This window comes from Rousettus aegyptiacus, unplaced genomic scaffold (genome assembly GCF_014176215.1).
Source record: "Rousettus aegyptiacus isolate mRouAeg1 unplaced genomic scaffold, mRouAeg1.p scaffold_m13_p_14, whole genome shotgun sequence".
Classification (NCBI taxonomy): Eukaryota; Metazoa; Chordata; class Mammalia; order Chiroptera; family Pteropodidae; genus Rousettus; species Rousettus aegyptiacus.
The window spans coordinates 2724356-2796054 of NW_023416289.1; positions in this window are offsets into that span (position 1 = coordinate 2724356).

Below are 71699 nucleotides of genomic sequence, written 5' to 3' on the forward strand. Positions count from 1 at the left end.
CACAATTCGATCTACGACAGATCCTAAGTATGGGAATTAACAGAGAGAGCAAAAAATCGTGGAGTGGAAAAGTTGCAAAATGATATATTCTACATGCTATCATTTGCAAAACAATCTCAAATCTTCAGCTGATACCCTACCTTTGTTTAAGAATTAATAAATGATAGTGATAGGGCGGAAAAAATAAACACAAACTTCCTAACGGCGGTTCTCTCTGAGCGGGAGAGAAAGATGGAATCGCGAAGGTTTAAAAACGTGAACCTGACCGGGTCTATAACACATATTTTAAGCTGGAGCATTTATGACAAGATGCCAATATTTGTTCATTCCGGGGAGTGACTGCATACACATTAAGTAGAATACTCTATTCTTCTCTACTTTTGACGATTTCTATGATTTTAGAAAATGGAGAAGAGAAGCCAGTGAGGAAAGCCTTGCACTTTGCTCAGGACTGAGGGAGGGCCACACGAGATAAGCGTGTGAAGCCTCCGTGGGAAGGGCTGTCACTACTACAGGCCCAGCCCCTCCAGACATGGCCCCCGAGGCCACTAAAAGACCGTGGAAGGGGCCTGGAGGGGGCCTGCTCCCTTCACAGCGTCTGCTCAGTGAGGGGGCTCTTCACGGCGCGTTCACGTCCCCCGGTGTAGCTGCCTCCTCCTTCCATCCCGTCCTCTGCCCACCCGCCCCAGGGCACCTCGTGCCCACGACGAGTTTACCAGCCTCAGGCCGGAAGAAGGTCCCTGCCCGCGGACCTTGGAAGGAGGCGGAGAAGCAGCCTGTGCCCAGGTCTCCGCTTAGCGCCGAGTTCAGGCACCTGCCGTGGGGACCATCTCCCAGATCTGCGGAGGGGCGAAGGTCATCAGGAGGCATGCCAGCCACTGAGAGCACTTCTGAATCTCTTTTTAATTTTTTAAACTGTCTTCATGGCCTTTTGCCGTCTATGATAGTGTATGAATCTCACACAAAACTACGGGCCCGTGAGGGCAGATAAAAACGGCCCGACTTCCAGTCGCGAGGCCCTGAGGTGGGGCGTGACTTGACCGCAGTCCCTCCCAAACTTCTAGGCAGCTCGACTCGTCCTCCTCCAGGAAGTCCTCCTTGAGCTTAGGAGGACCCCCAGACCGGCCCCGAGACCTTCCGACACGCCCGCCGCCCACCCGCTCGCGTGGCACCGCCCACCACACGTCCTCTGCCTTCATGTCTGGTCCCCTGAACGAGACCAGCTCACAGGGCAGCTGTCCAGGCGCCGTGATCGAACGTGCAAGAATCCAGTGTTCTTCGTACTGTGTAAGCCAGGACCGTTCCCTGCTCACTGGTGACGGAACCAGAGGAATTTGAACCGTCCTATGGCCGTGTCGGGGTCAAAGGGTTACTAACATGCTGCGAGGAACATTCAGGAAATTCAGCATCTAATCAGGGCCGGCCCCAGTCCGCCTTCTCTGGCCTGTATGTTTCTGAGGTGACGCTGAGTTCGAGGAGTATTTTGTGCAGTAGCAGGAGCTTCGGGACCAAGCGCTGTTTTTCCTTTTTTTTGGGGGGGGGGAGAGTTTCGGCCTGCTCGTTTTGGGGGATGCCGTGTTCTGATCCCCACCACTGAAGCCATGGTGGTAAAACATATAGTGTCCCCAAAGAACCCAGCGTCCTCGACCCCAGCTGGGACCTCCCCAGCCAGGCTTGAGGGGGCCCCGCAACGCAACCCGACCGCCAGCCTCGTCCCCTTTGAGGGCCTTTGGCGTCTTTGTGCTTCTTTTAGGTCCCGCCCCTCCCCGCCCACTAGAGTCGGGGGGACTTGAGAGATGCTCGCGACGGTCCTCTGACTTCCTGTGTCATTTCCTCTGCGAGTCCAAGCTACCCACTGTGTGAAGCCACGTGGATCCAGCTCCACGCCGAACGTGAAGATTTTTCTTAGAGGCTGGCGATATTTTCCAGACTTGATTCCCCCAAATATAAAGTAAGCTCCCCTGAACCGGAAGTTCTTTAACTTTATGGGAGTCTCCCTAACTGGCCAGATCTCCATGACTACTCCCCGCAAGACGTGATCCGAAACCTCCACTTCTGCCTTCCTGTCTCTGTTCCTTAATTTTTTTTTCTCCCAGGAAGTTCTCTTTCCTAATGGACACGCCTTTCATATAAGGTCTTGAATTTTCTCTTCCATGGTCAGTAATGAAGTTCTAAAGTCCAAGGTAGCTAGGGCTGGGTATTGATTTATACATTGGATAACTCTTGGAATTTACAAAGCGTTTCCTCTTGACGAGTTAATCATGGTCTTTAAAAGTTGGCTTTGAGACTCAGGCCTGAGCAGGAAAACGAGGTGTACGGGAAATGACTGTAGATCAGAAACTATCGTCACTGTCGTGCAACCACGAGTGTCTCGGAGGACAGGGACCCAGAACGAATCTGAGGGAGGAGCCCGTGGTCACATCAATGTTTGCTAAAGTGAGGCCAGAAGGTTGAAAGGGTGCTCCGCCTCAGCCCACCCACCGCCTGCTCCCCGCCGCACCGCGGTGCCGCGGGAGGTGCGCCAGACGGCTGAAGGGCCACGCCTGCCTTCCAGCTCGCCATCCCTCTGAGTCCACATCCATTCTCCCAGGCTCCCACGCCCACGTCCCTCCCCCCGCCCCCGCCTAAGAGAAAGCTGGGCAACGGCTTTGAAATGTCACACCTGAAGTGAGCTCAGCTTGAAAAGTTTAAAAATAGTGAACTCAAGGAACAAAGGTGTTTATCAGAAATAAATACTGTTAACAGCTCCTCCTAGACACCCTTCGAGATCCCACAGGGTGACGGAGTTGACGTGTGAACAAGGACCATCCTCCCCCCTCTTTCTGCTCAGCGTCAACATCCAAACTTCTTTCTCCCTGGGTGACCCAGGCCTGCCTCAGCCCTAGGAAGCTGGTGCCAAAGACATCCCTCCTCCCACAGCCGAATCCTTGAACCTTTCTCACGGTCTCCTGACTTCCGTATCTTTCAATGCGGATGATGTGAGGAAGCTTTGTTGTAGCCTTTGTTCTGTACTGAAATCACCCATTTGATTTGTTTATAGACGTGCGGTATAGTCATTAGGGCAAAGGCTTTGAAAGAAGATCCCTTGATTTCAGATTAGCTGCTGTGCGTAACTCGAGGCAAACGATTAACCGCTCTCTTTCCTGGTCTCCTCATCTGCCAAACAGGAATAACGACAGCTCCTGTCTCAGAGGGTTGTGGTAAGAATTAAATGACTTCATGTATGTGAAGCCTTAGACCAGGGCTCGACAGCCAATGCACTTTATATAAATGCTTGCTCTCACGATATTGGTCTGGATCCCTTTCCTCAGCCAGATTTTAAGTCCCCCGATGACAGATATCTGAGGACTTCAGCAAAAACGGACGGAGTGTGACGTGATAAAAAAGCTTAGCCATAATTTTTAAAGCCAAGTGGCGCGAAGAGATGCTCGGTGAACCGCAGAGGGAATGGGGGGGGGGGGTGCCGCCGCCCCGCGCCCGGCTCCGTGCCCGGCGCCCCTCCGCCGACCTCGAGGGCCTCCGCCCTGCTCACCCGTCCATGGTTCTTTCCAGCACTGGTCACACGCGCGTCCTGGCCATTATTTTGAGTTTATCAGGAGTGGTGGTGTGATGGAGGGCATCATGGGGAGACATTGTCACTGCCCGGATACGTCGCAAAGCCTCCTTCTCATGGCCGCCCCGCCTGAATTACGTCTCTCCTTCCTCTGTCACGACTTCATCTTTCTCCTTATTTATTGCCGTTCAACGTCCTCTTTATTTTACTTGCTTGCTTGCTGTCTCTGCCGCTAAAATCTAGACTCCACGAGGAGAGGGTCATTTACATCTTTGGTTTATCCTTCTATCCTTCGATTCTAGAACAGGACCTGATACGTCCCAGGGTCTTGATAAATATCTTTGAATGAATGCATGCATACATAGGGACTTTTAATAATATAATCCATATGAGCCTTCCGGGGTAGAGATTTCATGTTTGCTTAGTGCATGGACGTTGACTCCGCCCTCTGAGTCACGGCACGCAGCCGGCAGGTGAAGGAAGACTCCCAGCCCCTTGTCCCTGGGATCTCAGGGAGGTGACCTTGGCGGGCTCTCAAAGCAGGAGAAAGACGTTCGCTTGGCATGTCACTAACTGTCCACCGAAACAGCAACCCGAGGCCGAGACCCAGTTCGTTTCCAGCTGCCTGCTTTCCTTCTGGTAACTGCCTTTCTTGGTTCCGTGTTCGGATGTACGTGCAGCAGAACCTGCCAGAGTTCGGGGGAGACAGTAGCTGGCTAGAGCCCTGCGCCGCCCGCACCTCTACCCGGACGCCGAGGAGAGACGGCTGTGAGGCGCTGGCCCGGCTCGCAAAGGTAACTCATATTCATTAAACCTGTACTGTGTCCCAGGCACCCCACCAGCAGTCTTACACAGATGACTCCACTTAATCCTCAAACACCCCGCGGATAAGCATCCTGGGTACCGTTTTATAAGCAAGGAAGTGATGACTCAGGCGTGTTAAGGTATTTGCCCAAGGCCTCTCAGCAGGTCAGGTACAGAGCCAGGATTTTAATGCAAGCCCACAGTTCTGCCACGCCAACACACTTCCCTCCTCTGTCCCGGGAGGGCCAGGTGCAGGAGGCTGCCAGTTCGGTCTCGTGGGGCCAAGGATGGGATTCATCACTTCCAGTCACGAGTTCCTGGTCAGAACTGGTCATCAGGCCCCATCCGCCCACAAGGGGCTCGGGAAGGATAATCACATTATGGTCCAGAAAGGGGTAAGGAGACCAGAATATTGGGCAAACAGCGCAGACGACTACCTCAAGTGACCAGAGCACCAGCGGCTCGGCAAAGTCTGGGGAGTGGGGGTCATGCTTTTCACAGCCAAAGACAAAGACTCAGAGACAGGGGCTCAGAGTTCAAGGCCAGCAAAGGCTAGACACGTCCTGCCCTCAGACATCCGTGGACCGAGTCTTCCACCTGCTCAACATGCTTGAATCGTAGCAGATGCATTTGAATTTCCTGCCAGGGATTCAGGCTCAGTCAACACTTTCACAGCTGGATAATTCTAATCAAGCGCAGCCTGAACGATAAGCTACCAAAAGGCCATGTTTCGTGTCGGAAGAGCGAGCCTCGATCCTGTCATCATTCTTCTCGCTTACTCATAACTCCACCGTGCGAAAGCGGAGAACTCAGGCCCCTGGGTGGCTGTGATTTCTGCTGTGGCCGATCAAAACCCCTTAGAGTCAGGAGGGTCCTGGCTGCAGCTCTGGAAGCAATAACTGGCCACCTGCAACCCGGCTCCAGGGCCAAGAAACGGAGGGTACGTGGCAGGTGATGAGGGCACAATACGTCTAGTTTCCTGTGTCACGATTTAGCCAACAGCCGTTTGTTTCAGAAAACCTGCTCTGTGCTTTAAAACTAGACACACGCACACCTGGAGGAGAGGGTACAAGACCGAGACCGAGAGAAGCAGGGCTGGGGGGCAGTCAGTCCCCAGCACCCCACGGCTCGGCCCCTGGTTATCCGGGAAGGCTGAGAAGTTGAAAGGAGAGCTCGGCAGCCCTGCCCGGAGAGCCTGGGAGGTGGCTCGTGGCCGGAGGGGTCTCCAGACCAGCCGCTTTTGTCATCCAAATGGCCGGTTGGGGTGGGCGTGGGGGGGGGCTTCTCTCAATCTCTCTGACATTTTGAGGGTGAGCTCTGTTCCACGCTGTTAGCCTGTGGCAACCAGGCTGCAAGATGAGACTCTTCAGCGTCCCCCCGGCCCATAAAGCCCGCCCCTGCTGCACAGTGAAAATTACAGGCCGATATTACAGGCGCGTGTCGGGACGTAGCCGGAGGTTGCCGATGCAATCAGAGACCCGGCCGCTTTATTGAGGGCTGTGAAATGAAACTGTGTTCCCTCTGTGCCCAAATATGAATCAGAAAAATTTCCCCCCCAAACAAACAGAAAAACAATAACCGAAGCTGTGTTTTTTTTTCCCTCCACTTCTCTGTAAAATGATTGTAGCAAGCTGTCAAGCCAGAAATCTAGATCTTTTTTTCCCACTTAGGAGGGAGCGAGGTCTCCCCAGAATAAAGCGGCACTCCTCAGGGCCGAAGGGAGGAGGACAGTTACTGCCGGAGCAGGTCTCTAGGGCAGGAGTTTCCCGAGGTGTCTGTGGGAGCGCAGGGCTCCAGAGGGAGACCTCAGAGGACGCGTAGAGGACAGCATGGCGACCCGGGGGTCAGGACTGGGAGCGGCCACACGGCTCTGACGGCAGCAGCCTCTCCACTTTAGTCATTGAAAATATTAGAGATCTGGACGTCATTTTGTTATGGAAAACAAATGGACATTTTGCTGCTTTTTAGAGGTCGTTTTTGTTAAGGCAAAGTCGTGGTGGACAAAGCCAGAATAGTAATTGTCTCTGGAGGTAGGGGCAGGCAGGATCTGGGAAAGGGTGAGGAACTTTCCAGAGGGATGAAGTGGTCCATGTCTTGAGGAGGGTTGAGTCGCGTTTGTCAAAAGTTATCCAGTGGCACATTCACGATTTACACGTTTCGCTCCATAAATTTCACCTCAAAAGAAAAACTATGAACAAATATTGAACTCTCTTTAATATAGGCATGCTGCAGTATTTAGGGGAGACTTACTAAGGCCTGTAATTTACATTAAAATGTCCTCAAGACAAGGACGGGGTGCCGGACAGAGAGAGGAAGGGAATGATGGACAGACACGTAACAACACGAGTGTCGTAGGTCAGTGGCGAATGTGGATTGTGGGTTTACTGATGTCCACTTAGATTCCTTGGAATTTTTCTGCATGTTTGAAAATTTTCATAATTAAATAGAAGGAAAAGTTTACTTTTATTATATCGACGTATGGCCCACTTCACCTATTAAAGTCCCCTGGGGTTATTTGCCTGACCAAGATAATGGAGACTCAAGTTCAGCATGTTGTCTGAGGACGAGCTCGGAGCGGAGCCTCGCGACCCACAGCCCATGCCTGAGAACGGCCGGTGGCCTAAAGCTGGAATCCCACTCGCGGTGACAAGGGGCATTCCAACGACTGAGCGCGCTCCACACACACACACACACACACACACACGCACACACACGCCCCTCATTTTGGGCTCGTTCGCTCCCGAGGTGAATCACCAAAACCACTCACGGTGCTTTGTGGTGGTGGTTGACATCGTGTCCTCTGCGGAGTGTGGCCAGCCCCCCTCAGGCAGGGAGAGGCACACAGGACGGTCCTCTGAACCCGGCGCAGGTGTCGGGAAGCTGCAGGAAGGGGGGGCGGCGCCCGCAGGCCCCCACGCCCGCCCACCCGGGTCTGTGACGTCAGTTTCCGCACCGCGTGTGACATTGGCGCCGAAGGCTGTGCAGCCGCGGGGCCCGCGGGGGTCCTGGTCCACGGCCCTGTGGGGGGCGGGGGCGAACGGTTTCTGGTGAAACCCGGGGGGCAGCCTGGAGGAAGAGAGACGCGGGGTGTGGGCTGCAGGTGGCCTGCCCGGTGCAGGGATGGGGTCGAAGGGCAGCCTCGGGTCAGGTCCCAGATGCCACACAAGCCACCCGGGTCCTTGGTCGTGGAGTTAGTTGTCTTCTAATGAAACCTGAGCAGAGACCGACACCCCGTTCCCAGAGGAAGCGACGAGGGCAGAGACGCACCCCATGCCGACCGGGGAAAGGGGCAGATGTCCAAGGGCTCCTCTCACACGTTCCCTGCACGTCCCGGCCGTCCTGGGGCTGAGCTCTTCTGGGGGAGCGAGTTTAGGACCAGAGGCAGGCGGAGGTGAGGCGAGGATGCCCGGGAGCCGACGGTCCCGAACAGGGGCACCCCTGAAGGATTGAGCGGTCACTGCGTCGTCCTCCCCGTAACGTGAACTTTCCCGGCGCGGCAGTCGGAGCCGCTCCTGCAAACAGCTCCGCGTCCGGCGTGTTTTAAGCCAGAGGCAGTTGAGCAGACGGGGATGAGGAAAAGCTCCGTGCAGCCGCTTTCAACAGGGCAGAGGGACAGGCTTCCCCCTCACCCTCCGACGCGCTTCCAAATCCACTTTAGCTCTCGGGCTGCCGGGGAGGAGGGGGAGCTGTTAGGGATCCAGACACCGAGGCTCGGCTAAGTCGAGGGACGTGCCAAAGGTCACACTGCTGCTGAGTGTCCCAGCGGAGACCAGGATTCGGGGACATGGCGAGCGGATTAATGAGGCTTGCTTACCAGGGGCACCAGGAACGCTTCCCTCGCTCGGTGCCCGCGCCGTGACCGACTTCACCTGTGGCTGCAGACGGCCCTGGACAGCGATGTGTTCCCGCCGGTGGTGACCCCGGGGCCTGTGGGAGGCCTGGAGACGCCCTGGATTGCCTGACGCGCTGCCCACCCCCGCGCGGTGACATTTCCCGGCGTCGGAGCTCGCGCAGACAAGCTCCGCTGGGCCGGGACGGTCTGGGCAATCAGCGCCCGCAGCCGTGACGGGGGCCTGGCATTTCGGCCTATTGATCGACGACAGAGGGAAACGCAGGTGAAAAATGCGCCGGGAGTTCTCGTTGTCAGAGGCGGATAGAGCCTTCTCCTCTCGGTTCTGAAGGCAGCGGGCGGGGGCCGGGCGTGGGGAGAGGAAAAACAACCACACAGCCAAGGAAGAGCGGCATCTAAAGCTCCGTCTCGGTCTTTAAAGGCGTGAGGCAGGGGCTGCCGAGAGCGGGGGGCCCCAGAGGCCCGGGGCCCACCTGGCAGCGTGCAGGGAGGCGGTGCGGGTGACGCGCGGGGTGCTCGAGCACCTCTTTGTGCCCACGGTCCACATGCAAATGCTCTGGCTGCACCTCCTCAAGGTGACAACTCTCTGCTGTAAGTGCCAGACGGGCCACGTGCCTTCCTGAATTCCACCGCGGTGACCCAGAGGCAGGTGTCGTTCTCTGTCTCTCTACCTGCCAGCCCCCCAACAGGCTGAGGCTCCGTCCGCCTTGCTGGGGAGAAGAAAGGTGGACGCATGTGACCAGGACGGGCGGAGGGGGCGGAGGAAGCCAGGTGCCCGGGACGGGGGCGGGGAGGGCACAGCGCCACGGCGTGGGGGTCGTGGGGCCGAGTCCGTCATCCTGTCGAGCCTCAGCTACCTGCGTCCAAAAGCATAAGGAGGTGAAGGCGATGGCCTGGAGGGTCCCCTCCGACCTGCAAGGCGATCCGGGTCATGCACCAGGCTGCAGAGCTCCGGCCGGGGCCTGAGCCAGGCCGGATGCCGTGGGAAGAGTTCGCCGAGCTTTGTAAGAAACCGCCCTTCCTGGCATTCAGGCCTGCGACCCATTTTGAATTAATTTTCTGGGAAGATGTAAGACTGATGTCTGGATTCATTTCCTCTGCCTGCCGATATCCGGTTGTTCGAGATGGGGATTTTTAGCTGAGAAACGTTGCGTTTTAAGGATTTTATAGACTCTCCCAGGCAGCTAACTGCACAGAAGAGAAGGGGCGCCGCGGTGGGACCGGGGAAACGGGAGGGCAGGGCGCTGGGCGCCCGCGGCACTGAGGACCCACACCTGCCGGCCGGTGGCGCGAACTCAGGCTGCCTCGGTGTCCCTCGGAGAAAACGAGAAGTCAGAAACGACCTCAGGCGTGTGTCTTTGTACGTCACGTGGGGTTGGCAGAGAAAATGGGACGGGCTGGGAGTTTCCCCTCCAACTAAGCCGAGGACGGAGGACGAGCGCCCGGAACACCCTCCTCTCGCCGAGGCTTCTGGGCCAGCTGCTTCTGCGGCCTTTGATTCCCAAGGACGTATTGGAAGTTTAGCCTCTTCCTGGCGTGCCAGCCACGCATGCTGAGAAACCGCGTTTGAGAGAGAGGGAGAACAAATATTTGAGTAAAACAGACCAGAGAAGGCAAATAGAATTGGGATTTCAGATTTTGTGAGACTCCGTCCCTTAGCGATCCAGCCGGTGACCGGGACAGCGCGTACGACTGGAAGAAAGTAGCCGGGGACTATTCCTGCCTAAGCGAACAGGAGAGTCAGCCCAGGCGCCTACACCGCGTGTGTCCCCGGTCACTCCGCCGGGCCCCAGACGTGGCTTCAGGGGACTAGGGGAGCGGTCTTCCGAGGTTGGTTGCTGGAAGAACGTGTCTGTTAGCCGATCGGTGGTTTTGCGCTGGACTCTCAGAATCGAGACTCACTTTTAGACAGACCGAAGGCAAAGCGGCCCCTAGCGTGGAAAAATACGGCTCAGAACAGAGACTCTGGACCGTTTTCACCGAGACCCGTGCCGCTGCGGCCGCTGCTCGAAGTGTGGGTTTCACGGTCCACGGCCCTTCTCGACGTCTCGTTCACACCCGGCTGGCGCTGGCGCTGGCTCGCGCCTGCTCCCAGGCCCCGATTTTCTCCAGCACGTCGTGCCACGCCCCCCGGCCGGCGTGTTCCGCTCGTGGCCCGTTTTCCGTGGAGAACGTGCCGGCTCCGTCCGCTGGTGCCGCCCTCAGCTCTGGGAACCGTTTCTCTTCCGCAGGCGTCAGCCTCTGGCCGCTCTGTTCATAACACGGGACCTTGGCCCTTCGGTTCAGTTGGCTGGGTCAAGTGCGCATCTGACCCAAATGTGCCAAAGTCTCTCTCCTGAAAAATCCGAGCCCCGAGATCTCGAGGGCAGGGGCGGTAAACTGACTCTGGTCAACGCCCTCTTTCTCGGTGGATGGTCTGTGTATTCGGTGAGGATTCTTTTCTGGGCAGCAAAAGAGGCTGGCTGTGGTTACCTCCTGGAATGAGTATTTCTGAGTACATGGAACGCTTGGAGAGTTTTGGGAAAGTTAAAACACCTGCAAAAGCACCGGACCGAGGCCACTCAGGGGCTGTGAGGAGCGGTAGCGTCAGAAGCACCGTTACGGGAAGAACAGGCTGGTGCGGGCGCGGCCAGAACGCATGGATCCCAACCGGTCTGAATCTCTTTCAAGAGATTCTGAGCAAGAGTCAAAGTGCGGGGAGTCAAAGTTCGGGGAGTCAAAGTTCGGGGAGCAAGCGCCTCGTGGGCCCGTCTTGGGCGATGTGATTTCCCCTGTTTATAATTCCACCGGGCCGTATTGAAAACGGGGAAACCACATTTTTTCAAAAGGAAACCGAATGATGGTAGAAAGGGCAATGAATATTGGAAAGTCAAAAGTGGTATCACTGCAGTCGCCCAAGATATCCTGTTCCAGCTCTCTCTGTCTTTTTAGGACTCCGTGAGAGGCCCCACTGCCCTCCGGGCAAATTCCTTCTGCTGTTTAGGCTGGCTTGAGGTGGTTTGTGTTACTTTCAACCAAAAGATTCTTAACTAAGATGCTATTCATCTATTTTCATCAGAAATGAACCTTGACTTCGGCCCTCCCTTGAAAGAGACATCTATTGATTGAGCAGCCCGTAAGAAGCCGGTGACCTGTGAGACCCATCAGTATGCATAATAAGCTGGCCGTTCACCGAGACGCTCCGCGCTTAGCCACACCCTCTTCTCCAGCTGCCAAGCAGATGATAGACCAATTTTTAAATGCCACAAGGGGTGTGAGGCTGGAAACGCCCTCCCGGAACGCCAGACAAGCCGGGGGAGCCATGGTAACAGTGCAGACATGTGCACTCGAACTCCAGAAGAGAGAATATGCTTATTAAATTTCATGGCTCCCTGGCCAGTCAAAGGCAAACATCTCGGGGCCGGGATATTTCGAGTCCATTTTCCTTAGAGAGAGAAAAAGAATTTCTCTCTATTTAAGTGAGCAAATGAGGATCGCAGAAATAGGGGGAGAGTTCTGTAATGGCTTCCGAGTCCCTGTCCTTTTCCTTAGACAGACTCTTGCTCGAAGGGGTAATATGGTTATAGCAACAGCATCAAAAGTAACGAGGAGGGCTCAACGCTTTAAGTAGTTGCTGTGTTTCTAGCGCCAGGCCGAGGGCCTAAGATTGCTTCTCGTTTCCTTTAATGGAGTGGTCGTCTATGTTTTCACTAAGGAACAGTCATGTGATATGACGAGGTTCCCCTCTCGCGCGCCTCTGAAGACCCTGACTGCTCCTCTTTTGGGGACACGTAGTGTTTTCTCTGTGTTTTGTGGTTATTTAGCTCCATTGAATGTGTATTTCCTGACCCAGTGTTAGAAAGCCGGGGCCGGGGAATGGCATACAGAAGGGAAATAAGACATCGGCGTGCCCTCCAAGAGCTCACGGAAAGGCAGAAAAGACAAAAGAAAAATGGCTGAATCACAATATTCTGTGGGTCCTCATTGGTACATTCCCAGGTCTATGGCCGTGGGGAACAGATACAAATAAGTGAAAAAAGGCAGGGAAGACGAGAGCATGGAGCCCACCTCTGAGGGTTGAAATACAGTCTCCAGAGTGAGCGAGATGCTTCTCATCTCGCCCCGACATTTCCTGAGGATTCAAGGTGCCTAGCTCAACTTGAAGTCCTCTGTCATGCTAACCAATCTCGGACGAGGTGGCAGGCATCGTCCCTAGTAGGTACTCAGGAAACATTTCTTGAATCGGTTCAGAGAACATAAAGTCAGACTCATCTTCAATCTGTAGTTTTAAAAATAAAAATTCAACAGGTTGTGTTTTGCCGTGAAAGGTATAGGCTAGCATGTTTGAGATGAAGTGTAAATCATTCTAAGTTTGGATGGTGTGAAAGACTCTGAGATTCCTTCTTTTTTTTGTGGGAAGAGGGAGAGGAGGAGGAGATATATATATATATATATAGGCCGATGCAATTAATGATGGAATTTTCTTAAGTGAGGTTAAAACGTCACAGACACTGCCCGCAGTCACAGTCTGGGCGTGTACGCTTCCAGGGTCACCATTTGTTAGACATTCCGACCTCTTGACCTCAGCCCTTAGCACCTCTTTCCGGCTCCGCATCTGGCCACACGCGCCTCACACCATCCGGACGCGTTAGCAGCGACCCGCCGCGACTCTGAAAAGCAAAGTGACGCAGAATGGCCCTAGGGATCCCGGTGCCGCCCCTTGCAAGCTGGGGGATTTGGAGCGGGCGACACCCTTGGATCGAGGCTCGGTCTCCGCCTCCGATAAATAAAGATCGTAGGTCCTGCCTACATCCTTCTCAGGGATGCCGAGAGGATTCACGGAGATGCTGTGTGTGAGGAGGTTGTGGCGGTCACTTCCAAGGGCTCTGCATTTTAATAGATTATTGTTCTAGTTTTGTCTTGTTTACATTAATTGATGAGGTTAGCGAGACCTGAGGAGGTAAGATCGAGAGCTGGGAAATTTTAATAGTGGGAATGAGAGAGAGTTTTGAGAAGAGTTGGGGAGAGAGGCTAAGTCTATACTGAGAGTTCTTCACCTGGGCAGAGGGGTTCGCAACGGGACCCTGGAGTCTTAGAATTGTATACATAGTATATGTACAGAGTATACATATGTATACAGAGTATATGCATTTTTTGAGACATGGAGCTTCGGCTGTTGTCAGATTCTCTAAGAGGTTTATCATCCAGAACGTGGGGGAATCATTGGTCTGTGATGGCGGGAGGAATATTTCGGAAGATCAGGAAACACGGCGTGAGCCGGCGTGGGTTGGGGGGAGGCCGGAGGGTGATCTAATCAAACTGGCTCCATCAATATTTTGCCTGGAGCCCAATCGACACATCCAATAACAACCAACATATTTTATTCCTGGATTGATTAGCTTCCGCTGCATAACAAACTCCCCCAAATCTTAATAGCTTAAAACAGTAAACATGTATTGGACGTATGATTCCATAGGTCAGCAATTTAGACTGGATAGAGCTGGGTGATTCAGCTACGCTCACTCACGAATCTGCGGTTCGCCACCACGTTGTCTGGGGACCGGCTGATCTCACGTGGCCCGAAGCGAGCAGCTCGCCGCTCATTCGCCTGGCAGCTGGGCAGCGGTCCGAGAGTGACTGAAACCTTCTCGGGGCCTTGGCTCACAGCTCGCAAGCCATGACTTCCGCTGTACCGCATGAGCCAAAGCGAGCCACAAGGCTGCCCCGTACTCGAGGATGGAGAGGTAGATCCCACCTCTGGGCGGAATGAGATGTGACATCGTCCTGTAAAGAACACAGAACAGGGAAGAGGGAGGGACGATGGCAGTGTCCCGATCGCCGCCTGCCCCCGACCGTACGTCTAATTCATCAGCTGGGTCCGGTCCCTTCTGTCAACAGGATTCTGGTCTTCTCCTTGATCGCTACTCACCTTTGGGAAAAGGAGAAAGCCTCAGGTAGAGATCGGGGGCCCCGGGAGGGCAGTCGCTTATCCAAGGTCGTAGGGCGAGCGAGCCAGTAGACAGGTTTAGCGCTCACGTCTCTCCTTTCTAGTCTGTTATCAGCGGCTTCGCACCACGACACATCGTCCCCTCGTTTGGGGACTTCTAAAAGCATCACTCTGCATCGGTGCCTCGCGAACTTGAAATGAAGGACCAGTTTTGTTGTTGCGTTGTTAGTTTCGTTCCTGATCCGTCACGGACTGATGCTAGCGTAGCAGTAGGTCTCACCGCGTGAAGGTTACGACGCTGGACTGTTGAATAAAGCGAGGCCCCTGAGCAAACGGGTGGTCGGCGACTAAGCGCTCACTCAGACTTCCTGCAATGACCTCACTGCGGGCCGGTCACCAACACTCGGCGGAGTGATATCACACCTAGGGTGGCGTTGCTCTAAATCCACGATCCCGTCTATTTTCACCATATCCCCAGGAAGTGGGAAAACTGGGTTCTGTAGCCCATTTGAGGCCGGTGAGGAAACTGAGGCCCGGAAAAGTAAGGGGCTTATCCAAGGTCGCACAGGGCGAGGCCAGGAGAAGGACCGGGCCCTCTGCACCAGACACCGCGGCCTTCTGCCTCCCTCGGCTGCAAAGTAAAAATATAAATGAGCGTGCTTAGTGAAAGAAATTAGCTTCCTCTTCACATCCCGAGTCCAAAGCGCAGTGTGAGTTATGGAGGCCGACGAAGGTTTACCTTGTACACTGTGGATTTATGCATTATTTACATAATCAGATGCCCCCGCTTTCGTGCCCAGAGATACTAATTCCCAGTGCAGTTCCACGGTTTCTCACATCTCAGCGTTTGCTGGGCACCTCATCACTCCCCTGGGTGTCTGCGGGCCCCGGCGGGGTGACGGCGACGTTTCTCCCGGGGACTTTGCCAAGGAAAGTTGCCCACACAGCAGAAACACACAGTGCGACCCGTGGCTGTGTCCTCCTTGGCCTGACACCCCGCAAAGTCAGAGGCTGGAAAGTGGAGAGGGCGGGCAGGCGGCGGGCTCGCAGCGTGAAGGGGCCTTCGCCCCATTTCTGCCATCCTGGACCAGGGAGTCGCAAGGATCCGGAGCATGTAGAAGCCGCTGCAGGGGCCTCCGCGTGGCCCGGGGACAGCGTCCGCTCCGGCCGCACCTGCCGTGTCCCACGGTCTCATCACGGGGAGGGAGCCTTCGGGGCCGAGAGCCCCCACCCCCAGCTCTGGTGTCAGAAGAGACAAAACCTCCCTGATTTTCTTTCAGGCCTAGGGGAGCCCTTCACCTTGACATAGCAGCGCTTACCATCCCCAGACTCTTCTGCAAGCCAAAAACCAGATAAAGGGGCCAGGCAAATGGGGCCCCAGGACATGGTACCTCAACTTGGAAACTTCAGGTTTGGGAGTTTGACATCAAGTGTTAAAGACAAACTAGCAGGGCCACTTGGATCTCGGGGTTCAGCGAGGGGCCAGGACCCTTGGAATTGTGACTTCCGGGACTGATGGTCGGTTCTTCAAAGATCATTTCATCCAGGGTTTGCTAACTGTGCTCCAGATACATACACACACACACACACACACACATATAGATATAGATATAGATATAGATATAGATATAGATATAGATATATATATATATATAGAGAGAGAGAGAGAGAATTTTTTAAAAAATAAAGTGTTCAATAGCCTAAAGAATGGGGCAAGGGGCAGTTTAACCCTTTCATGCTAAATGGAGACACTCGGGTCCACAGTGGAGTGTGACATGCTCGAGGCCATCACTTGAGGGCAGGAGCAGCCCAGAGCGTTTTCGACCATGCTCTCTGACGTGCTCGGCTCTATTTCCAGGGCCTTTCCTGGCCGTGGGCGGAAGGCGGATCTGCTTAAATGGGCACCGCACCCGTTCCCCACGCCTGGAGCATTCTCCCGCGGGTGTCCATGGGGCCGGCTCCCGCATGGCACTGAGACCTTCTTGACATACTGTCACCTTGGAGAGGCTTTCCCCGCGTTCCCCCGATAAAGGGGCTCTTCTCCCCTCCTGCACACACGCCAGCATCTTCTTCCACGTCTTCGCATTTTATTTTCTTCATAGACCTTGTTAGCAGCTAAACTGGTCTTGTCTGTTTATTGGCTAGATTAATTAATTCACGTCCGTCTCGCCCAATGGAATGGAATGTCACGAGATCAGGCGCTTTGTTTCATCTGTCGTTAGGTCTCTGAGTTCTAGCACGTTGCTTGTCACACAGTAGGCGTTTAATGAATCCTCAAAGGAATGAACATCTGTCTTCATTTTGCATCCCGAGGTGTGAGACCCTCAGAACAATGGCCACGTTTTTCAGTGGCGTTTGTCACCACGAACTGCCTAGATCACACTCGTCACACGCCATCGTGCAGGAATCTGGTGAATCCTTGTCTTTCAGATGCTCACGGCGGGGCCGCTCCGGCACGATCTCATCCGCTAAGCATGAAGGCCACAGAAAAAGCACCCGGACCCACTTGGCCTTGGTTTCCCGGGTAACCAAGGTTATACGCTTAGATACACAGGACCAAGCAGGACTCCTCCAGGGGAGGTGAACGGCGGAGACTCGGGCACCGGCTGCGTGCCTGCCACTCTCTCCAGGAGGCATGGCCTGAGCCCGATGCCCAGTTCAGCGGCTTGATCTCTGGGGCCAGATCCGAAGTCTCAGTGGACGAGGCGCCCAGCCCTAACGCCACCTGCTTACATCTAAGCTCGGGGGACGCCCTGGTGCCAGCCTGTGTGCGACGTGCCTACGTTCATCTGCATCGTGTTGTGTACGTACTATTCAGCGCACGCAGAAATGGAATGGCACGTTCTCCCGTTCACGGAGAGCGAGCCATGCCCAGGACGCGGGCGCGAATGCCTTCCCTTTGGTCTGGCCTTCCTTTTCGTTTGCGGGGAGGGGAAGGCCGTGGGCACTCTGTCTACCCCACCGGCCAACTGACGCCACCGAAGTCTCAAGTTCCAAACAGTTCAGAACTTTGCGGGTGACAGAAACTGGGCGCTGGCGGTTCCGGGGGGCGCGCGGCTTCGCGCTCCGTTCCCGTGGCCCGGCCCCTCCCAGGCCCTCTCTCCCGCACGCTTTCCGCTCGCGCGTCTCCGCCAGGCCCGACGCCAGCCAGGGAGATGCGTATAAGGTGAAGTGGGAGAAGCTGCTCTTCTGTGTACCATCCAGGGGGCTTCCCGTCACACACAGCACAAAATCTTTCCCTCGTTTAACAAATAACTAGGGAGCCGCGTTTACGGCAGCCAACGGCGCAGACAGTTTTTCATAGTCATGGAGCTTCGAAAAGCTTTATCCTCCCGAGTGGGGTCCACGAATACACCCCGTTCCCCCTCCCGCTCTCTTCCCAAAACTGCTTCTCGAAACGCCTCTGCGAATGATTCCGGTCATATTGACTTTCAGTTCCCTGAAGGAACAAAACCCCTGGAGGAGAGGGACTGTTTCATTAGTTTCGCCAGCATGTAGCACAGTGGCAGGTACTTACCAGGAGCTCAGGGAAGGGTCAGTGAATGAACAAATGAACTGTAGACAGCCACAGGGTAAAACCAGGATGAGGCAAGCGAGGCGCCCAGGGTGCTAAACTTAGGGAGGCGTTCACTCGTGGAGTGCACCCTCGATGCTTTATTTCCCTCCCCCGGAGCTGGCCTGGACAGCCATGAGCAGCCACAGGTCGCTGAGGACGCGGTTCGCGTGAGCTGTCCAAGGTTCTGCTTAGAAACAGACCATCCCCGGTGTCCTTTGTCTCTGTGCAGCTCCGGCTTCCCGTGGATCTTTGTTTGAGGCTCAGAGTAGTGAAGGTCTGCGGCACGCCGCAGGGGCCAGGCTCCGCTCCAAACGCTCCAAGGAGACAAGACAGAATATGCCTCCACCATTTGGCTTCCGAAAAAAAAAACAAAACAGATGTGGTGCATTCTTCAGCGGCTGGGGACGCTCGAACATCCTCACCCCCAAGTCTGTGGGGCCATTAGAAGAATGTGCTCTCCAAATCATCTCTATCTATAATATCCGGGGATATTCAAATGGTTCTGGGATGGCTTTCAATCCTCAGAGCTAACAGCTATTTAGACAGTTAGTCTGCGTCTACCCAACCCACTTAGTGTCATTACTAAGTCAAAACCTCAGTGAACAGCTTAAATGGTCTCTACTCAGCTGCCAAATATGTGCCAAAACCAGAGTTAAAGGGGAAAAAAAGTGTTCCTTCATGACAGCCTTCATAGAGGCAAAGGTTTGACTATTTTTTTTTTTGTTGCTATTTTGCATGGGGTTTTGTTGTTGCTGTTGTTCTTTAAATGAACTAAATAAATATGTGAAATGGTGTATTGATTTTAATTGATTTTTCAGATCATCTCTTATGATATACACGGACTCAATTTGGTGGGAAATTTCACAGAGTAAATGAACAGAATCCTAACAGGACAGACTTGAAGATGGAATTTACCTAGTCTAACTTCTGCATTAAATGAATGAAGAAACTGAAGTTAGGAAGTCAAGGTCAGACCATGAGCTGGTAGTATACCTGGGATCGGGGTTCATTTTTTTTTTTCCAGCAGCGTAACAAACATTCTCTCCTCCATCATCACGCATGGAAATTCATCCTTCCCACGAGTCCTGGTCACCTGGTGTTAAAATTATTAAGGAGAATACATAAAGAGAAATAAGATAACAACAAATAATAATAATACTTACTATGTCCTAGGAACTTTTCTTCAAATAGTGACTCTACGAAGCAGGTGTTATCATTACTGTTGTGTTATTTGTTGATGTTATGGCTGTCATCATCATCATCATCATCATCACCACCATCATTATCATCATCATCATCATCATCATCATCCTTTTGCAATGAGTAAATCAAGGCTTAGAGAGCTTAGGTAATTTATCCAAAGTCACGGAAATAATAAGTGACTGAAAAGTGATTTGAACTTCGATTTGGTTTCAAAACATTTGCCCCTTCGCTCACACACTGTGCTGACTTCCTGTTTCCTTTTTTAGCTGGATTCCTTTGAAAACATTTGGTTTTATGTTCATCGACATGAAATGCACTAAATCTCTGGTGATGACAGTGTTTACAACATTTCTAACCAGATGCAGCTGAGAAGATCGATGCATGAGGTAAATCATGAAATAGAGAATGAACTTAATGGGCAAGTTATTTAGATGTCTTATTACCTATAATTACATAAGCTCAGTAGAATTCAAATGATGATACTCATGTTGTGATGTTTAGCCACACCTGGCTAAACAACGTCTGTTATTATTGTTGTTGTTATTATTAACAAAATAATAAATATGTATCAAGTGTTTATGACATGCCAGCTAATTTGTAGACCTACCATTCCATAATGCTCAAAATGATCCTTGCAATATAGATACTAGTGATACCATTTTTATGGATGAAGAAACCAAGGCTCAGAGATTCAAATCACTTGTCCATCTTTTAATGTCATTTTGGCTGACTTTGATGTTTCCAGGACTTGGCTTGCTTCACATGGCAAACCACTTCCCAGCGGGGCTGCGTCCCACATTCCCCTAATCCTGCCTGGGCAGCAAGTGCCTGGCTTCATTTTATTTTTGTTCCAAAGTGTTTCGGTGTACACGGTGATGGCTGCTCAGCAGAACGGGATGGCTTACACCTTGCCAAGCACATCTCTCATTATCCCACTGCTGAGCATGTGACACGTGGCCCTCTTGTCCTCAAAAGCCCTCTTTTCATCTCCCAGTACTCAAATCTCCACGATCGAGGCTCAAAGGGCAACTCCCCCATTTCATTCTCCCTGACTTCCGTTCCGGAGAAATAATCTCAACTTCCTCTTAACTGCCGTAGAATCTCATCTAGATAGGTCATTACTTCACTTACTTATTAATTTCTTCATCGAGCACAGGCAGCTCTACGCCCTATAAGGCATTGTCCTTAATAATTCGGTTGGTTAAACAAACATGTCACTTATTGAAACATCTTACGGCATTTATTACATTCTGCCTTTTGTTCTGCTTACTCATTCTCATTTTGCTTTTATCCCAATCCATGCTGAATGCTTTGAGCACAAAAATTGTATCTCATTCATCTTCATTTACACCCTCAAGTGCCTAAGCGAACGCTCTACACATAGGAGATAGGACGACAAACGATGTTCAATAAATAGATATCAGGAATATACGTTGTTTGGAAAAATTAGAAAGTTAGTTAGCCTTACAATGAACATAAATTACCAAATAATTTTTAGCAAATTTGGTCTAATCACATACAAAGCAAGCCAGCAGTAAAAGTAAACAAGACGCACACACATACACACACAAATTAACACCGAAAAACTAGAAAGGCGAGGAATGCGATAATGTACATTTTCATTTGCTTTTGGTCTTCTTCTTTAAAAAATGTGTTGCTTCCCACTAGCCTACATGGCCTGCTCCAACGCTCTAATGAAAGTGCAGGTTGAGTAAATTGGTGCTGGAGGAAGATTATGAAACAGCAGTGAACCTCACGGGAAGCGGAGCACGGTCCTTGTCACACTCTCAGGCCCGTGGACACTCTGGTCCCCCTCTGAGGCCCCGCTCGCCAAGGAAGTCAGCCATCGGGCCTATTTCTAACTTGGCTTTGGGTCTCAGAGCCTGAGACACTGGGCTCTGTGTGGGTCTTTTTTTTTTTTTTTTTTTTTTTTAATGACCATGTGTTTCCCTGGCACCGGGCAGTCTCTGTCCCTCAGGTGGTGACTTCATCTCTGCCATCTGCGAGCTCACCACCTGCAACCAGAACCCACAAAGCTCGGTGGGGTGAAGCTCTTGTTTCCGCGGTTGCTGCCAGCGCCTTTTCTCTCTCTCATTCCTTAAGAGCTGTCTTTGTCATTGTAAAGACTCCTCAGCCCTGTGCAAAGGGAAGGACCTCTAGGGCGTCAGCTTTGAAAGCTCCAGGTGGCCTTAATGCTACCAGTGCGAGGTCTTAGGGAGTGGTGGGGTGACCCTGGATGGATGCAGGAGGGAGACCTCTCATCATCCCACTGCCGAGCCTCTGTCACATGCTGCTCTCATCTTGTCACGGCTCTCAGGGCCTCTGGGATCGGCAGTCTCTAGGTCTTAGGGGAAAAGTCTTTCTGACCATACCGTCCATTTACAGGATGAAGATCTACCTCGCTTCCGGCCTTTGGGGCTGGTTATTTTCAAACCTTCTTTACAGAATTCTGTAGTCGCTTCCTCCTGCACTTGGCAGCAGCGATGGTATGTGTTTCCGCTCGGGTCTCTTCGGGGTAGATACTAAACCGGCTATGCACATCTGAAGAGCCTCTGTGTTCGCCAAATGGAAACCTCCAAAAAAAGACACAAAAGGAACAGCTCACAGGAGAGGGCCAGACATTTCCGAGACACCAAGAAACTCTTCCAGAGAGTCCAGTTTCAGCGAAGTATGTTTTGTTTGAGTCTCTCTCTCTCCCCGCCCTCCCTCTCATATATATATATATATAATATACATATATTAAAATTCATTATTAAAGAGTTTGAGAATCAACTGGTGAAAAGATTTCCAAAGGCTGATCAGTTTGGCGAATTTATTTTCCATCAATTACCTAAGACAAAGCACCGGAGAGGACCCCTTTCCCCATCTTTAACACAGAAAAATCTGCGCATAAAGAAAACATCCATAAATCTCTTGCCAGATTCCTTGCCCCCTGCAGCCGCAGAGCTGCGTTGTTATGGAAATGCAGCAGGATGGGGTCACAATGCACTTTCTGTCTTTATTATCATCTTCTCAGCTGTAGAAAGCTCTCTGATGCAAGGCCACTGTATTTACTCTCATTTCATAGATTATTACTGTAGTAACATCTTCATTCCACCTGAAGGACTCAAAGGCCATGGCGAATGGGTTCCCATCTGGGGGGAGGGTCAGCCCCGTGGAATGGAGCCGTGTAAATTTCAGATGTAGTTCTCGCCTCCGTTCGGATGAGAACCACGTGGCTCCGGGTTCGCAGCAATGCTATCTGTGCCCGGAGGATCAGAAGACCACTGGACAGAGAAGAAACCTCCAAGGCTGTTTCATTTGCCCTTGCTTGGGAAATACGGAGAGCTCAGAGCAGCACTGACCTCGCAATGTGGCAGCCTGAGCTGAAAACACTTAGGAAATCGAAAACCGGTGTGTCGGTGTGTCGTAATCAATGCAACAGGAAGGGGACGCATCTGCAGAGAGAGGAGAGCTCACGCCGCGGGGATCGCAAACATTAACCCTGTTTTCCCACTAAGCCAAAATAAGTCCTTTGTGCCGAGGTACGTTTTCCCTTCAGAAAATCCCCGTTTTGCAATAAGTATTTGTTGAGCCCCTTTCTACATATCTAGCTACACAGAGCTCACGTGGAGCTGAGCTTTCAAGTCTGTAGTTGGAATCCTGACTCGTGACGTTGCTTCTCTGAGCCTATTTCTTTTCTGTAATAAGGAGCTGAAAAGTAATCCCAGTGGTGAACATTTATATAAGGTTTGCATCCCCGACACGAGGAAAGCGTCTACACTCCTGAGTTGGAATCCTGGCCCATCTGTTATTAACTGCGTGACCTCAAACGAATCTGTAAAACGGAAGTGAGGATGCCTACATCTTAGTGTTGCCGTGAGTATGAAATTGGACGATACATCTAAAATTCGTATCCTGGTTTGCAGGGCATGGTTTAGGAAGTGTGGGAGCTGCGGAAAAAGCTGGCTGCGAGGTCGCTAACGTTTAATTAGGACAGACCAGACACGGAGGCAGACGGCTCCTAAGGTCTGGAGTGAGAGGGTCACAGCAGAGTCTACTCTGTATCGTCCATTGAATGAAACTAAACACCTGGGTAGAATGCACAGAACATCTCTCTAAGGACTCGAAAAAGTTAATGGTGGCAGGCGAATTGGAGAAAAAAAAACAACCTCAAGTATATGTTTTCTAGCAGAGAGTTTTCTGGAATTCTTCTGATTCTGTAAGCCGGAACTCAAATCCTGCCCAAATCCTGGAACTTTGCACTATGGCTGGACAGAAAGAGCTTTGAGAGCTGTCATGTCTTTCCGGTCCAAGGAATGACAAGCAGGACAGATACAGAACAGAGAGAGTAGGAAAGAAACCCTAAACATGTGTTATCCTTTTTTTTTTTTTTTTTAATTCCAGTCCCTAGACAATCCCAAAGTAGAAGAGAAATGACAACAGAAGAAAACTTGGAAAATTGGGAATGGAGGAAGAGCAACAGAAATGGTAAATATCTAGGTAAATTTAATACATTATTTCTCTCATCTTCAATTCTTTAAAATACATATGACAGTATAAAGGTATCTAGTTTTTCTTGGGTGTATTTAGCTGGTTTGTGCCTTTCGAGAAATTGGTCCATTTTGTCTAAGGCCAAATTTATGTACATAAATTCCATTCAATGCCCAGGGGGCTTCTGATAACATCCTCTTCTTTCTTGTTAGTGGTAGTTTGTGTCTTCTCTGTGATTTCTTTTTCAGTCTGGTTAGAGGTTTTAAAACAAACAGCGGTTGAACAATTAGACATCTCATCCATTAATGAGATTCCTTAGGTACCCGTGGTGTGGAAGCTTTCTATTCTCACACTTATGTCGGGCTGTAACTCACTTCCGAGTTAAGATCTTCACCGTTGCATCTCAGAACCTCAGAGCTAAGAACTCCCCCAGGTGATTGGGAAGGGGGAGTAACGGCTCGCGAAGCGACCATGAACTTGGAGACAGCTGACTTGCGTGTGAGTCCTGAGCACCCCCACTTCCTGACTCTCAGTTCCTCACTACGAAAATGCAATTGGTGCGCGAATCAGCGAGATAATAGGTCAAAAGCGCCTCTGTGTTGCACGTGAATTCCTAGGGGAAGGCGTCATTTCGGTGGCTTCTCGTAAGCGGGCCTCGGATCGCCAGCTGTGCCGCTCATTCCCAGAGGGACGAGAATAATTTCTCACCCCATTCGACATCCCACAGGGTCTACTGTCACAAGCCTGGGCAAACAGTGGGATCTTCCTGAATTCTTACTGAGTAACTCAGTGAGTAAGTGAAGGAGGAAGGAATGAATGACTTTGGGCTTCGATCCTAAGACAAATTCCTCAGAATGATTCATTTTAATCACGATCAAATTTTTTTTAACATCAGTGAGTGAGGATAAAAGCCAGAGTCTCTGATCTCAGGAAATACTGTGTTCGGTTCTGAGCCTACCTTTAAAAGAGACATGAATAAGCTAGAGACGGGGAGGAGGAGATCGGAAATGATCAAGACGGTGGGGGCAGGAACGCCATCCAAGGACAGATCAAAACGAGCCACTTTGTTCTGGGAACATAAAGGCTGAGAAAAAAAATGATCAAAGTCTTTGAATTTCCAGGGGTTGGGGGAGAACTGGGGTGGGAAAGATTTACCCTCCCCCCCACGTCCCTTAATGCCCACATCGCAGACAGAATCCTGGGGTCGACCCAATGTGCTATCTCTAATGGTTTTACGGTAGTCTGTAGATTGAGAATCACATTTGAATGAGCCGCTTTCAAATTCACATCAGGGATGAAGCCATCTAAGCCACTCAGGCGTCTGGAATTCACTGAAGATGCCGTGGAAGACGGAAGACGAGTGTTTTCTAAAAGCGATTCATCCAGAGAGTGGAAGTTCCTCACGGAAGAGCTGCCGGAGAGGGCCGGTCGCAGAAGCAACGCCGGCAGGCTCCTGAACTGTGAGGCAGGGAGCGCACAAACGCGCCCGAGCTTTTACGAGCCGGAGGAATGCGAGATCTGCCCCGACAGGCGACCCCGGGCACACGTCCCGTCTCTGAATTATGCTGGGCACGGGGTCTTGACATCCGACTAAAGTTTAAGTACCGGTTTCATGACCGTATGAGTTAGTTAGGTGTCATTTTATTGCAGGTGATAAATATCCTACTTCAAATTGGCTTAAGCACAAGAAGAATTTTGGGTCAAGTTCATGCAGTTGTAAAGACTAGGGAGAGCTCAAAAGACATCAAATTGAAATACTTCTCTCCTTCATTTCTCCCCTCCGTCCATCGCTCCCTCTCCCTCTCCGTCTCCCTCTCCCTTCCTCCCTGTAACTCCCACCCTGAATTAAGCTCTCCGTGATGGTTAATTTTATGTCAAAGTGGATTGGGCTAAGGGATGTCCCGGGAGCTGGTAAAACATTATCTCTGGGCGTGTCTGTGAGGAGACAGCGGCATTCGAATTGGTGCCGCGGAGACTCATGGGCTACTCCAAGCAGCTGAAACCCAACGAGGGCTGGTCCTTTCCAGACGACCTGATAAAAGTCTTGGGATCGAGAAGGGGGCTGTGCCGTGTCACATGTCCATCACCGCGGCCAAGAGGGAGCACAAAGCTGACTGGCCAGGCCTGCGTCTCAAGCTTGCCCTTGAAGCTGAGAGACGGTGGCCCCGACTCGAACCGTAGGGACCGGGAGGGGTGACCCCGAGGGGAAGTCGAGGCCGTGAACGGAAGAGGCGGTGAATACGAGACGGGAACAGCAGCGCGGGCGCGGCGCGGTGAGCGGGCGCACCGCACGCCCCGCGCATGCCCAGCGCATCGTCCCGAGAGCCCGAGCGAATCCGACACATCTTCGCGCCTCTGGGTCGACAGGCTCCTCTCCCAAGAAGCTTCTCCATCGCCACCCTCGGGGCTCCCCGAATTCCAACGGCACCCCACTGGGGCTTAGCCTCTCAGCCAGTGGGAGAGCTGGTCCCTCCCCCTGGGGGGCACTTGTGTCCGATGAGCAGGGGAGCCGGGCGCGTCTAAGGTTTTGTCTTAAACCTGGTCCCGTCTATTCTGCCATCGTCATAGACAAAGTCATTCTTCGTTCGTCTTGCGTGTGTCGGTCTTTGTGGGTGTTGGATTCCTGTTTCTTCTCACATCTGTTATGCCTCGAACATGTAACGCCCCAGGAGGTTGTCGCCTCGGCAGTAGGCAGTGACCGGCAAAAGCGCGCTGCGTTAGGGACGTGCCAGTGAGTCCCCAGAGGAGGGGCAGGCGAGGGGGTGGCTCGGGGGGGATGGGAGAGCGGACCCCGTGAAGGCGTCAAGTCCTAAGGGAGACTACAGACTCGTGGCCTGCAGGCTGGATCCAGTCCTCAGGTGCGTTTGACCGACTTCTCCAGTGTTTCCCTATTAATGGGATTTCTTGTCGCTATTTAAACACTAAAAGATTTTTAAAAAACATTCGCTGTTCTACTTTAAAAAGTCACGTCAGGCAATACTGCACGCATAGCCCCCGAAACTAAACCTCTGCCGCCTCCCCGAGCCGGGGCGCGAGCTCTTAGCGTCGCCGCCGCCCCGTCCGGCCCGCCGTCCATCCGTCCATCCGCGAGCGTGGCGCGTCGTGAGTCCGCCCCGCGGCTGTGCGGCGTGCGCTGAGTTTTCGTTTGTTCTGCTTTCCGTCCCAGCTCCCGCGCCCTCCTCTCTTCGCATGCTCACGCTTCAGCTTTCTTCTCTCCAAAATCCCTTCCCGCCTCTCTGCCCCGCCGCCGCCCAAGGTCGGAGCAGCGCAGTGTGGGGGGCTGGGCACAGTCAGCTAGACGCCTCCCCGGACGCCCTGTCATCACGCCGAGCAGCACAGACCGCGTGGAGCCCGAAATCTTCCGCAACCGGCCTCGTTCTTCTCCAGCGCCTCCAACTTTCCGAACTCACACCCAGGAAGCCAGCTCGCCTCTACCTCCTGCGTGGGATTATTCTCCTTAGACTAGTTCCTCCATCTGCCCCGCCGACCCCACTGCCTCTACCCCTCCATCAAACCCTCGTGAGCTCTGAGCCAGGCTTCAGGCCTGGTCTCCTAACTGTTTGCTCAACATTTCTCTCCTTTTTCCAATCTGCCCTTTGTGCAACTGCTGACAATTATTCTATAGTCCTGACTCGGGTCATGTGACTTTCCTACTCACACGCTTTAGACAGGCAGCCCGCTAGGTGCAGGATTGGGTAGGACTCATTAGGAAGGGATTCAGGACTCGTTACAATTCGTATCCAGTTGTTTTAAACTTTCTAAAGCTGGGGATAGGGAAGTGGAAAAGAACCGAGCGATGAGATCAGTCAGGCTTGGCTTAAAATTCCAGCTCCGTCCCTCGGCCTCTTGGTCCTCACCTGCAAAATGGGGAAACAAGTCTCTAAGTCTGTAGCCTCTCACCGTCCCTTCTCCTATTAGAATTCTTCCCACCTCCAAGACCCAGATCACGTGCCATATTGCACTGAAAGGTTCGCCTTTTGGGTCTGCTTTGAACATGATATGTCTCTCTAAAGCAATGGTCAGCAAACGTTCTGTGAAAATGTTTTAGGGTTAGTGAACTTTGCTGTCTGCCCTTGCTACTCAGTTCTGTTGAACTGCAAACGCAGCTACAGATGATACGTAAATGAATGAGCAGGGCCGCGTACCAATAAAACTTTATTTATAGACACTGATATTTGACTTCCATATAATTTTCACCTGTCACAAAATATTATTCTTCCTTCGATTATTTTTCTCAACCATTTAGAAATGTAAAAAACCTTCTTAGTTCACGGGTCATGCAGGCCGTGGGCCAGATTTGGTCCACGGGCCTCAGTCTGCCGACTCCTGTTCTAGAGGGTAACCGTAATTCTCTCTCTCCCTCCCTTCCCTACTAGATTCTGAGCTCCCCAAGAACAGGCTGCATTCACCCCTCCATCATCCAAGCACAGCACAGACGAGCCTTTCTCCAGAACCGGCACACCGAACGCCTCTGCTCCCAGCTCCAGGTTTGCGGATCCGGGCTGGGATCCACGGGGAGGCCAGACGCCAGGCGAGAAAGCGACTTTCATTTTCTCATGAACGCCCGAAGTAGGAGAGAGCATCTCCAAGGGTTGGGAGTTGGGGGAAGGAGTTCCAGAGACTCCCAAGTCCCGAAGCCACAGTTCTAAACTGCTGTGTTGCCCGCAGCGTGGGGAGCCTCGGTGACAGATCCCGCCCTCTCCCCAGCTCTGCCTGCAGCCCCGACTGCCGAGGACGGCCACGCTTTGATTACGGCTGGGGAGTCACTGCTGAGGGAGGTTACATAACCTTCTCAGAGGCTCAGCACGCCAAGGCGAGGAAGCAGGTTTTTCCTCTCCTAGGGCTAAAGGGTTAGCGGTTCATCCAGGACCATAAGCAATTAAGCCGGCTTCAGGTGCTGAGTGTGGGGCAGACAGCCTGCTCTGCTGGGGGGGCGCGGGGCGGGTGTTCTGTCAGAAATTCTCCTCAGCCCCCGCGTTATGCTCAGCACTCGCCTTGGTCTTCAGAACACAAGCCCACGCTCTCCGGGCTGGCCCGGAGCTTAAAACACGCGACACCACCTACTGCATCCCGATCAGCTCCCCTGACGGGGAGGTTTCGCCTTTGCCTTCCCAGCCTTGATGCCCCCTTTTTCTGCTGACATTATCTCCATTTTCTTTTGTAGAGACAATGCCTTCTTCACGCTTGGCCCCCTGATTCATGTGGCACCTCAGTCTTTCAGTTTCAAAAGGGATCTGTGACTCAGTCTTGAGAATATTTCATGCCCTGGCCCCGGGGTCGGTTCGGGTTTGAAGATCTGACTCCAGGAGGCTAAGCCAGGTGAGGTCCCGAGGGTTCTGCGGGAATCGCTGGCAAAGAGGCCGTCTGCACTCGGGCGCTTAGCTGGGAGGACATAGCCAGGTGTTGCCTGGGGCCACCTTGTGAATAAGATCCGCTCAGGAGTGAAGGCAACACAGGAGGGCAGAGCTGTGGGGTGGAGAGAGAAAGAGCGAGCCTCGAAGACATCACCTGAGTGTCAGGACTCACCCATGCCCTCGGGTTAGCTCTCTGCCCGCCTCCTCCCCCCCCCACCCCGAGATCATGACTCCCCCGTGGGCTCTTCATCCAGAGGGAGAAGTCTTCTGTGGCCTCAAGCCTCGCCCTTTCCCCTAAGCCTGTTGACCTCGTCCCCCACCCCCTACTCACGTGACTTCCGCACCTTGGATTCTCCTAAGGACACAGTCAAATTCAGTCCAGTCTCTAAGGCCCAGGTCAAGTCCCATGAACCTTGTCCACGTCCCTCACACCATGGGTCCCCTCAGGGTCTGTCTCCCTCTGAACTGCCCCTCATCATGTCCATTTTACCATCTGCCTCTGCCATTTTTCTCTATTTAAATGACTATAAAATCACATCCATGATATATGTTAAGGATGCTCTGATCTCATTCTCATTGGCCTTTGACATTTTCATGCACTGTTTTCTTAAGTATACGATAAGATCGTAATGATGGAAATACGAGTGCCTCAATGTTCTCATCTGTAATAGTAATAAAAATAAAAGAATTCATTTAAAATGACTATTAAGTGAGTTCAGGTACAATATATGCTTAGGAAAGTGCCTAGCACATAGTCAGGTTTGATAAATGCTAGCAATCTGTTACTACCGTCCACACAGGTGATCGTAAAATCAATCACAGGTACCGAATCATATGACGAGAATCATATAAAAAGGGTGTCTGCATGACCCAGAATCTGACCATGTTAAAAGTGATCGAGGTCCTAAGAACGCATAAGTATCGGATGCGTTTGCCAAAAGCTACGGGTTTGCGTCAGTAACACTTGCCCCAAGGGTGGTGGGGGGTGGGGTTGGCTAGAAGACGGCAGGACGAGAAGTCAGGTGATTTAGCTGGGAGGTTTGGGGGTGTCGGGGACCCAGGACGGTGAGAAATGGTACCTGTCTTGATGTCAGACTGACTTGATAGCTGACTACAGTCGAGAGAATGTTATTAGAATCGCATCACCGGTGGAGTTCAAATGCATTTTTAATATCTCCTAAATGCTTAATTTGGTTTTGCTGGAGATGTGTTTCATCATTCTCTCTCCTGCCCCTTAATTAAGCTAATGACTTTATTTCTTTTCTCCTTTCTGATCAGCTCATAACACATTTCCCAGGCCGGCCTCCCCGCCTCACTGTCGTTTCTGATCTGGTTATTAGCTTTCGAGCTCACATTGCGTTCCATGTGTTGGCATGTTGCTGAGACTGATCCGTTCATGGGGCTCTGGGGCTGGGGGGGGGGACCCCAGCTGGCACAGTCCCTCCCACTCTCACAAAGCACAGAGTCCCTTACGTGTGCAGGCCACCTAGCAATTTGCTAAGCACTTGCTCACACGGAAGGTCACTCGATCCTTCGGGGAAGACCACTGAAGCAGGCCTCATGGACGGAACCCCTTTATGGACCGGAAGAGAGAGGCAGAGGGGCTCATAGCTGGCCCAGGCCACGCGGCACGAGGGCATCGGAGCCGAGCGCCCCTACTCGCCCGCCAGTGCTCTCGGGTCTTCCTGCCACATCGCCCTGCTCACCCCACACCCCACACCCCGCACCCCACGTCCCCCTCTGCAGTTTTCACTGAGCGCACTGTGATCTTCGTGCCCCCCGTCACGGGGAGCGGCCGGGCGGGTGGGGGTCTCCAGGACGCCTCGCGGGGGTCAGAGTAGCGTCTGAGGGTCGCCATCATGCCGTGTGTCTCCCGTGCCTTCAGAGCAGTTGTGCTTTGGAGAAATCCAACGACGATGGCTCCGTCCATGACAGGCCAGTTACAGGAAATGCGGAGGACGCCACCTCTCGAGAACGGCTTCGTGCGAATTACCTGCACACACTCGTAGCCTGTGTCGGGAGCTTCGTGGGGGCCGGATGAACGGGGTGAAGGGAGAACACCTAAACCCCGAGACAGAGTCGGCTCTGGGAACCCCGGGGACAAGGGCTCGCTTGCGCTCCGGAGGATGTGTGACGATGACTCTGTCGTAGAGCCTTGGGGACGTCCACGGTGCGCTGAAGGGTGACACGGACCTCTCAGGGCGCTTCGACGCCGAATATGCCGTCGGCTTTGCTTTGCCGTCAAACAACTCCCTTTACAGATGAGGAAACTAAGACTCTGACGGGACAAGTGACTCGTCTGGGGTCACCCGCTAGTTAGAGAGGGTTATCTGAAAATGAGCGCACTCATAAACGGGAAGCAACTCCTTGCCCTAGCGATGGCTTGCGAAGGGTAAGAAGGCAGTAAGAAAGCAGAAGGATTAGAATGTTCTAGAATAACTTACCTTCTCCCCCTCATCATAAGAAATGTCAGTGGGTCAATGTCACCTTATGGGAGGGACAGAACTACTCTGCTTGGGGGTCTTTGTGCTGCATTAGAAAGGATTCATCTACGAAAGCAGAGTTTTGTCTGCTGGGAGGGTGACTGGGATCCCGGGGCCACATGGCTGTAGGAAGCCTCAGGTACAGGTGTTCAAACGGAGCAGGAGTCAGACGGCCCGCCTACCCCAGGGCCGGAGGAAGGTTGGTGGCAGGGCGGTCTGCACCTGGGGGTCCGCTGGGGCCCTCCCCGCACCCTGCTCCTGGTGACAGCTGAAGTCTTTAACACTCGGGGGCCCTGCAGTTAAGAGCTCTGTCCTCTGTCCTCCAACAATGGGGGGAATTTAAAGAGACTCGTGGGTCAAGCCTGAGGCAAGAGAAGAAAGATAGGCTCCGATTTCTGTGCTGAAAAGCCGAGCAGCAGAACAAAAGGAGGAAAGTTCCCCCAGGCTCTGAAATGGCCGAGCTGTCACTCAGGCCGGGAGAGGCAGGGCGATGGCAAAGGAGAGCTCGGCAGGCCGGGACTTTGCTGTGGAATTGCTCTGGAAATGCTTATTTGTGGCTGTCCCAGAAGGTCGCCGTTTCTGAGCGGCCTCAGACGCTGATGGGCACTTTCTCCAATGAACTGATCCCTATGCTCAAGCTAATTACCGCCTTAATAACCTGCCTCCTGCAGATGGCACATTGGGCACAGAGAAGGCAAGGGCTGGCCGAAAACCACAGCGTGTGTCGGTGGTGGGGACGGAAATGAGGCAGAGTAAGCAGCGGCCCTTCCTTCTGTCGTCTGGGCCAAGAGGCAACCCCTGCCGGAGCCGCTGCTGGTCCCCTGGTGCTGTGAGGTGGGTAGAGGTGACCCGGCGGGGCCGTGCGCCACCCGCCCTTCCCAGGTGCCCGGAGAGCTGTGGGCCGCGGATCTGCTGCGCTCAGGAGAACCCGCGGCCCAGGGCGACATTCGCTCACTTTTATTGCCAGGGCTGGGAGTCCCGATGCCGCATTTGTAACCTGCTGTGTCGCCCGCGACCTGGAGAGCTCGGCCAGCCGTAAACCCTGATCTGCAGATTCCCACCCGGTCCTTGGGGACGGGCCGAGGGGCGGGGCGCACAGGCGGACTCTGCAGCCGGGTCCAGAGCGGGCAGCGCTTGGAGGCCGCCGGGTTAGGAGAAGGGAGGGGGCGGTGTCCCCAAGACCGGCTCCGAGGCCCGCCGGCGCATGCGCCCCAGCCCCGCGGCGCGTGCACCGGGCTCGCGAGGTGTCGCGTGGTGCCTGTACTGAGTACTTCACGAGGGTGACATCTGTTATAACACGTCGTTTCCGGTGTGCAGCTTCGTAACGCGACGTCTGCGTGCTCCATCGTGTGTGCACCGCCTGAATCCGTCTCCTTCCATCACCGCGGGTCGGGCCCCCCTTTTCCCGCCTCAGCGCCCCCCATCCCGCCCCTCTGGACCGCCGTCCTGTCGTCTGTGTGAGTTTGGCTTTTTGTTTGTTTGTTCGTTTTCGTTCACTTGTTGCTTTTTCTTTTATATGCCTCATGTGAGTGAAATCAGACCATTCCGGTCCTTTTCCGTCTGACTTACTTCACTTAGCATGGTACCCTCAATATCCATTATATTGCCACAGATGGCGGCATTTCGTCTTTCTGTGGCTGAGTAGCGTTCCGTGATATGTACACACACCGCATCTTCATCCACTCACTCACCGAAGGACACTGAGGATGTTAATTCGCCATCCTAAAATGTGTTTTGAAAGAAGTTTCGTAACACGTCTGTAAACAGAAAACTGACACCCCTTGCTTCGCAAACCGATATAAGACAAACAAAAGCACTTATTAAATTTTAGCTCGATGTTTACGGCCAAGGGCTCTGAACCTGAGGTCTACCATGATGGGACATGCTTGCATTTTCTCCTTGATGTGAGGAGATTTCAAAGAGAATTGCAGAAACCATGCCCCCCCCCGAAACCAGCGACCATCTCCCCTGAATTACATGGATCATCCCATGGGAGACACTGACCTAAAAGCAAATGCCACCTCTCCCATGAAGCCTCCCCTGATTGCCCGTCAGGCTTACCCTCCAGCCCTTAGCTCCTGGAGCCATCAGCACTGTCTACCTTCATGTGCTCGTGGATGCATATTCTCTTTCTCATGAGATCGAAAACTTCCTTTCTAGTAAATTCCTAATACTTATTTAAGGGCAGGACTTTGCTTGTGAACATCCAGCAGGTTAAAAAAAAAAAAAAAAAGCACTTGGCATTTCTCTTAGATTTGGCTTGGTTCATCCTCGATCCCCCCAGAAAAAGAAAGCATGAGAACGTAACAGTAGAAACATCTCTATCGGCAGGTGGTCACACGGGCACAGGTTTAAGAAAGAACAGCTCCTATTGGTCAGATCGATCGGGAGATGGAACGGGTTACTGTGAGAGAAAGTGAGCTCCCTGGCACTGAAAGTATTCAAGTGGAGGCTGGGGGGCCTCTTGCAGTGGGGAGGGGTGTGGGTGAGATGGTTCAGAACTGCCTTCGAGCCCTCGAATGCTATGACTGAGACTCTGGGCTCGAGGTTCACTTACCCTCCCGACGTTGGCTGAAAACCGCTCAAGGTCGACTTTGGTGTGCGTGTGAGTGCGTGTGCGTCCGCATCTGCTTGTGCACACGCGCAGGGTCACCCGCGTCGTCAGGTCTGGCATCCCCGCGTCTGGCCGGGCTGGACTGACCCCTCGGTGCCTGGCACGGGGGTCTCGTGCTCTGTCTGCTGACAAGCCTTCTCGCAGAGGCCCCAAGGGGTTAATTAAGTTTTATTGAGCCAGAGTTTATTGCTCCTGGATCTTGTCTCTCTTCTTAAACATCTCTGCTTTCTGGGAAGCTGGAGTCCCCCGGGACAATATTTTCAATGCTGTTTAGTTTGCCCATAACCTGTATTTTATTTTATTTGTTTTTTGAGATACTCTAAGGGGCGAGCGGATGAGGTCATTTCTCCCCCGACCCCTCCCAGTGCCCTGTTCTGTATTTCTCGGTGACTCCATTAAATCAGGTTGTTTAAATGGAGAGCAGATGTTGCTGGTTTTCGTATAAAGGAATGCATATTCATTTACATAAATTTCGGTGAGTTATGGCGGGTTCGGTTTTACGCTGCGTGTGTGTTTGTGTGTGTTACACCGACTCGCCTGGTAAAAAAAAAAAAAAAGAAAACTGTCGGAGGAAAAACCGACTCAAGGTTTAACTCGGAAAATCCTTCATATCCATGATGGGTTCACTTCCTTGCTTTATTTCATTTTATTTTTCGAAGCTACCGATCCCGCTCCAATTATCTCTAATAGCTTAATACGATTAGAGATTTCGTCTAATCACTGCTCGAAGTGTTTCAGCTCTATTAAAGATTTATATGAAAGCTTTATGGAACACAGCATTTTAGAATTCAGAAGGATTTTGCGGGTTATTATTCATAACATCTGCCACTTACTGCAAAGAGCCTTAAAACGTCCCTTTAATGTGTATTTAATGCTTCTGATACAATATAATATCAAAGAAGACATGCTTTATTAGGGCGGCCGGTGTTAGCGCGGCCCCACCAAGGCTCTGCTGTGGCCGTCAGCCCGAGGTGGAGGGTTTATAATCGCCGTAAAAACCCGCACAGAGCTCAACCTGGCATGTCAGGACACACCGAGAGAAATGGTGTTTTGTGGGGTTTTTTTTTTTTTTTTTTTTCCTGCTGTTACTTGGTGCAACGTGGAGAGGAGCAGTTTGGCAATTTACAGAGCCACTGAACATAATCTGGAAATAAAACAGTGGTCCTTGGAGAAGTATTAAGGTCAACCGCTGTTTGGAAACAGACCTCCCCAGCCTGCCCGCGGAGCCCCGAGGCTCAGCCGACCGGCGCGGCGGAGCTCAGAGGATTCATCTGCCCGCCTCTCTTCTTTAGTGTTATTTTCTCGTTACCCTGATATTGTCCCTCGACCAGCATCTCTTAGCAACTAACTCACGGCCACATTTGAACTTGTGAAAGACGTACGCAGTACGTACGTCTTTAACGAAAGAGGTGAGCTACCTGTTCATGAAGGTGCTCGCGGTAGCGGTGGGGCTGGGTTTGTGGACTTGGATGCTGGGTGGCCAGGTAGGAAGAGTCTGGTCTCGGGCTGGGACCCTCGGCTCCTGATCCACCGTGGGGCCTTGGGCGAAGAGTCAGGCTCCATAGACCTCGGTTTGCTCATCTGCGAGATGGGAATATTGCCTGCGAACGAAGGTTGTTTAGCGAGGGGAAATAACGCTTTCGGCCGGCTTAGCGAAGAGTCTGGAGCATCGCAGGTGTTCAGGATCATGTCCCATTTTCATACGGCATTCATCGCATTTTTTAAAGGAAAGGGATACGTTGGAAAATTCTGTGAAAAAGGAAACATCTATACCTGCCGATCGGCACTCCGGGCCTGCAGGTGCCACCCCCGCAGCTCCAGGCACCGCGACGGCCCCCGCCCCTTCACTGCCCCTGCGACCTCAACACGCGGCGTCGCCGAGGCCTGAAGGAATGCTCGCGGGGACCCTGGGGGCCGAAGGTGGGAGACCTCGGCGTCGATCTGAACAGCCGCGTTTGCCGAAGGGCAACGGTTGTGGGGTCTGGAGAGTGGAGGAGGCTTGCTCCGCATCGCGGAAGGGGAAGGGTATAAACCACGGCTTCCACCTCCCTCTCGGGGCCACCCCACCGCCTGAGTCCAGCCGGAAGGGGACTCTGGCTCTCCTTGGCTAGGAGCTGGTACCACTTTGCTCTGATGCAAGGACCCTGGAGCAGCCCCTCGGAGGGGCAGGCTCTGCCTTTCCTTGCGTTTGCTTATCCCTGTGCCCCGTGGTCCCCGACCTGCGGTCTCCAGAGTCCCTGGGCTCCAGAGGAGGGTGCGGAGACTGCGTCTTGCGGGCGTGTGCACCCGCCCCGGCGGCTGCCTGGGGCTGGGTACCACCGGCAGAGGAGGGTTGTCATGGCGCGTGAACTGCTCTGCTCGGTGATTTCGAGGTCTGAGCTCCCTTGGTGCCCGCTGGCCAAATTTGCTGAACACTTGACTTTCAAACAGCCCTCATTATCAAGCCCGCAGCCATCGACTTTCTGAAGGGTTTGGAGTAAATATGTAATCGGGGAGTTTTAAGCCACGTTCTGTAAAGTGCCTTCCGCGTCTGCTGTTTGGTTATTTTATGTGGTCATCAAAGCTGCTCTCAGGATGGGGGGAGGAACGAGCCGGGAGCGGGGAGGGGTCGGCAGTGGTACAGGATGCTGACGGCCTGTTCTGTGAGCTCAGACACCAGCACCAGCAAAAACCCTCCAGGGTCTGCAAGGCAGAGAAGGTTGCATTTCCCTTTCACGCTCCTGAGAGACTCAGAGGCAGCAAGGTCACTCACAAAGTGGATGATGGCTGTGGAATTCTTTTTCTTTTCCAAAAAATGTTTGAGAGGTCTTTTATTGCCAACATTTTATGATGAAATATTCAAACAGACAGTAAAGCGAAGGAAATTTTACAGTGAACCAAGGTATCTAGAGTCTGCCATTAACGGTTTACTATGCTTGCTTTATCACCTAGGCACCCGTCCGTTAATCCATCTTACTGGAAGGATGTGTCAAAGTAAATTGGAGGCGTCTTCTATCCCTACCCCCCAAATACTTCTGCGTGGGTTTCATTAATTAGAATTCAACAGTTGTTTACAGTTGCTTTGTCCTCATGTAAATGAAATGCAAAGATGAAACGCACAAATCTCAAGTCCATTTCACGAGCTTTAACCACCGTGCGCACATGTGCAACCCAAGCCCCACCCACAAAGCACCATCCCCGCCAGCAAGCGCCCTCCTGCCCAGCACACGCTCACCCCGCTTCCCAAGAGGCAGCCACCGTTCTGGCTTCTCTCCTGCTGTAGATGGGTTTCATCTGCTCCAGAATCTCGCGTGGATAATTATATAGCACACACACTTTTATGCAAGGCTCATTACTCTCAGAATGACGTTTGCGAGGTCCGTTCGCTCTACTGCATGTGTTGATGGTGGCTTCCTTTTGTGGCTGAGGAACGTAGCTTCGAAGGACTATGCCAGTTTGTTTGAGCATTCATCTGTTGATGGATGTTTCCAGCTATGGCTACCACGAGCAAACCTTCCAGGAACATTCACATACGAATCTTCTTGAGAACCTATACTGTCATTTATTGTGGGACAATACTTTGAAGTAAGGTCATGGGCATTATGTTTAGTTGTATGAAAAACTGTCAGACCTTTTAAAAAAATGATTAGATCATTTTCTATTTACCCCCAACAATCAGTCTCTTTAATCTTAGCTATTCTGATAGATGCGAAGTGGTATCTCATTATGGTTTTAATTTGCATTTCCATGATGACCGATGATGACATTCTTCATGTGCTTATTGGCGATTTATACATCTTCTTTTGCAAAGTCTATTCACATCTTTTGTCCATTTCTAATTAGGTCGTTTGTCTTTTTATTATTGAGTAACAGGAGTTATTTATATGTCCTGAACACCAGTCCTTTTTCGGATCCGTGTTTTAACATCTTCTTATCTGAGGCTTGCTTATTTATTTTCTTAAGTTTACCTTTTGAAGACAAGTTGTAGCTTGGATAAATTCTAAAACTCTTTTTTTCTTTTATTAAAATTGCTTTCCGGGGCTCGTTCATGAAATCTGAGCTAACTTCTCTACCAGCTTCATGGTTTTAGCTCTTGCGTTTACATCTGAGACACGTCTTGGATTAGTTTTTGTGCACGGCGTGAGGTAGGAATTATGGTTACTAATACGAGGATAGAGCTCTTCCAGTACAATCGATCAAAAACATTTTCATCTCGCCATTTGATTGCTCTTGTTGCCTTTGGTGAAAATCAAATGATTGCATAAGTACACGTTCTCGATTCCGTTTCATTGATCAATTTGTCAATCATCATGCCGGTGTTATACTGTCTTTCCTACTGTGGCTTTCAGTAAGTCTCAAAAGCAGGTAGTAAAAGTCCTCCAGTTTTGTTTTTCTTTTTCAAAATAATTTCGGACATATTAGGTTTTTTGCATTTCCATAAAATTTCACAATCGGCTTGTCAGTTTCTACCAGAATAATAAAAAAAATCCCGCTGGGATTTTGTTTGGGTTGTATTGAAGGTTTAGGACAATTTGAGGATAATGGACATCTTAATAGTATTGAGTCTTCTCATCCTTAAACATGGTTTAGTTCATTATTTCTTTGAGTCTCTTTTAAATTCTCTCAGTGATATTTTCTAGTTTTTAGGTTAGAGGACCTGCATGTCAAATTTATTCCTAAGTGTGGTATGCTTTTGACACTATTTAAAATGCAATTTATTCTGTAAATTTTATTTCTAATTGTTTGCTGCTAGTATACAAATCTATGTTCGATTTTTTTTTATATTAACTTTGTATCTGTCAAACTTCCTCAAGGCATTTACGAGTTTTGGCAGGGTTTTCATAAATTCCTGGGGATTTTCTATGTAAACAATGATGTCATCTGCAAATAATTGCAGTTTCGCTTCTTCTTTTTTGATCTTTATGGTTTTTACTTATTATCCTTGCCTCGTTGCAATAGCCAGGACCCCCAGGACGCTATCCAGTAGCAGTGGTAAAGGTGGGTAGATCTTACCTTGTCACTAACCTTAGGGAATGCGTTCAGTAGTTCACCGTTTTGTATGGTGTTGCCTGTGGGTCCTTTCTCCACATCTCTTATCAGACTAAGAAACTTCTTTTCTACTTGCAGTTAGTTGACTGAGAATTTTTTTTTATCAGAAAAGGATTTCGAATGCTGACATGCTTATTCTGCACCTATCGAAATGATCATATTTTTTTTTTCTTTCATTCTGTTAAACCAGCCTTGCATTCCTGGGATAAACCCTGCAATGTTTTCTTATAACCGAGACTTTTTGTTTTATAATTAATAAAAGCATCATTTTGTGCATATTTAGACGTGAAAATCAATGATCACTTTTGGACATACATTAAAATGAGAACATAAACTGAGCAAATAGGATAGCTATTTTTTTTTCCGCTGTCTTCACATTTAGAGTCCAAATCTTTTAAAATCACTTTTCATCTCTGAATTATCAATGCCTGTCTTTCCGTACCGCGTTGTCTTTTTTGCCATCAAGAGGATGGTTGATACAGAATGTATTGAAATAATTCTCCATTATTATCATTAGGACTTCGTTCCGGGCTGATGTCACCTCTGATACAAGCTCCGATGGCCTGCAGAAACACTAACAACTGCATAATGACTGCTGTCTGAGCACGGCGATTATCAGACGCAGTATGATTTGGGTAATGTCACAACATATATAAAATGTAGATCTTAGAACTATTTGAATACAGTAATGACTTCCATTTTTTCCTATGCCCCTAGAAGAATTTATTGGGACATTTCATTTATTACTTGATACATTCTGGTCATGTTTAAAGTTTTACAAGGAGAAAATGTTACTTTTATAATGTAAAAAAAAGAAAAAAGATACTTTTAAGAAAATTAATTATAAAACTTTAGGAATAGTTTACAATTTCTAATGCCAACTTTTGACTTTAGGAAGTTTACGGAGAAAGAGGGCTTTGGAAGATCATCTAGTCCACTGGGCTCACTGAACAGATGGAAATGTTGGCATTTAATGAGTCAACTAGACTTGTAAACTCCATGAGAGCAGAAACCAAGAGTGTTATCATTCCCACAGTATCCCCTTCACATTTCCTGGTATGTAGTTGGCACTCGATGAATACTTTCCGAAATAATGGATGAATGAATGAGGCTGAGAAGCTGTGTTACGTGGTCAAAGGTCCCAAGGAGGAGACTTCGTGGCTGGGATGGGGGCCAGTCAGACTCTGCTGGTCCGTTCTCGGTCATCTACCACACCTGGCCAAGAGCTGGAACAGTGGACTTGCAATGGCTGTGTTTTTTTTTTTTTTGGGGGGGGCGTATAATTTGAGGATCTTGCTGTGTGCACCACGCATCTTCCCTGATACTGCATCAAGTACAAAAGTCTAGACATTGTCGGCATCGTATAATGGGAATTTCCGTCTCCTCCTTTCTCGTACCATCTCTGAAAACAAGTCACAGATGCAGTATGTGGCTATTAATCACTCCTGTTAGCCAGACTGCAGCTCAGTGGCATGTTGTACATTATTAAATTATGCCATCACTCCCTCTTGGGCTGCTGTGTTTAACTGCATGGAAAGAATTACTCATCAAATCTCCCCAAATGTATGTATTTGTGTTTCCCCTAGCACGAATTAAGCCCTGCTTATTCGGGCAAAGGTCACATGTTTAAATCTCATGAATAATCAAAACCGTTTGAGTCTCTGGCCCAGCCTCACAAACACACACCGCCATGAGCCAAACGGCCCCCTTCGCTTCCCTCCCGAACTCAGGTGTCCTCGCTTGTCCCTTGTCCCAATCCTTCGCTCGTATCGAGACCCACGCCGGACCTTCAGACTGAACTCACGGCCCCGCCGCTGCCCAGCACGTCTGTCTGGCCTCTCATCACGGCTTGTCCAGCCCAGCGCACGGTACCGGCACCTGCCCGGTGGCTGGAGCCAGAACCTGGGCGGCAGCCTCGCCTCCGCGCGCTTCTCTGTGCTAAGCCAGGAGCGCGTCGCGGGTATTCCCCTTCCAGAGAGGTTCTTCCCTCCGCCCCCAGCCTCTGCCCCTGGACAGCCGCCGTGTCCCCCAGAGGCTGCTTGTCCTGCCCCCCGACAGCCTCTCCGCCCCACAGCAGCCAGAGCGGGCGAAGCACAAACACAGACCAGATCGTGTCGCTTCTCTGCTCAAGGCCTGGCGCTGCCTTCCCGTCGTTCATAGGGTGAAATCTAAACTGTTTACTCCGGTGAGCGGGGCCCCTGGCGGTCCAGCCTGCCCGGCTCTCATCCACGGCAGGGGGACTGTCTCCCTCTCTGGCCAGATGTCTGTCCCCCTGGCCTTTGCTTTCCTTGAACACACCAAGCTCGTCCTCTCTCCAGTTTCTTAGCTATTGTCCTGCCTGGGTGCCCCTTACTTAGATTTGCTCTTCATGTGGCTGGACCTTTGTCATAATTAGCATCTTAATTTAAAGGCCACTTCCTCGAAGAGGCCTTCCTAAGCTTTTTATACAAATAAGTCCTTGTTTATTTCTCTCCCAGCACTTATTACAACTTGGCCATTATTTTATTTGTCTGGTTATTTGTTTTCGATCTATCTCCCCTTTGCTAAAATATAAGCTTATGGAAAGCGAAACTTTGTATCATTCGATGCTTAGCACATTGCTTGATACATGTTTGTGTGTGTGTGTGCATATAAATAAGTGAATAATAAAATCCCGCTTCCCCCATGAAGCCTGCCCAGCCTGCTTTGCCCTCTAAAACACAAGTTCTCACAGCGTACACTTCATCATCTCTACTCCTTTCCTGGGTACTTCTTGTCAACTCACCATGACTACAATTTCCCCTCAAGTGTCATTTCTAACTCCTCTGCATAGAAACACTTTTTTTTTTTTTCATGTAAATAGCTGATGAAATCCGTACACTCTACTGCTTTGAGTTTGTTTGAGTGACTTTTGTGTTTTTACCTTATTCGTCAGTGACAGACTCATCTCGAATCTTAAGCAAAAAGGAGGGTTTAGTGACTCGTGTAACTGAAAAGGCAGGGGACCGTGCTGTCTGGAGGGGCTCGGGTGATCTAGCGACATGACCAGGGCCCGGCCTCTCCCGTGTTTACCTTCCTTCTTCTCCAAGTCGCCTCCAATCTCAGACTCTTCCTGGAGCCAAGATGGCAGACGGATGCTCCAGCCGTATCTCCTCTTTCCTTGCCGCTCTCCCGGAAGCCTGGAATTTTGCTCCAGTGGGAGAGGATCCGGTCACCTCTGTCCTCTGAGCCCCCACTGAGGCCTGGCTGCCTCCCAGCGGGCTTCTGCTCGCACGGTGTGGGGGAGGGGTACATCTCCGAATGAAAGCCAGGGACTAAGCTGGGGGGAGGGGAGTGGATGCTCAGAACGCCACTGGTTCACTCAGCGAACATTTAGGGGACCCTCCTGTGAACCGGATGCCAGCGGCAAGAGAATGACTAAGCTCTCAGGTCTCGACTGTGGAGGGGCACGTGAGGAGAACAGGTACGTGATCGGCTACGGGACCCCCGTGAGACCAGCGCTGGGCTAGAGGACGGCGACAGGGTGGCTTGGAGGTTCGTGTGAGACAGGAAGAGGGTTTCGGATAACCGGCAGCATCTGAACTGAGCCTCGAGGAAGAAGAATTGGTGGTCAGCCGAAGAAGGATGGAGGGGCCTCTCCGGGCCGTGGCAAAGTACGTGCACGTCCCAGAGACATGAAAAACAAGGGTTTAGCTTCTGCCCGGGGATCGAAGGGGGCAGCGAGAACACAGGGAAAGTTCCAGAACAAGAGTTTGGTGCATAGTTTGCAAATTGGCAGTCTGTACCCAAATCCTGCTTTTACCTGTGTTTTGTTCGACTAGCGTATTTTAATCTTTTGAATAGTTCTCAACTTTGAAAAACTAGGAATGTTACATCGGACTCGGAGTCCGTCTTCCCCCGACACATTAGATGTGGCGCACACTTCCTCCTGTCAGTCACCAACCGAAACCCACAGTCGCCACCCCGTGTGGACGGATCAGGGGGCTCCGGGCCCCGCAGTCCGCACCCAGCTCTCCGCGGTCCTGCATTTCACCCGACCAGCCTCAGGAGACGCGTGAGCTTCAGACCTCCGACCAGCTGCAAGGACCTGGCTGCAGGCTGGCGAGTGTTTCACGGCCGAGCCGAGGTTGCAGAGTCTGTCCTGCGGGCAGCGAACATCCCTGACAGTTCACATAGGTGGACATCCTGACGAGTTCTCACTCACCTTTACATGTCCTCCAGCAGTTAGAGCAATGGCTGGCACGAAGCAGGTGTTAAGTCATCGTCGAATGAATGAATTAAAGGAGGAACGGATCTTAAAAATTAACGAGAAACAACCACTTTGGAGAACTTTTTTTGGCAGAAGGTACCGAGGCTGAGTGTGCTCTAGCCGGCGACCCGGCGAGTCCACGCCTCAGAAAGCCCCGCAGACATGCATACCTGTGTTTACTAGACTGTCCCCAGCAGCCCACGACTAGGGGGTTGGGGACCCCGAATGCTCCTGCAGCAGACCAGGTAAATAAATGGTGGGACGGTCACCGGGCGGAACACCACCTAATGAGAATGGATGATACGGCTCCGTGGAGTGGCTCGCACGAGCCTCGCATCGAGTGCAAGAAACGCCGTGGGGCGACCCCGTGGCTCCGTGTCCGTCAGCCTCGGGACGGGGAAGACTCTTCCGTCGTTAGACATCGGTGCCGTCATCACTCTCGGGGGCAGGAGGCGCCGGGGAGCCGTCGCGCGGAGGAGTGTGGTTCGTGGACATCCCTTGTGCCGCACTGTCGGGATGTGTGCCCACTTGGGTGTGCGGCACCAACGTGCGAGGCCCTCTCCGCAGCCGCCAGCAGAGTGGCTGCTCGGTACCTTCCGAGTGATGGAGTGAAGCCCGATCTTTCCTCTCCTCATAAACTATTCTAACAGCCTGGTCTGTGTATCTTGTATTGATTCATCTGGGAGGATGGAGGACAGCACGGCGGCATGGGGGCCTTGGGACGAGGCCACCTGAAAGTCAGCAGAACGATTAGAGCACAGAGCGGGAGACCTTAAGCCTCTAATAGCTGGTGGGCCCCAGACAGGACGACCGGCCCTAATTAAAGCGTTTGGTGAGAATTAGTGCTTTTCCGGAAGACCAGCGAAGTCTGGGAACTCAATTAGAAGTCGCGCACTGCGTAAGGAAGGAGAAATGTGTCTGGTGCCGGGTGAACGCATCAACCGAGCTCTATCGAGCGCTTGCTAAGAACAAAGCCACTGGATCTGCAGGCAGGGGTAGCGGCAACGGGGATGGGGGATGGGGGATGGGGGATGGGGTGGGGTGCGGGAACCTGGCCTGGGGACCCCCCCCCGGTGTGGTGGGAGGGGGAGCCTGCAGAGAGGCCTGTGGGTAACCAGAAGAGGGGGCGAAGGGCTCGCAAGGGTGGGAAGGAGCCGGTGGCCCTGAAACACGGGGTGAGAGCTCGCCGGGTCCCAAAGGGCTCTGTGGCCTTCGTCCTACAGGCACTGGTGATGGATGCTGAAGGTGTGTGACGGGGGAAAGGACCCCGAGGATTTTGAGGGAGTAGGGACACAATCCAATCTGGTTTTAAGGGATATAGATCCGATCATCTCAAGGAAAAGGACCCCTTAACATGGATTTCAAACACGAATGCCCACGGAGTCAGGCGCTCGATAAGGGGACGCCTACGACTGGCCCGCGAGGTCGTCATCGCTACCCCGAGCGGGAACTGCTCCCCTGTCACACTGCCGGGAGCGCGACAGGGAGGGGTGGGGACCGTGGCAGAGCGGCGGTCCAGCTACGGGGACAGTGACTCCTCACAGCAGCCGACCCTTGCCGGACAGAGACGTGCGCTCGGTGCGACTCCGCAGCCCGAGTTCTAGAGCAGGTAGGAATCTGGATGTCTCCACACCTGCGCAATTGATTCTCGTGTTTTTTGCCAAAAGCATTATGCAGCTTATACAGATTCTTGCTGGACGGCGGCTCAGACCGGCAGAGTGTGAGCTTCGAAAAATAAAAAAAAGAATCGGCATCTCTCAGATGTTCCACTGCCGCGGGCCAGGGCATTTGGTAAAATGCCGGGTGGAGAGAAAGTGCCGGAGCATCAGATGCTTTTTCTTCTTCTTTCTTTCTTTCTTTTCTCATGTTTGCATCAGCCGCGGAGACCCGGAGCAGCTGCTAATGGTCGCGCTTCGGGGCCGTCCGGGGCGCGTTCCGCCGGCATCGATCATCGCAGCGGCGCCGCGTGTCTGAGCCTCGTCCATCCGTTATCCGCGCCGCAGGGCTTCTTGCCGTCAATATTTCGGGCGAAGGGAGAGATCTCCCTGCAACGACGCCCGAATCGTTACTAATTTCCTCTGCATGGATCGTCCGCCATCGGGTGTAATGAGCGCATTTGCTTCTAATGCTCCTGATGCAAAGGATTCCTGGGACGCCTCATATGCGGCACACAGGCCGACGGGGGATGGGGATGGGGGGGCCGTGGGGGAACCTCACCCTGTGGGGGAGAGCAGGAGGGCAGCAGGTGGCCGGGGGCGGTGGCCTCTGGCCAGGGGTAGGACACAAGCCCCTCCCCCACCCCCGTGAGCTCCCTCGCACATTAACAGTCTTAACTCCCTGATTCGCAATTAGCCCAGAAGCTCTGTAACGATAATGCGATACGTGTGTAACGTGGTGCCCGCAGATGATAGAGCAACCGGGCCGGAACCTCTATTAATCTATGTGGTTGCTCTGAGCCAGGGGGGCCCACTTCCTCCCCATCTCCCTGCTGGGGGGCTGCGGGTGAGGCCTCCAGGTAGGCCGGCCTGGGGCGACCTAGAGCTGGGTGGCAGCCGAATGCTCCTTGGGAATGTCAAAGCCTGAGCTGCCGTCTCCCCAGCCCCCACCCGCCCACCTCGCCACCTCCACGTCCCCCCCTACGGCCACCTCCCCCCCTCCCACCCCCGTGGCAGGATGCTGCAGTCAGCAGTGCTTTGCTGGCCTAGTGAGTTCCCAGGGAAAATTCGAAACTATTATTTTACAAAAACGAGGAGATTGCCTATAAACATCCAGAGTTTGGCTTATTTTGCAGAGCGGGAAGGTCTGGTAACCCGGGCTGACAGGCCGGGGTGCAGAGAGCACTGGGGGCCGGAGCGCCAGGCACACAGCCTGGCTGCCACCCCCGTCCCCACACGGCCCACGGCACCCGCAAACCGGCCTGGTCCCACGGGCAGGTGTGCTTGTGACCTCCGGGGTTAAGGACGCCCGATTCCGCCTCACGCGTGCGCTGGCCTCCCCCCCCGCGCCGGCCTGGGTCTGACCTGGGTCTTTCCTGGCTTCACCTGCTTGGATCCTACATGGGAAAAGGACATGAGACAGGCTGTGTCGCCCAGAGGCCCTCAAGCCTGTGCTCGCTCATTGGGCAAAGCTTTATGAACGTTACTCTGTCCCGGGGCCCCGGTGTAGGGCGCAGAGCGTGGAAAGGCAAACGCCCTGAACGAGACACGGGGACCTGTGAATTCCTCGGGACTCCGGGGCGCACGGCGGCACCATCCGGCCAGGACGCACTTCACCCCGAAGGACAGCCACGCCCCGTCGGGGGACGGCCTGCACGGGGGACGGCCTGCACGGCGGCCCGAGGCCGAGGGGTCACGGAGGAAAGGACCCCGTGCCCGGTGCATGCGGTCTGCCCCGCGCGCGGGCCAAAGGGGCTGGAAGGCCACACGCCGGGTGGACAGGGCAGCAAAGTGAGACTCAGGCGACGAGCTCCACTCCCTGGACCCTCCTCGACATGTGACCTGGGGGTAGGGCTGCCAGATAAGGTACGGAATTTGAATTACAGGTAAATAAATGCGTCCCACATAGCATATTTGGGACACACATATTAAAAACGTGTTCATCTGACATTTAAACTTAACCGCGCACTCGCGCGTTCATTGCTAACCCGGGCGGCCGTCGTCGGGAAACGGGGTGCCTCTGGCCCTCGGCTCTTCGGTTTTCTCGCCTGGACGACAGATCAGATAAGACGAACGGCCGTCAAGGAGCCGCGGCTCCAGGAGCTCCCCTCGGAATCAAAGAATCGGTAGAAGTCAGAAGGGTGACAAAGATGACACTGAGGGTGAGCTGGGGGAGGGCGGGGTGAGGGACCCCAGGGGTCCCAGCCGCCCCTCAGAGCAGAGGCTCGGTCGCGTCGAGCGCTAGCGCAGCGAGGCAGAGCGCGCCCGAAGGTCGGTCAGGGCGATAACGGTCCCAACAGCGATCACGTGTGTGTGGCGCCCACCCGCCCCTCCCTCGGCCGGTGCTCTCCACCTGTTGCCTTCGCGAGTCCTTACAACACCTGAGACGCAAGCACCTGCCCACGAGATGAGGAAACGGAAATACCGACTCCGGGTCGAGCTCTCGCTCGCGGTCGGCCCGGGATGGGAACCCGAGTCTGACTGCGAAGCCCACGCTCTTAACGCCAAGGAGGCTTCTAGGGATAACGGATTCTTCTGCGGCGCAAGGTATGAGCCTCCCAGGGCCGGGGTGCGCTCGCAGAGGCTGGGTGACCATCTCTTAAGTCTCACTCGGGGTTGTCATTCGGTCTCTCCTGTGGGTAGGGTCGGACTGGGCTGATCCCCAACGCCTCGTGGGCCCGTGGCCCTCTGGGGTTTTACTGCTGGATATGAGACCTTGATCCTCACTCCCGAAGATTTTTGCAGAAAATAATAAAACCCTTCTGTAATGACTCACCCCATTCATTCCCATAATGATTATTTGCTAATTACCGTCAACCCACTAGGAATCTTAATACAGCTTCTTTGCCACTTTTGACTTCTTCCACAAAATTATAATTGTGCATAGAGAGACCATTAATTAAGGTTAAATTGCACCTGTCCTTGCTGGCAGCAGTTACTATAGGGACTTTCCTCCGGCCACCTTCAATTTAGAGTTGGACTAGATAGTTTTGAAACTTGCCATGAGTTGCAAAAGGCGCTTAAGCTGATTTCAGGGCCATTTATTCAACAAAGGGGTACAGTCCTGCCTAAGTCCAAGAAAGAAAAGGGTGGAGAGCAGAGAAAGGGTCCAGAAAGGTCAAGTGTGAAGACCCACGGAAGGGCAGTGGCGGCAAGCTCCCAAAGATAGCTGCTCCAACCTGCCATCCGACGCGAGTGGAGTCGGAAAGACCGAGCCCCACACCACCTTTCCGCTGCCTCCTCTATGACCTGGCCTGTGCTGCGTAGCTTCCCCAACCTCCGTTTCTGCCTCTGCGATACCTACGCACTCACGTAGTGAGAGGTAGGAATTTGCTGCCGTGACATGCATAGTGTGCCTGGCCCATAACAATCACCTGAGTGACGGTAGCTGCTTCGATCATTTCCTGGAAAGGTGCCCAGGAACCCAGGGACCCCGCCACCATTTGCACTTCTCTGTGTGACTATAATTGTGGAGGGGGGGGGTGGGGGCTGGGGAGAAGGCAGGTCAGGCTTTGGCATCCATTACAAACTGGAAAAAAAAATAGCATGATATACACGAGATACAAAAATTATCTACGACACTACTGAAAATACATATAAATTAAGTCGTCATGTAGACAAGGTTGAAACCAACTCAGATAAAAACATTGATTTGCTAAAGTAATAGAATTGTGGGTGATTTTTGTCTTAGATATGTTCTATTTTGATTTTTTTTTTTGAAATATCATAACACAGAAATAACCCCTTGCAATGCTTAGAGTCCTTAAAAGTAAACATTTCCAGATACATCCAGAAAACCGGGAAAGGCTGTTTCGTGCACACAGCATCGTCCCGTGGAGTGCAAAGCATGGCGGGCAGAGGCAGCTCTGGATGACGAGGCCAACCCTCTCCTTTGCACTTATCCTTTCTGAATTTCTATGGGGTTTCGAACTGTAGTTTCATCTGTAAGGCTTTCATTTCGGCCATTTAATTTGGGTTCAAACGATCAAGGTGAAACTGGTAACAAAAATGTTGGAATATCCAGTTATCCGGTCATCATACTGGGTAACAGAGGTCGTTTCACGCAGGGGATTCCCTGAAACCCCGCCTCCCACAACTCACAGCTCCACCCAAGCCACATCCAGGTGTATCCTCAGCAAGTCAGGTGCTCCTTGCTGAGCAGCGCCTTGACTCACACTGGAGCCAGCTGACCTTAGTTTCTGGTGTGGCCTTTTGAGGCAACTATAAGCACAGTATCTGTGGATTGCTTGATGAATCTTAACAGGTGGCCCCGGAGAGGTAGAGGTTTGCGCTAAGTTTGGCCTGCAGCTGACCTCCTCTCAGGACTGTGCCACTGGACACCTACTTCACAAACCCACATTAATAAGCCCGTGAGACTTAGAAGCTTTGCTTAGTGCATAGGAACAGACATGCGAAGGCAGCCAAAATGGGAGACAAAGAAGCAGAAACCATATGAGAAAACAGAACTGAGATCCAGATATAATGGAGTCAAGTAATCTTTACAGGTGCAGAGTTCAAAACACTGGTTATAAATATGCTCAATGAACTTTGGGAAGTGTAGATAAATTCAGTGAGAACTTTAACAAAGATAAAAAATATAAAAATGGAAATGGAAATTATAAAGGGGAACCATTCTGAAATGAAGAACACATTATCTGAGATGAGAAGTATAGTAAATGGAATAAACAAAGTGAATAAAGGAAAGGATCAAATGCCCTACCTAGAGGACAGGAAAGCCAAGGACACCCAATCGGAATGGCAAGAGATAAGATGCCAAGACTATAAGAATAATTTAAGGACCATATGGGACACTATTAAGGGTCCAACTATATGTCTGATCAGCGTAACTGAAGAACATCAAGATGTTGAACAGCTGTTTGAAGAAATAATGATGGAAAACTTCCCTAACCCGGGAAGGAAATGGACATAAAACCCCAGGAAGCTCAGAGAATTCCAAAAATCAGGGATCCAAAGAGGCCCACACCAAGACACACCATAATTTAAATGCCAAAGGTTAAATACAAAGAAAGAATATTAAAAGCAGCAAGAGAAAAGCAAATACTTACCTACAAGGGAACACCTGTAAGACCGGCAGCTGATTTCTCAGAAGAAACTATGCAGGACAGAAAGTCTTGGCAAAAAAATTCAACAGGATAAAGACCCAAGATCTATAACCAAGAATAATTTATCCAGCAAAGCTACCATTTAGAGTTGAAGGACAGACAAAAATAAGCTAAGGAATTTATCACCACAAAGCCGGTATTACAGTAAATGGAGAGACTTCTTTAAGAAGAAAAAAATACAAAAGACTCACTCTATATTAAAAGACAAACACAGACTTAAAGGAAAGGGATGGAAAAAGATACTACTCTGATGGACCTAGGAAGAAGGTATTTATTAAGTCAGACAGAAAGATAAACACTCTATGATTTATTTCACTTACATGAGGAATGTAAGGAATAAAAAGAACAAACTAATCAGAAACAGACTCACAAATATAGTGGACAATTTGGTGATGGACAGAGGGGAGAAGAGGTTTGGGAAGGCTGGGGGAATGGGGTGAAGGGGTTAAAGAAGCACAAATTAGGAGCTGATGGATGGCCACGGGGATGGGGAGCACGGCATAGGGACTGCGGTCAGCATTGATATGAAGGCTCGGCAGAGGGCCAGGGGAGGTCAGGGGGATCGTTTTATGCACTATATAGATGTCTAACCAATGTACTGTATACTTGAAGCTAATTAAAATAAATAAAATTTTTTTTAAGTGTTGGAATAACGAAACTCTCGCTGGCCAGGTTGGGACCACTGCCTTGTGCCGACTGTTCGGTTTTGACTTCTCCAAGGCACCCAAGTCTGCGCTAATAAGACGAAGACGGCCATAGTCCTCCGTAGTGGGGAGAAATGAAGGTTTTCATCTTTTATTAAACACTGAAAAGGGCGAAAAAGTGCTGCCTCTGAGAGGTAAGTTTTAAAGAAGCGAACTGATATATTTTGCTAATTAAACCATTAAAAACCTCATTTAGGTGTAAATAAGGAAGGCCCATTAAATCTTAATGTACAACGTGGGGTGTGAGCTTGGCTCTCATGCTAAGCGCCCAGGCTCTGACCCCAGGAAAGTGATTAAAAATAGAACTCCCATCAAAGCACTTTCTAGTCCCTATCAGAATATGAGGTACTCCCCCCCCCACTGCCACCACGAAATGAGGGTCCCCCCACTCAGCACACACAACACACAGGGGTCACAGGGGAGGGGGAGGGAAGCCTGCCAGGCCCGCCTCCCCGCTCCTGGCTACTCGCGACTTAGGGAAGGGCAGCTTAAGGCTCCAGCTTGAGCCAGAAGGGCCCCTGGACAGCTGGGGACAGCTTGGGAAAAGCAGGCGCATCTGGGCGTGGCGGTCCCCAGCTGCGGTCAGTCCCTGGATAAAACAGGGTTGGGCAACATGCGTCTCCCTCTGCAGAATTCCATGGGGATGAAACGAGACGGCGTGTGGGAAACCAGCTAGGGCAGGCCGCGCACAGGGCGTGTGCTCGAAGGGCGTGGCGTGTGCTCCAAGTATTTTAGGAACCTTTTCTTAAAATAAGAATCCTGGAAAAACATACGCTAAAATTTTAACCGTGGTATTCGCTAGGTGGTTTCGATTTCCTGTTATTTACTTATCCGTGTTTCCTGATTTTCTATAAACATTTATATTACTTGTGAAAATTTAAAAAGTACTCGAAAAAACCTTACTCTTTTTTTTTTTTTTTTTTGCCAACTTATCACTCTTAATGTGAGACTATAGTTATCTAGCCCAGGAGGTGGGTTTACTTTTCGCTCTACACACGTTCGTATCTTTTTTTAAAGCATGTTTTAACTTTTCCAAAATGGGTGAAGGGATAAATGAATAAATGAAAAAATCGAAATGTTTTTATTTATAAATAGGGAAGACAAGGCTCCGAGACGAAATGAGTCGGCGAGCCGGCGAGTGAGGGTTCCGGCCTCCCGGGCTGTGTTCTTCCCCCTCGGCCTGGCTTTCCTTTCCCTGGGGCCCCCTTGAGAGACAGTTATTGGGAAAAGAAGCTCTTCTTGTTTGTAGGGAGCTATGGCTCTTAAGCGTGTTTGGCGAAGGATGGCAGAAAGCCAGTGTGTCTTGGGGTTGGGCTACACACCGTGAGTGTGGGAACGGATGGGGGTCTCTGTCCGTTCTGTTCCGAGCCTCCCAAGCCCACGCGGGCGAGGTGCCTGCCAGGTATTCCCGTCTCGTAATCAGTCAGCGCTCATGGAGTTAACTTTGCAAGTCGGGAACGAGGACTGCTGGGCATCGGGTTTCCAGGACAGAGAGTGGCGGCAGGGAGGCCCCGGCTGCTGGCCTGGGCAGGGTTCCATCCCCAGGAAGCCATTACCCAGGAGGCCTGCAGAGTCGGGTCCCTGTCCCTTCTCTCACTCTGTTTCAGCCACACGGCCTTCCTTTAGTTCCTGAAAAGTGCCAAGTCCTTTCCGGCCTCAGGGCCTTTGCATATGCTTTAGCCACATCCTCTCCCTCATCTGTTACCCCACCCAGCTCCTCTCAAGTGTTCAGCTCTCAGCTCACGCCTCACTGCCTGGGGGGCCTCTGACCCCCTCCCCCTCCTCCGCAAGATCCCTTTGTTGTTGTGTGGTTAGAGGACTGCGTCCTCTCCTTCGCAGGCATTCGGTTCCCACTAAAATACTGATTGGTGTCAATATTTCATTGATGTCTATTTCCTGCACTCATCAATAGGTCCCTTAAAGCAGAAAGAAAGTCAGTTTTTCATGCATCCCTGGTGCCCAGAACAGTACCAGACCCATATCAGGCCCTTAAAGAATTTTAAAAAGAATGAAGGCATTAATGAATGAATGAGTAAATGAATGAATGAATGAGTGAATAAATTCCTCATGGCAGCAAGTGTCTAGGATGCGCTTAGTAGCCTCGGCACTGGGGCCGTGCCCCCCAGAGGTCTCGCAGGGTGATCAGACACAGCCGGCCCTGGCCAGGGCAACATGGGGTCTGCGTTCCCAGCACCACTGAACAACACACTTAAAAGTAGTTAAGATGGCAAATGTATGTTATGTGCATTTAACCACCATAAAAACTGGAAGAACAAAACCACGAGAAATAAAAGGAAACGCACAGCCCTCTCCTGAGCTCTATCCAGTCCTCAGTTTCAAGCCAGCTCTGTTTCTTCAGGGGCCGCCAGAGCATGCCGGCACCAGGGGTTAGCGAGAAGGGGGTGAGGGACCGCGGGCGTCTTGGACGCGACCCAGATCTCTGGCTGGATCAGACGGGTAAACAGCCATGCCCTTTGCTAACGCGAGACGACTCCGGAGAAGTGAGTCAGCGAGCTGCGGCGAGCAAGGTGTGCAGGCATACCCACCGGAACCCGGGGAGAATCCTAGGCGGGAGGTAGGCCTTCGGGCGTCGTGGCGCCCGGTGGGCCAAAGAGGCACTCGGGAGAGGCGCTGGTGTGGAGAAGACAGCCCAGCACTGACCCCGGGGACGCCGAGACAGACGGGTGACAGCAATCAGAGAGCCAAGCGTCGTGCAGAGGACGGAAGGGTCGGCGGCGTTAAGGGGACTCTGGTTCAAGGGCGTGAAGAGGTGAAGAGGTGGCCGCCGGCGGGGGAAGCACCGACTTGCTGGGCGCGGTGACGAGAGCGGCCCCAGGGAGTGGCGGGCACGGCGTCCTGAACGCCGGCCAGGTGCAGAGCGCGGCAGGCGGAAGCGTAGAGCCGGCGGTTGGGGCCCAGCGACCCGGACGCCCTGGCGGCCATGGGCGCGCGCGGAGGGTCTGGACCCCAACTGGGGGGAAGCGAGGAAGAGTTCTGCGAAGCCGGCACCCCACCCAGGGTGGCCGGAGCCAGCAGCGGTTCCTGGCTCCCACCCAGGGTTCGCGTGAAGGTCTGTTCTGCCCCAGGAGAGCCTGCGTCCGCGGGGGACCCCCACCCGCCTTAGCGGTCGCTCTCCTGTTCCCGCCGGGAGCCCCGAGGGGAGGGAGCGGCAGAGGCGGGGAGAAGCGGGTGTAACAGGGCAGGAAGGGAGCCGCTCGGAAGGAGGGAGAAGAAAGCCAAGAGCCGGCGGCGGCTCCATCGCGCGGGGCAGAAGCCGGCGCGCGCGGAACCTTCCTAGGACCCTCGACATTCACTGTCTATTTCCCGGTCGGTTGACCTAGTCAATAAATTTCGTTTTCTTCGGAGAATGTTACCTCCTCTCCCCCCAGCTCCGATCAATGTGAGGTGCTTTCCTGTCATTTGTAACCGGTCATTGCTAATGGAACCGCCAAGCGTGTGTAGGACAGACGGGGACCCCGAGATGACGGAGGGAAGCGAGGACCCCCGGGCTCGCCGGGGCGAAGGCCTCACCCGGCCGGGAGGACACGGCGCGGCCCGGGCGGCCCCGGCACCCGGCCGTGCACCTGCGCCGTTCCGACCCGTTCCCCCATGCGACTGTCCAGCAGCCCTGCGAGCCCTGAGAGCCACACGCTGCCCGACGGAACAGGGACGCGGAGCAGCCGCGCAGCCTCGGCCCCGACCCAGGTTTTCTGAATCCAGCCGGGGCCCTGCCAGCCCGCGGCACCTCCGAGCCAGCAAACAGGGCGGGCGGCCCGGGCACTCAGCCCCGCAGCAGCTGGGCCCTCCCCACGCCCCATCCCGGGGCCCCCCACGCACAGCCGGCCCACGCCCGTGCCCTGCGGCTCTGCACCTCGCCCCAGGTGCCGTATTTCCACCCCGCCCCCTCCCCTGTTCGCCCTCCGCTTCCACTCCAGGCGCCCCTGCCTGGCTCCGGCCTCGGGGGGAGCCCCCTACACAAAGTGAAATCGGGAAACGGGGATCCCCACAGTCTTTCCTGTTATGAAATTCCGTTGCCATGCCTCAGGGGAGGTAGAAAGAAGCAGCCGCCCCTGAGCATCCCCACGGCACCCCGAAAGCTGCCTTCGCTGGAATCATAGTTTCGTCCTCGGTCCTTGGATTAGGCCTTGGCGGGGGCTCAGGACGATCGAGTGCCGCGTAGCCAGCGGGGACCGTTCCGCTACATCGGACACGCACATTGTTACATCTGTGTCAGTGGTGGAAGTGTCAAGGTCAGAGAAGGTCATGCGGGAGGCAAGCCTCGTTCTGCCTGACCCCGAAGCCACAGCCGCCCCACCGTGCCTCCCAGTCGCCGCCTCCGAAGGCTCCACCCCACATTCACCCGGGTCACCCTCCAGATTCAGGGCCATTCGCTGGGAACAATGAAAACTGGACTCTAAGCAAAAACAGGGTAAGAAGAAGCTCCTGGCAGTAGCACGGCCAGTGGAGAGGCGCGGAGGCATGGAGCCCCCCGCGGTGTGACCGTGGCGCTAATTCAGGGAGTCCCCCAGCCAGAGCCCCCAATGTGCTGTGTGGCTGCAAGCCAGCCCCCTTGCTTCAGCGCTCTGGGCCTCGAGGGCCTCGCTTGCCCGAAGGGGGTACCACGCCACTTTCTTCTTGCCAATTAGTATTGTCGCGGGGCCTGGAGAGATGATCTATGACCAAGCGCCATGCAGGGGAGCCATGCGCAGCCGCCCTGTCCCCGGGTCAAGATTCTCTGTGGCCGCTGACAGCCTCTCTGCCGTCCCCACGGCTTTACGTCCACCTTTTAAATTGCTGGCCTGTTCCGTGAAGCCACAGCAGTCAACCAAGGAATGCAGTCATCTTTAAAGGGAAAAAGTACCATCTCCTTTCAGAAACCCTTCGGAAGGCTAAACTTGCATTTGCCCTTGTCCCTTGCTTAGAAGCGAAGTCACCTACTCAATTATGCTGGCCTCCCCGTCTCCCTTTGCAGGTCCTGGGTGAGGCTAGGTCAGGGTTATTGATGCAATGTTCCTATTTTAAATGCAAAACGGAAGGGACATTGTTTGTCTTGAATGCACAATAAAGCCAGGGTGCATTTTCCAAGCTGCCGACGCAGAGTTGGCCGGGCACGCTCGTCTGTGGGAAGCACAGGACGAGCGAAGACCCAGCAGGCTTCAGGTGGTCGTCTCCCCGTGAACGTAATCAAACGAACTCTAAGGACGCATTTTCCAGTTTGCTTTTGCATCGAACCCTTAAATTTATATAGATCCTGCTGGCAACGAAATGCACGTGTCCTTATGCTATGTGCTGGCCCCTGGTTCCTGGAAACTAAACTTCCCCAGATACCAAAAAAAAAGAGAAAAAAAAAAAAAGAGTGATAACTTAACAGCAACGGCAGGACATCTAAAACGTTGTTCTTTGTTTTTGCGGTCGCGGGCACAGCGGTGATCTTTAACGGAACCTGTCCACAGAAGCTTTGCATTTGCTTAGGACTGAATTGTAAATATCTGCTGGAAATCTCGTGGCTCAGAGGACCTGCACCCAGCCTTCCAATATCTGCGGTTAATTTCCTTTCCATAACAGGGATGTCTTTCTTTCATTTGGAAGAGAGAGAGAGAGAGAGAGAGAGAGAGAGAGAGAGAGAGAGAGAGAGACTATTGAATTATTAGATTAATTGGTCCCCAATAAGTAAAATTCTCTTTAGATGATTAGATCAATTCCATAGGAAAAAGAAATGGTAATTTCCCAGTAAGCCCTGATGTCTTATTTTTTTACTCAAAGAAAGGATCATCCCTTTCCCCACCCACCCTCTTCATTACACAGAGACAGACAGCGATAATTTGCTTCCTCTTAAGGGGCAGGTGTTTCCCTGTGTTTGGGAGCTGGTGCTTTGGTTCCCCAGGCTGCTCCTCAGTGGGTGCCTAGGGACAACTCACGGGTAAGGCTGGCAGGAGAGAGGAGGGGTAGGGACTTGATGGACTCCCGGTCATTCTCCTCCCGGCCCTCAGGGCCGGGCACCAGCTGGATGGCAACCCCACGTGCCACTTCCCCTCAACTCCAAACACGTTTACTAAGAAAGGGACTGGACCATCGATGCGGAACTCGGAACTATAGGACAGACAAAGGACCGTGAGTGGTGGCTTCCACGCCAAACTTCCAAGGGCCAGGCTTGGTACAGACTTGAGATACCATGTAGCAATTGGGTAAAGAGGGACCCAGGAGAAGGAAGGGGCCCCAAATCGCACTGCCCAGAGTTCCAGTCTTGGCGCTACCTCCTAATAGCCGTGGGATATTAGATGAGCGTCTCTAAACTTCCTTTTCTGCAAAATATGAATCACGACCTGGTGTTTCTGCCGCGGCATGGTAGTGTTACGGAGTGTTTAGTGCGCAGGGTCTGGCACCCACCGGGTGCTCAGCAAATATCAGAAGGTCTAGTCAGAGACAAGGATGAGATGAGACATGGAAGCTTCCTTGGAGGACAAGGGTTGTAAGTGATGAGTGCCTGGGATTAACCAGGCAAAAAAAGGTCGCCTTTGGATAGCCAGACCAAAGGTGTAAATGGGTCACCGGGCATGGCCCACGTAGAAGACACTGAAGAAAATGGTCCGACGCCTACTCCGAGCGCACCCCGCCACGACCGGCCCAGCCCCACAATCTCAGGGAACACGAGCTGGTTCTCATCACCGCCTGACGTGAGGGCGGAAGCAAGACTTCAGCCCGCGAAATTCGCAGCGGTTTCCGATCTGGGGTATACACGCTGATTTTAATTACTACAGAACCCGCCAAACAGTAGATGCTCAGTAAACCCTTATTTGTAAGTGACACTCGTCTCTCCATCGCTGTGGATGATGACGAGTAGAATGCCTTACGAATTAATACCTTATAAATGCCCAGGATGCTAGGACTCTTGCTCCCCGCATCCGCTTTTGAGAGACAGATGCAGACTACAGCAAACAGACTGAGAGCCACCATTTCGCCTTTTTAAAACGAGTAACCTTCCATCGTTCGGTCTGTGCTCAATGAACATTCAGCCAAATCTCGTCGGGATGATGATGTAGGTTCTCGCTGGACCCTTCCATGGGGCCACCCGCCTGTCCTTGCTGAGGCCGAAGAGCGGACGCATATATTCTTATAGAGTGTTAGAGCTGGGTGTGACCTTAAAGGTTGCCGAATCCAGTCTCTTCTTTGAAAGGTGAGAAAACTGAGACCTAGAGAGGAGGAAAGACTTAGTCAAAGTTGAAAAGCCGGCAAAGCACAGCTAGGACTCGACCCAGGACGCCTGGCCCTCACTCATCTCGTGCGTGCTGGAAAGACCATTAATCATAACAAAGCCAAATAGAGAAACCAAAGCTAGCTAGATTAGACTGATAGAAGATAGTGGTAGATAGAAAGATGATAGATGGATGATAGAGAGAGAGATGATAGATGAGAGAGAGAAAGAGAGAGAGAGAGAGAGAGAGAGAGAGAGAGAGAGAGATGGTAGATACATAGATAGATACATAGATACGTAGGTACATGGATGGACGGATGGGTGGATGGATGGATGGATGGACAGATGGACGGACAGACAGAATGATAGATGATAAAGCAGAATCTCTATTCCTCATGCACTTGGATAATCTAAAGTTTAAATACTCATCACCCTACTCTACTTAATGCACAGTTTCACTCTTCACCTATGTCCTCATGAAATCCCAGTCTTTCCTTCAGAACAGTCTGTTTCTAAGATAGGCTCAACCTCTACATTTATCAGAGTCACAGCTGACAAAACACGCTTTCGTTATCTCACTAAGAAGCAAGCTCATTCATCCTAAGCTACAACGGTCTTCGTTATGTGAGAATGCTTTCATGGGCAAATCCTGGACTCTGTGGGATTGTGCACCCTCTCTGGGCAAGGAGCCTGCCTCTCTTCCTCTTCCATCCTCCATAGAAGAGATTCCGAGACAGAGTTGTAGACTGACTACATTGGGATGACTTGGGGAGCCTTCTAAGAATCCCTGTTTCCAGGCTCCACTCATAAACAGATTCAAGTAGATCTAAGGTGAGCGCTTCTAGAAAACTCCCCCTTGTGATTCTGAGCATTGACCAAAGGCTTGCAGCAGCCCACACTGGGCTAATATCCCGCAAGTCCTCGATAAATACTTGCTCAATGACCTTTGAAGAGGAGATTTAAGTCCTTTCTGAAATACCAACATTTCTCCAGATATATGAGAGGTTTTTTTTTGGCGCAACCGTTCAATTCTAAAGACTGCAGGGTATTCTCTTGTCATTTTCTTATTCAAAATTGTAATGGAATTAATCTCCTTTTGGGGATAATTTGTAACAGACTGTGCAGGTGAATGACTAGAAGATATTTAATCATTAATAATCCAGCAGAACTTAGCTTCAGCGTGATGTAAATGTATTAAAAATTACCTTCGGATCATTTGACAAATAATGTCAAAGAAAGAGTGAGAAAGAAGATGAAAGCCCAGGGAAGGGGCGCATTCCTTTGCCAAGACCAAAATAAATTGCACCTACTCTATTTTGACAACTGCTGTGCCTGAGAGAGTTGAAAGGAAGATCATAAATAAAGATGTTCATGGCCAGAGGCCCAGTATCTGCCTGGAAGCCAATGGCCGATGCATAGGCACGCCTTCCTCGGCCCATGCCAAAGCTTCAGACGCATTACCTATCGCCGGAGCCATCAAGGTGACCCAGGCTAAGATCGATCTACCCAGATGTTGGAATGGTCGTCTATTTTAATAATTAGTCCTAGCAACGAGCTTATGGCTTGAAAGGCACAGGACAGCTGATATAAAAGTATGTCATTCTCATCGCAGGGTAAACCTGGAATAATAAGACGGTCCCAACAAGGAACTCCAACTCCAAGTTCCAAACCTTAAAACTGGTCAGATATGGGGGACTGAAGATAAGACTCTTCAGTCCACATCTGCAGAAGAGCCAGCTCGTGTTCCCCAAATAAGACAACAGGAGGGGAAACTTAGAGACAAGGCAGAGTTCCATCATGCACATGGATCAGGATGGTCGCCACTTGACCGATGGCAAGGCCAACTTCTAAGATACATATTTCTAAAACCTGCCGGCTTTTTCTTGTATCTAAAACAACAATATCACAAGAAGAGATGAGCCAACTGGCGGAAGTCCATCAAGTGGCCCCGTTGAGAACTGCCTGTGCTCTGCCCCCGGACGGCGTGACGCTCTGATCCCCAAACTGCCTGTTCAGCAAACCTCCCGACATCCGCGTGTCAGCACTTCAGGGCGGCAAAGTCACCCTCGGATCAAAGACAGGCTCAAGGAATTCGGAAGGAAATGGATTCGGGAACCGAGGGGCAGTGGACGCGAAGGCTTCGTCTCATTTTTTCCGTCCGCGTGCCCTTCCACGTACAGCCAGGAGCAGAGGAAGCGGAGAGAAGCAAAGGGCAGTTCTTGCCATATTTATTCAGTCGGTTCCATGTTCGTTAATTCAGATGATGACTCTGGAATTTTCTGAGCTCCCTAGGTCATAGGGCAGGCATGCTTTTAGATCTCTTGTAGGGCAAGATATCTAAGTTGACCGATGAGGAGACCAAGGCCAAGGAAGTTGGCCGGCTAGGTGGGTACCTAACTAGAGGCAAAGCTCTTTGGAGAATCCAGTTTTGCAAAATGCTCAATGTTCTTTCATATATACCATGAAAGAAAAAACTATGATGGATGGGTGGATGGATGGATGGATGGATGGATGGATAGGTGGATGGATGGATGGATGATGGATGGATGGATGGAGGAGGGAGGGATGAATGGATAGATGGATGGATAGATGGATGATGGATGGATGGATGGATAAAGCATTTGCATAAATTTAAATTTACTATGAGAGCTTGGATCAGCAGTTTATTCTTGTATCTTCTTCAATTACCTTAATTCTTCCATAATTAAGGCAATGCAATTCAAAAGTTAAAGGCTCCTGGGCCCACCTTTCAAGTTCTCTTTAATGCATATCCTCACTCCTGCATCGAACTCATCTATTCTCATGACTTTATACCATCATCTAAATTTAGCAACCCCCAAATCTGTATCTTCAGCCTTCACCTCAACCCTAACTTTAGACTTATCTAAGTATGTCTGCAATGTCTCCCCTTTTATGCATAAAAGAGGTATCAAATTTAACATGCCCCGACTGGACTCCTGACCTCTAGTCCCCAAGGGCTGGCTGGTCATCCCACAATCTCCCCTCCATCCATTAATGGCAACTCTGTTCTGATGACTTCAGCCAGAATCCTCGGAGTCATTCATTAACTCTGTCCTTTCTGTCACATCCCACATCCAACCCATCCGCGAACCTTGTTGGTTCTTCTTCAACAAAACCACCGGCTCTTGCACGTCTTCCAACTTGCACTGAGTCCAGTCCTGGTCCTACCGGCCACGACCCCTGTTTTCCCTGATTCTAGCTCGCTCCCCTTGGGGATATTTTTGACAGAGCTTCAGAGAGATCCTGTTAAGATGTGGGGTATAGACCATGCCTCTGCTCCGAACCCTTCCATCTCGCTCAGCACAAAAGCCAAATTCCTTCAAAGGAACCACGAAGCCCCACGTGCCCAGACACAGTCATCTCTGAAGTCGGCCCCCACGCTCCCTCCACTCCAGCCACACTCAGCCCCTCGTCCCTCGAGCACTCGTTCAAGCCTGTCCCAAGCACAGAGTCTTCATCCCTTCTGCCTGGGGTCCTCCTCCCCCAGATTGCTACCTGGCTCGCTTCCTCATCCCCTGCATGTCTTCATGTAAATGTCACCTTCTCAGTGAGGCCTTTTCAGGCCATGATATTTACAAGGACCTCGCCCCCACCAGCACCACACGCGCGCGCACACACACACACACACACACACACTCGAAACTTCTATTCTTTATTCTTCTCCAGTGCACTATGGCTTCACAGGCAGCTCATACTCCACCAAGAAGTAGAAGAACATTAAATGATCCCTCAAAACAGCCACCGCGTCACCCTTAGTTTACTGCTTCCTTTTCGTGGCAACTATGCAAAGTGATGAGGCTTGACTCTTTCTTCATTTCCCTGGAAATCGGGCACTAAATCCAGAGCAACTGGCTGAAATTAAAGATATTGATTTGCTTAAATGAAGCACGTTTTCTGACACCTCGTTTAAAGGAGGAAAATCTTTCTCGATGCTGTCAAGGCGTGCTACATTTTGTAGCCTTGAAACAAATGCCAGGAGAATGTCGTTCTTCTTTTCACATTTTTCCCGCTGTGATTTTTTTTTATTGTATTTTAATTTACCCTTTGTTACCTAAAGCAGCAGAAAAAAATCAAGTAAAATCAAGATAAGGTGAGAAGTCTTTCCTCCCCTTCTCCCTTCCTCTCTCTCTCTCTCTCTCACACACACTCTCACTCTCTCTCTCTGTCTCTCTCTGTCTCTGTCTCTGTCTGTCTCTCTCTTTCTCTCTCTCTCTCTCTCACACACACAGACTTCCCACATAACCTTCTTCACGAGTTTACCTATGTGCTCTTTCTGACTCGGAGACATCAACCACGCAGTTCAGGAAGGGAGTCCATGATGCCGAGATGTGTCTGGGTAGGGAGCATTTAAGGGCAAGGTTCTGGTGCTATTGCTGTCTCCCAGACCCACGCAGTTCAAGGGCCCTGTTGGTTATGTATTGTCGAAATGACTCAGCAATCATACCGTCATAATTGCTGTAAACAAATCGGCTGATCAATCACCCCTGTTTGGTCATTATCTTCCGGGTTCCTTCTTCTGTTTCCCACACTCACTGCTTTTTGGTTCATTAAGGAACATAATGATTCATGAATACTTGTCGCTAAAAAAACACTCACCTTGCCTCTCACGTGACCACCCAGACCTTGTTTTCTCCTGTTCCCGATAAATTCAACCATGTGCCTCCTCAGGGGCCACCTCCTTTCTGGGGTGATCATTGTGACCATCTATTGTTTCCTGAGGCCTCGGGACTTCCCACAGAGGGAGCTCCCTCGACTGATGTCCCGATTTCTAGACTTGTCTCCTTAAGCCAACAGAAGACGCTTTTCGCCAAAGAAAACCAGAGGTTGGCGTTGCTCTGTTAGGGCCCTGGGGTGGATTCCGGTTGAGAACAGAGCTAAATCTAAACTCCGTGGGCTGTTCCCTCAGGTCTTGAAGGGTCTGTTCATCGCCTCCCTCCCAACTTCCCATCCCTGGCTCTTTGCTCTCCGGCCATGCTGGCCTTCTTTTTGTTCTTCTACCGGCCAAGCTCGTCTCTGCCTCAAGACCTTTGCCCGTTTCGTTACTTTTGCCTCGAAGGCTGTTCCCTGAGATGCATGCGCGGTTGGCTTCTGCAGATAATTCAGGTCTCCCGGTTTCTCTCCAGAGATCTTTCCTGACCCCCACGTTCCCAACACTCCTAGGAGTTTTCTCTCCAACGTGACTTTTTGCAGAATTTATCATAAGCAAGAATTCTCTCATTTACTGATCTGCTCACCGGCTTATTATCTAAATTCTCGAGCGTCTGAGTTCCCTGGAAGTAGGGACAGGCTCTGCCATGCTTCTTGCTGCCTTCCTAGAGCCCAGAACAGTTCCCGGCATGAAGTAGAAGCTCAATAAAAATCCCTAACATGGAAGAACGAATACATGACCTCACTCGATCCTCACAAGAGCCCAATTCAGACACCTTGAGAAAGACCCACCGATGTGAGATTGTTTCCCCAAGGCGGGCGTCAAGGCGGCAGCTGAACCCAGGTCTCCAAACCCACTGCTGCTGGGCGAGGACGCTGGGTTTTTCCCCTTCGTTTGTTTTTCCCGTCTCTCAGGTGTTTCAGAGATGCCCCAGTCCTGACCCGTCTCATCCAGATCCGGAAGCAGAGAATTAATGATTCAGGTCGATCGAGAGCGCGCGCGCATCACCCCCCCATTCGGCGTCAGGCCCCCTCTCTAGCGCAGTGTTATCTATAAAAGCACAAGTTTCAAAGAGAGTCGCATGTTTGAGTCCCAGCCGAGTGGCCTCTGAGAGTGTCCTTCGCTTCGGACCTCAAGTCCCCTACTTACTCTCAAAATGGGAACATGCCCCTAGGGCTGCTTTTGAGATTAAATGAGATAGTACACCCCCTAAAAAAAGCTTAGTACTAGGCTGGAATGTACGTGGAATGTTCAATAAAAAGAATCGATCTTTCATGCTGTCCTGGCTGAGAATGTGGCAGAGGGGCTCAGAGAATTGGCTCTCGTGTCCTGTGGACCTGGGTGCAAATCCTACAGCTCCGCGGCTCTGTGCTTTGGTTTCTTCATTCGTAATAGGGAATAATAATAGCACCTGATCTGTTCGGTGTTACGAAAAGTGAAAGGGAAGCTAACCCAAATTTGCGTTCACGTACTAAGTGAGCAAACCCAACAGCTACTGCTGTTACCATTGTCACCACCCCATCAGGCAAAGTGAAATCGGGGTGTGTGTGTGGGGGGGGTGCTAGCAGGCAGCAGGAAGGAATCTCTCTGCTCCTTCCGACCCTGGACTCTGCCATCCCAGAATTTCTCCCGCCCAGCCGGTTGCTCTGTCTCCACTCGGGGCTGAGACAAAGGCCGTTTGAACTCCCCAGATCTGTCATCTCGAGTCCTCCCCCTCGAAGCCCAGAGCCAGCTCCCCTCCCCCCATGCTGTCCCAGAAACCACGCCTCAGAGACACGACGTGAGTGCACGCGCTCGCACACGCACACCTGCACGCAGAATCCAGCTCGGCTCGCAGGGACAGGGAGCCATGGCGGCTGTTCATGTCAGAGCTGCTTTTTATCAAGTCGCGCTGGTCTCTGTCATGGCCCCGGCCACTCCCCCGGGGCCCTGCCTGCAGACAAACACATCAGTTTCGCTTTTTTCTCCCTCACTACCTGCCGGACAGGCTTTGAGGACCCTTTGAAGACATTTGGGGGTGTTGTTTCCTGGCAGACGAGGGCAGCATTACTATTTCTGCCCACCCCCCCTGCCCCCCAGGACTACTCGACAACATCAGCAAAGCAATTAAGCCCAGTTTTCAGGGAAATGCCGGCAGCTCGGCAGTGTCTGGATGGGAGTCTCAACCCAATTATTCCCAGCTAGTCATGAACCGCGGAAAGTGGGCTTTGCTTCATTAGAACCTCAGCTCCCACTGATTAAGAGTCGGCTGTGTTGGAGACAGTCAGGAAAAATGAAACAATTAAGCTTGTCATCAATAAAATCGCTGTGTATTCTTCGGCACGGGGTTTCATACCTCTCCAGAGGAGTGATTAAAAGGAACTGATTGAACGATAATTTGATTGACTGGAGAGCCTCCGGCTGCTGTGCTGGACGCGAACTTCTCCTTATTGCTCTTCTTAGCCTGGGACATGAAACACCCGTGCGGACCTGCCAGGGTCCGGCGACAGATGCTCTGAGCTGGGCTGGTGATGCTGGCCCCGCCCGGAGCTCTGCCCAGGGCTGGCAGGCAAAATAATGCCCCCCCCCCCCACGAAGGTGCCAGACTCTGACTCTGGGACCTGTGAGTGTGACCTTACATGGCAAAAGGAACTTTGCAGGTGAGGTTAAGGTTAAAGACCTGGAAAAGGGGGCACTATCCAAACTTATCCGGGTGGAGCCAAACTAGCTCCATGAATTCTTAAAAGCAGAGAACCCTTCCTGGTGACTGCAGAAGAGTCGGAGAGAGGCGCCATCGCCAGCTTTGGAGATGGAGGAAGCGGCCATGAGCTAAGGCAGGGGCTGCCCAGCTCCTGGGCCATGCGCCAGTACCGGTCCGTGGCCTGTTAGGAACCGGCCGCACAGCGGGAGGTGAGCATTGGGTGAGTGAGCCAACGAAGCTCCATCTGCGTCTGCAGCCGCCCCCAGCGCCGGCATCACCGCCTCAGCTCCGCCTCAGGGCATCAGACGTGAGAGTCTCATAGAAGCCCCAGTCCCTGGTGCCACAAAGGTTGGAGACCAGCGAGCTGCGGAATGGGAGGAGCCTCCAGGAGCCGGAAGAGGCAAGGAAATGCATTCTCCACCGGAAAGAAACGCGGGCCTGGTAGCGTCTTGAATGTAGCACAATGAGACCCTCGTCGCGCCTTAGCCAGCGTATAGAACTGGAAGATGATAAACGTGTGTGGTTTTAAGCCACTGAGTTTGCGGTCATTCGTGTCAGCAGCAATAGGATCCAAATACGGGGACCTGGCAAGCCGGGCAAGAGGTCGTCCACATACAAAGCCACCAGTTCCACCATGAGCGCCCCCACCATGATCTTGACTAACCTCGATCACCGCTCAAAGGCCCCATCTCCAAATGCCATCACCTTAGGGGGTAGGGCTCCCGCGTATGGATCCGGCCGATGTTCGGTCCCTAACACCATAGCAGCTGCGTGACCTTGACTGACGCGCTTAACCTCAGTGGCCTCCATCAACTCATCGGCAGTTTAGGGTTTGGGATGCAAGTAACAGACTGCACAGAGCTCAGTTTCTACCACGTCCCAGGCTCTGTGCTAACTGCCCTCTGGGCATTGGACTTCTTACCCCTCCCGATAACCGTGCCTTCTGACAAGATGTCTCATTTCCAGTTTATACGAGAAAAAGCATAAGACCTGGAAGGACGAAGTCGCTCGCCCACGATCACAGTGGCAGAGCCAACACTGGGGCTCACGTCTCTTCGAGATCTTCCCTGGGATTCTTCGCCCAACGTAAAGGAATATTATGGTCGAGGCCAATGCCGTGGTTATTCGGAAACTCTTCAGCAGTGGAGACACTTTAGAGAGCCAGGCAAAGGCAATTAAAGCCACGTGAATCCTCTGTAAATATGAACTCAAAGGACGCTCTGAAATTCCTACAAACGAGTGGCCCATGTGCGCGCGTGTGTGTGCGCACGTGTGCTCACGTGTGCGCCGTTTTGCCTTGTCCGCATCTGCAGACATTGTCCAGGAACTGTCATTGTGCGGCGGGAGCGTTCCACAGGGAGCAAAGTGGAGCGTGAGGCCGGCCACGCCCGCGGCACCCCCTAACAATCGACGCCCGCTGGTGCCTTCCGCCGGAAGAGAAATGCAATTTCTATACGCCAAGCGATGGTCTTTAAAAAGCACCTAATGATTCATAGTTCAATGTGCATTTAATCCGCCCTGGCAAACGGCCAGCGTGGGGCCTCTCCGCGGCCCTCTTCCTAGCAACCAAGGCCTTTTGTCATCGCAACTTCAAATGGGCTCGCGGTCTCTTCGCATGTGGGCCTCCGGTTCCTGACACCAGGCCCCGCCTCCCTCCCCAGCGCACGGCCCTGAAGGAAAGATGAATCGGTGTGGCCTCTATCTTGGGAATGAGTTCGGTGTCAAAGGCCCGGGTCCACCTTGTTTGCGACAGTCCTCCAGCACGACCCTCTGCATCATGCTGCTCAGAAACAAGTTGCTTACGAGACACTAGCCCGTGCTCAGGGCTGAGCTGGGACTGAGCTCTCCCTCTCCGCTGGGGGCCAGGTCCCTCTCTCCTGCCGTTAGGCAAGCCTGCGGGGGCCCAGGTGCGGGTCGCCGTGGTGGAAGGAGAGGAAGCGTGGGGCAGGGGGGAGGGACCGCGCCCTTCCCCAGCGGCGTCTGCGCAGATCCACTTCTCGCCTCCTCTCTTACAGATGACGCCTTTCCCCAGGCTTTCAAAAAGCATCTCCATGCCAACGACCGTCAAGCACAGTCTCTAGCCAGAGCAGCCTCCGCCGAACGCACAACTCAAAGAGTCAACGCCGAACCGCCATCTCTCCGTGACGGCCGTGTGGACGTCTCAAACGCAAGGCGCCCGACGGCGTCCACACAGCCGTCCTCGCCTCGGTCCTACGCACCTCGGTGAACGACACCAGCGTTTCTCCGGGGAGTCAGCCCCGAAACGTCTCCCTCCACCCTGACATACGACCCATCAACCAGCCTGGCTGGCCCTGCTTCCCAAACAGACCTCGACCCTCCCCACCCGCCCCGGCCGCCGCCACCACCCGACACGCCGCGACGCCCTCGGGATCGCTCTCCCTGTGGCCGCTCCTGCGCCGCCTGCAAATCGGTTGCCTCGCGAGTGAACTTTTTAAACCAGAAAGTTGGATCACATCACGCCACTGCGGGAAACGCTTCCGCGTCTGCCCTCTGCACAAACATAAGCTCTAATGCCTGTCCCTGGGGCTGCGACGCCCAGCGTGGCCCGGCCCCTGTGCCTCTGCGGTTCGACCGCGTGCCTCGCTTCCCTTCCCTCATTACGGTGCAGCCATCCCAGCTTCCTTCTGGTTCCACAGATACGCAAGCTCTCCGCTCTCTCCCGGCCTCGCTGCCCGCTGGAAAGCTCTCCCCTCCGCTTCTCCCGTGGCTGTCCCCTCTCAATCCGGGGGGGCCCGGCCCTGCTACCCCATCCGCACGGCTTATCCGCCTTTGCCTTCCCCACCAAGCTCTCCCATTCCACGTCGTTCATTTCATAATGGTTTGTTTGTACCCATTTCCCCCCTATCTTTTACTGTCCGTTGCCTCCTCTATCCTGGAAACTCCCAGTGGGCTTGCCCCATACCCGTGATGGAGTCCAGGCTTGGTAACTACGTAGTTAATTAATAGCTATGTAGACAAATAAGTGATCTGCCCCAAATCCCCGAGCTGGCGTGTGGCAGCACCGAGATTCAGACCCAGGGCTGCCCCTCTCCAGGGCCCATGCTCTTCCGGTTACGTGACGGCGTGTGGCCTCAGAGCTGACACCTCCCTTCCACGCCATGACACCAGGACTCCAGCTTTCCCATGCCACCATTCCCACCAAAGGCTGTGGGGTCGAAGGTAACCCTCTCTCAGACCACTCGGAAGCGAGATCCCAGGCATCCGCCAGGAAGAGAGACGTAGAGAGACTCGGCGTACCCCCGCCCGCCCCGGGGCAGCTTTCTGGTCTACTTGCATCTTAAACTGTTCCCAGCCCGGACACATACTCTGCCTCCGTGGCTGGCATTGAAAAGGACAACCAACCGCCCTCCTCGAACCCTCCCACTCATCTCCGGGTCCCCAGAGACTGAGTCCCGAGCAGAAGGAGCCCTGGAGGCCTCAACTCTTCAATGCCCTGAGGCGCCTGCTACAAATACTGTACTTCTCCCAGGCCACGTGTCCCAGGCCCGCCTGATTTAAAGGGTGGCTGTGGGTGCACCCTCGAGCACAGCCAGCATCTCTCCATTTGTTTCTGTCCCAGAATGTCATCTGAAGCCCTGAAGGCCTTTTGGCCACTGGCAGGTGTAACCCCAAAGGGCACGCTAGACGACACCCCCAAAAGGCAAGCTCGGCCCCTTCCCGGGTGTGAGAGTCAGTGGGGATCTGCTTCAGCGTCCCAGTCTTCCGAGTAACGAGTCTGATTTCTTACTCTGCTTACTCGGACCACCCGCAAGTGCACTTACGCCCAAGTCTGTGTCTCGGGCTCTTCGCTTAGGGAAACCCAAGTTCAGAAAGGCTCCATCCTACTGCGGGTGCCCACCGCCCAAGAACCCACACAGTGTCCACTGGGAAATCAAGCTGAAAAGAAAATAGAGCCAAACGTTGGCTCTGAGCAGTGCTCCGAAACGAATATGTTTGGAAGAACCGATCGTGGCAATGGGAAGAAACCTTCCGGCCTGAGCCAGTCCTTGGCCCTTGACCATCAGCGCGCTTGAACTTCGGAGGTCTTCACACTCTGCTCTAAAGCTTTCCCTAACTCCCTGTTCCCTTAGCCCAGCACTTAAGCCTCTGACACTCTCGCTCCAATTCTTCCTACAGTTCTTCCTACACTGGTTCCTCCGAACCTCTACCCTCCCCATGTTCTAGGCGACAGCAGAACCTCTCCACCTCAGAGCCTTTGCTTCTCACACCCCCGTCCTCCTCGTCCAGGTAGCCATCCAGACAGGGCCTGCTTCCTTATCCTTCGACCTGTGCGGTCACACTGGGCCTCCTGCTGAGGAGGGCCCCTTTGCTGGCTTGAGCATTCTGTAGTCGCCATCTTAAAATTCCTAATTATTTTTTAAGCAGGGGGGCCTGCATTTTGTTTTGAACTGAGCCCCGAACGGTCCGCGGCTAGCCCCACCTGCAGAGGACGCAGTTAGGAGCCCTGGCTTTTCAATTCGCCACGTGAGACCGTCGAGGGATGGTGGCTTCTCACATCAGGTCACGATCTCTTCCTTATCCCTCACCTCTCAGACCAAAACATAGTTTAAAACCAAATGTGGGTTATTAGAGAAAAGCAGAAAATTGTTTCGAGGCTGGCTCTGCCTGTGTCCTTAGCGAATTAGGGAGCAAAGACAGAGTTAATCTAAAAGTCTCCAGGGGTGCCGCCTGTTCCCAGGGGCCCAATACACGTTGTCTAAAGGCGGAGGTTATATCTGCGCGTTGTGAGGGGAGCGAGTTACGAGGGCGGGCTCTCATACCTCCTCTGTTCACTCTCGATATCTTATTTTAGGATTTTGCAGGTCTTTAAACATCCATGGTTTATTTAGGAACCAAGGGTTATTAACTGTTTGAAACTTCATTAAGTCCTTCCCTGGGGATAGTCTCAGCCGAGGTCCTTTTAGATGATACCTCCCCAAATATCTGTCTAATTTAGACTTAATAAAACAGTTTATTGTGTGTTGATAAAATAATAATGAATTAATAAAGCCTTCTCTGAGACTTAGGTAACAGATACATAATCTATCGTTGTTAAGGAGCACGGCGAATGTTTCTGATAATCTGCATTTAATATGCAGCAACCCAGACGTAAATCCAGCCCATACGCATTTGGAAATTCATGTGAGGCAGCTCGTGAGCATCTTGGAGACGAGAAGAGCTCGAGCCTGTAGTACAGCAGGGCGTCTGCTGTCCTTGAGTTCCTTAGAGCCTGGTAGGGGGCCCGGGGCCTTAGCTCTGGAGAAGCGGAGACCCCCGCCTGCTTCCTCTCCCCAAGACTGGAGTTTCTAGGTTCTTGCTGCTTCTGCCATGTATTTTTATAGGCTCCACCAAGAAAATGAATCCAGGACCCTGTAACCAGCTGATTGGGGTATTCCTGTTTATTTACACATTCTGAGGACAGCTACCGAGGGGCTTCACGGAGCGGCAGTGGGGCCTGCTGAGAACTTAGGTTATATCCGATCGTCAAATCGTACCTGTTAATTACTTTCCCCTTCTCTCAGACTTGCCCTCTGGCTGGACTTTTCCAAACAGAGGGTCTGTGCCAAATAATTAGCCCAAATATCACAGTAAAACTTGCCCTTTATCCCTCTTTCCTGCATCTTATTCTTAAAAGAATGTTGATGCGTGGGCGGCCGACGCTTGCGGTCACCTTGGGTTTGTGCAGGAGGAGGTCACACTTCAGGTTAAGTTCCTTATGATCGGAGACAAGAGCCCAAGGGAGGGGCAGGCGCGTTGTCGTGTCGAATCGATTCCGTTCCGGCACTTCGAGAAAGCTCGCTCTACTCACAAGCAGAGACCTACACTGTGGCCAAACTGTCCCCTCCACTGACCAGTCTCCAGTCTGTGGTTCTCTCCATCATCACGTTTCCTTGGGATTAACTGTAAAACCAGACGTTGGTGAAGGGAGGGAAGTCCTGGGTTTGAAACTACGAACTTGAGTTCAAGGCCAACCTACCAGCTGCTGCCCCCGCGGAGAGGCCCCTGCTCTTCCGTGAGCCCGAGAGAGGATATTGGATTTCGTGAACTTGAAGTGTACATTCGGTTCCTGCATTCCGTCCCTGGGAAATGAGACATCTCATTTCATTAGGAGCCATAATCATCTTAGCACTGATTAGTTTGCTCGATGGGGAGACACCTTGGAAAATAGAAAGAGAGGTCAGTGGGCGAGTGGCCACTTGGCAAGACAGGCAGTGTTGATGAGGGCGAAAAGTTGGGGCTACTGGGAGGACAAGTTCTGGCATGGAACCGCAGTGGGGAGCTCTAGGTATTGACGAATGAGATGTAGACATCGTCAGAGCAAAGAGAAGAACGAGGAAGGAAGGGAAGAAAAAGAAAAAAAAAAAGTCAAAGAAAAAAAAAAATCTTGATTGTGGTGGCCTTTAGGCCAGGAATGACCTCTGGTCACCAGGAACAAAATATTTCAGGTCTGGGTGGCTCATCCCAGAAGAACTTACTTAGCATGTGACGAGCAGCCTGTGTCTCTGGAGAAATGCTGCCTGACGCCCAGTCTTGACAAGTTACGGAAACTCACGGGGACGTCACGCCTTCCCCTGGGAATCGAGACTAATGATCCTCAGAGAGC